The sequence below is a fragment of the Saccostrea echinata genome, unplaced genomic scaffold, assembly GCF_033153115.1.
Source record: "Saccostrea echinata isolate AGI-Se365-2 ecotype Australia unplaced genomic scaffold, CSIRO_AGI_Sech_v1 ptg000058l, whole genome shotgun sequence".
NCBI classification, from domain to species: domain Eukaryota; kingdom Metazoa; phylum Mollusca; class Bivalvia; order Ostreida; family Ostreidae; genus Saccostrea; species Saccostrea echinata.
This window is the reverse complement of record NW_026889807.1, coordinates 7,249,662-7,321,750: the sequence shown is the minus strand read 5'-3', so window position 1 is coordinate 7,321,750 and position 72,089 is coordinate 7,249,662. Positions and strand designations below refer to the sequence as shown.

The 72,089-nt window shown below is 33.1% G+C and overlaps 3 protein-coding genes across 3 annotated transcripts in view; 2 read left to right on the top strand and 1 right to left on the bottom strand.

Moving 5' to 3' along the window:
• Window positions 1–12,614: 12,614 nt before the first annotated feature.
• On the top strand, window positions 12,615–16,715 carry LOC133174654 (dehydrogenase/reductase SDR family member 9-like). Its single transcript, XM_061309744.1, has 4 exons — window positions 12,615–12,939; window positions 13,907–14,165; window positions 14,514–14,677; window positions 16,453–16,715. Exons 1-4 carry the CDS (start codon window positions 12,615–12,617, stop codon window positions 16,677–16,679), a joined length of 975 nt encoding a protein of 324 aa, XP_061165728.1. The 3' UTR covers window positions 16,680–16,715.
• A 12,593-nt stretch (window positions 16,716–29,308) lies between these two features.
• On the top strand, window positions 29,309–36,144 carry LOC133174474 (dehydrogenase/reductase SDR family member 9-like). The gene is made up of 4 exons (XM_061309599.1): window positions 29,309–29,656; window positions 30,603–30,861; window positions 31,208–31,371; window positions 35,681–36,144. The coding sequence occupies exons 1-4, from the start codon at window positions 29,332–29,334 to the stop codon at window positions 35,905–35,907; spliced, it is 975 nt and encodes a 324-aa protein (XP_061165583.1). The 5' UTR covers window positions 29,309–29,331; the 3' UTR covers window positions 35,908–36,144.
• An 8,584-nt stretch (window positions 36,145–44,728) lies between these two features.
• The window catches only part of LOC133174699 (TSC22 domain family protein 1-like), a 41,889-nt gene continuing 14,528 nt past the window's right edge, over window positions 44,729–72,089 (bottom strand). The window contains exons 2-3 of the mRNA XM_061309780.1: window positions 47,641–47,686; window positions 44,729–46,402 (exon numbers count right to left, since the gene is read on the bottom strand). Of these exons, the coding sequence (XP_061165764.1) occupies window positions 46,208–46,402; window positions 47,641–47,686 (241 nt within the window). The 3' untranslated portion in view covers window positions 44,729–46,207. The remainder of the gene's footprint in view (window positions 46,403–47,640; window positions 47,687–72,089) is intronic.

The window sequence follows — 72,089 nt, the reverse complement described above, 5'->3', positions numbered from 1 at the left end:
AATTAGGTATAGAACAATAGGTGTGAAATATGTTTTGATAGCAATTATAGTCTGATCTCCATCTGGGATTTATCTGGAATTACCTGTATTTTACGAATGCAGAATGAATTTTGAAAATTAAACTTGTCCAACCCAACTGAAGATGAAGTTGATTATTTAGACAAATATCCTTATCGCAGTTCACCTTTTTTTTTTTACTTTCATAAAGAAAATGAATGAATGACTAAATGACAAGCTTAATTAATAACAGAAAATGAACAGGTCCAGTTAGTATCATATGAACATAATAATTATAGTTTTGATTAGTATTTGTGATATATTTTCATGTTTAAAAATATTTCTTCCTATTATGTAATTACAGAAATGAATGAAAATATCTAATGCAAAACCAATCATTGCAGTTAACATTTCAAACGAGATTACAGATATAATTTTTTCCCCAGATATATCAAAAGTGAAGGTAGATCCCTGGTTGGCATTTTTCTGGTTAAAGTAATTTCTTTTCTTGGGAATCTTTAGAATAACATTTTGAGTACTTAAAAAAAGCCAAAAATACACTTCTGGAGCAGAGCAAACATGGTCCTTTAAAAACAGAGTAGGTTCGATCAGGTGCCATGGAGGGGTAAGCATACTCTGTAAAATAAAAATATAATGCATGGGAGTTAAAAACTCAATAACTATACACTTTTTTCTGGAATTCTTGAACTGTGAACTCTCTTGTCGTTCTCTTTGCAGTTAGAAAATTTGAAGTAAATTGAAAAAAGCTTCCTGTTTGACAGCCTCCTTTTCGAAAAGCAAAGAGAACGATTTACTTGTAATATAACCAATTATAATTAAATGAGAATAGGGAAGACAATATTATGTGACCACCAATGATAAGGTTTCGAAATTTCGATTTTCACCCTGTAGGCGATTTGGTATTAAAAACGACGTTTCTATATTATTGCAAGATAAGTCGCACATTCATTATCTTTACAATATTTATAAGAAACGAGAGTAATTGAGTGTGTATAAAAAAAGAACATAAAATTATTGTATTTATTCATCGAGAAATACTTCCCGAACCTTTGCATAGGCTGACGTTAATATGGGAGTCCTTAACCTAGCTGCGAGGTGTAATCCCACGCTAGTTGTTGCAGTCTCCAAGGCCACCTTTCTAGGGCAGCTTGATGATAAAGCCTTTCTCCCAGTCATGAGGAATATCCTCTTTATCCGAGATATATCTTGGAGTATACGCTGCAATGTGTGAGGTGTTTCTTTTCTTTCTGTTTCAGCATCTCGGGACATACACCATTCTCTCCTGGAGATTATCATTCTTCAGTTTACGGATTCCATTTGTCACCTCATTCACGTGGTGTGGCCCATTTCTATCTCAAGGTCCCCTAACAAAAGTTCTGGAAACCATGGTCTTTTTGTATAAAAACGTCATTTTTCGACCCCCATTTGACCCCAAGGGTGAAAAGAAAAATTCCGAAACCTTATTGCACATCTACAGGACACCACCAATCATCTTCCAAAAGATGATTAGGCTACTGCGTAAAATGTAGGAGGAGTTCTGGGAACCAGGCTTTTGTATAGAAAAAACATCAGTTTTTGGCCCTCTTTTTTCCCTCAGGGTTAGATTGAAAATTCCAGAACCTTGTTGCACATCTATAGGACACCACCTATCATATTCCAAAAGATTATTTGAATTTCTTAAAATGGAGGAGTAATTAGATTAAGAAGAAAGTGTGACTGACAGATTGACGGACGGACCAGGGTAACAACAATATACCCGAACTTTCTTTAGAAATATGTATTATTAGTATATTATTAGTATAATGATGCTTTCACATAAAGTTCATTTTTTTCTGGCACAGTTGTTCTTGAGAAGAATTTTTGAAGATGCCTGTAAATTTTCATTAATTCTTATTTATCTTCCCTTGAAGGAGAGCATGGCCCTTCATTTGAACAAACGTGAATCCCCTTTATCCACAAATGCTTTGTGGCAAGTTTGGTTGAAATTGGCCAGTAGTTCATGAGAAGAAGCTGAAAATGTGTAAATTTGACAGTGGAACGGTCAGACGTACGGCAGACAAATTGTTATCAGAAAAGCTCATTCGAGCTTTCAACTCAGGTGCGCTATAAATGTTGACCCCAACCCCAATTATATTGGCACATGTGTACGAATAACGTAAAAATATTTTCCAGATAATTATTACTGCTGAACAAAAATATTAACATTCAATCTGCTAGTATATATAACGAGAATAAAAGATTATGCATATCAAGAATTGTGGTATCTTGGCATATGATAGTGGTGTAGATTAATCCTGGACACAATCTTCTGAACAAAATCTTTTCTCCCGGTACATTGCGAATAATGCACATCCCTAATTACTTTGCTTTTAACAAATTGGACACGTTTAAGGAAATGAGCCTTTGTTCGTGAAACATGAAAATACTTCCCTTCCTTTTTTTTTTGTTTTTTTTTTTACTCACGAATTTAATTATTATTTAATTCTGGCTATAGAATAGAAAATCAATGAAAAGAAAAGGGAATCCTAAGAAGTTATGTAAAAAGTGATAAAAGATATGAACAAAGAATTAATATCAATATTGAATAAAAGAACTTAAAAAGAAAGGTTGTCCTTTGATGAGTGCAAAAATTACATTTATTTATTGAAGATTTCTGTTTTCCTTTTTGAAAAAAAAGGGGAAGTGGAAACACATGATAATTAGTACACAGGGAAAAAAATGAAAATATAATTAGGTAAATATTTAATCTGAATATCGGTAATTTGTCTGATATTATTTCCAAACATGGGACGCCTTATGAAATTCGTCTGTTTGTTAATTCTACAACTATTCTGTCAAAAAGCGTTCCGACATATAACCCTCTGCGGTGGACATGTAGTGTCACAACTGTTTTATATTCATGTGATGACTGGTCTTTTTGTCATTTTTGGAGTACTGTCAGCAGAGAAAACTGAAGATGACGGCATACAAATGAGCAAGTTGGCGATCCTAATTACATGTGTCTCTTTTGGTATATTGTCTGCTTTGTGTTTACTGGTTCAAAGTTATCGTCAAAGGCTTGTGGAAAAATTGAATGATACAGATGGAGATCTTTCCATAAATTTACAGCTATGGTTTTTATGGCTTTTTGGATTGGCCATTATGATTTCTTTGTGTCTACATATTATTGTCTATCTAGAATGTGTACAAAAACCAGACGACAAATTTGCTGAAAATTCATGCTTGCTTGTTATCAACATACTGCAACTGTTGTTTATACTTTTCGAAATTACAGTCCTCACATATAACAAAGGAGCTCAACTGCAACCATCCATTCCTCTTCATTTTTGCATAGCGTGTATCGTGGCGACGAATTTTGTCATATGGTATAACTCGACAATACACAAGTTGTTCGCACATAAAAATTCAACGGAAGTTCACAATCCATGTTTATATAACTCCGAAATTCAAAAGAAATTAGGAAAATATGTGACCCCAATGTTTTTGCCACCTAGGCTAGAGTTTTGCATTCTTGCCTCAACTCTCCTGATATCTTCGTGGCAGAAAACAAAGGAGTGCCATAACTCGAGTCCAAGTAACACTTACACAGAAATGACACTTGATAATTTTAGAAGATATGGCAGCAATCATACCGGTGTCAAGGGCACTCACATTATGGCTCTGATATTTGGGATTGTCATAAACGTTCCAATAATTATGTGTGCGGTTCTTTTAAACTTTGTGTATGACAGTTGGAATGAAGATGTGAACATTGCATTAGAAATTGGTGTGATTGTAAATGGATTGGTTACATGCATAATTTTTTGTATCTGCAGAAAAAAACTAAAAGAAAACTTTAAATATATAAAGAAACCGTTGATCATTCGAGAGCATATTTTAATTCTGAGTGACGCCGGTATAATGGCATATTTTACATATGTTCTCTTAGCAACACTCTCTGGATACACGCCCACAAAGTACACGATTCCAAGTTGCTCATTTGCGATGCTTGAAACTTTCCTTCAGACCTGGCTTTTGATCGATTTTCGTCGCTACACAGTAAGAGAGAACGGGTCAAAACTGATATCCTCTTGTGCAGTCGTTCTTGTTACCACTAATCTGATGTTCTGGTTTGTTAATTCCTACAACAATAACATATTTACTCAAAATAGCGAAAGGGGATTCACTGATATGAGTCATGTTAAAACTCTGCTTGTACACCTGATGATTTTTTTCAGATTTTTTTCGGGGATGAGTGCATTTTCCATGTACAAAAAATTCAAATATTTCTAACTTAAAAGTAAGTTAACAGTTCCAAAAGTGACCTTTTAACTAGACAAATATATATTATCGAGATTTATATTACACATATTTGAAGTCATTGTTCATGGAAATTTTTGCAACTTCGTTAAGGAATGTAAAAAAATCAAGAAAAGGGATTTTTTCACAAATGTTGGAAGTTGCAGAACACATTATAAGGTAACGTCGAATTTCTTCCCGAATAGTCCGTAGATAAGAAGTAAATTAATAGAAAGTAAGTAAATCTCGTATGAACCAAGATTATTATAAATCTGAATTCTGATATGATTACATCGACACTGTATATGTAATGTCTATCTGGTTTGTAAAATTAATGTTCTAAAACAAACTTATGAATACAACATAATAAATACGATATCCAATTCAAAAGAAATTTATATTGTTATTGATGTAATACTAAAAGTCATCGAAATTGTAATGGAATGCAAATAAAAAGTTACTGTAAATTGTTTAGCCAAAAACTTTAAAGATTACATGTGCTCAAGTAATTTGCGATACAGAGGGGACGTACATGTATTACACATTATGCCGATCAAAGAAAAAAAAATGTTTATATTTGCAGGATAATATCAATTCTTGACACTAAATTTATTAAGAATTTAAATACATGTTTTCCCCTTATAATTGTTCTTTACATATTTTGAATGTAAATCTCGCGGGGGTGTCATGTGATGTATTGGCGATATGGCGGTGTGTTTTTTTTCTTGAGCAAGGACTTTGTAATGTTTTTGATTGTTTTGGACCAGAAACCGGGTAAGAGCTTGTAGGACTTCTGAAGTTTGGATAAGCCACATACTACGCGTGGAGGTAAGAGAAAGCGGAAAAATTTATAGTAAATCTATGAAAAACGCCAGGTATAAGACACACACAAGCCCTAACAAAGACGACATTATTGACCCCATTGTTAACAAGCCGGTAATGTCTGGAAGTGTTTCCGACAGTAATTTTGATGTTCAACATATGCAAGGAAACACGGAAGACGGTGCTGGTGAGTCTCTTGCAAATAATACAGAGTGTGAAATGACTGAAATAATGGAGTGTATGGAGACAAGTGAAATGGTAAACACTGTAAATTCTGAACCTAGGCCTCCATTCAAATATCCCCTCCGGGAGTGCACACAAGGTCAGTATGAGTAGAACAGATCTTCGTGAACTTGTGCTTATCGACAGGAAGCTGTCAAAAGTCGACGAGATAAACAGTTAACTCTCCGACATTATACAAAAAGTGAATAGTTTTGAGCGTGACCTGGATAATCTGAAAAAGACGTCGGGTTCGATAGGAAACACAATAGGTACACTGAAGAAATCATCAGATGAAGTTAAGCAGCGGGTAACAAAATTAGAAGAGGTTCAATCAAACCTGGAGGAGTCTATTGTGGATCTCCAGTGCAGTGGTCAGCGAAGCAATGATATGCCCCGTCCAATAGTTGTGAAGTTCAGTTCCTACAGGATAACAGAGATGGTACGCGCCCAAGGGAAAAAGCTGGCAGGAACTTTTTACAGTTTCCAAGAGCAGTTCCCAAGAAAGATACAAGAGGAAAGGAAAAGGCTAATATCTGTCATGAAAGAAGCAAGGAGGATGAAGAAAGCGTATTTGATCAAGGACAAGTTGTATATAGATGGCGAAGAGTACCACCCTGATCCCTCAAATGAAGCTAGTGACTGCTAGGACAGTTCGGAGAATAACACAAGAAGTGAATCCCTAAATTACATATGCTGGAATGTTAATGGTGGTTTTTCCTCTAAAGTGGATGTATTGTGTTTTCAAAATTGTATAGTGTCATATGACGAGATTATATTGACGGGATGTTGCTTAGAAAAAAATTCTGATAGGCAGTTAGATGATTTTACAGCTTATTATTTTCCAAGAACTAAAAGCCGGAGCACGCAAGGAGGAGGGACTTTGATTATTATACGTAGATTTTTTGAAGAATGATATTGTTCCTGTACACTAGCTTGAACTCAATCTGTTTGTATTAATGAATGCCGATGATATGGTAATCTTTGCTGAGATTGTAGATGAGCTTCAAAAGATGTTATTTACATTATACGAATACACAACTCGCTGGGATCTTTCTGTTAATATAGAAAAAAACAAAAAATGTAATTTTTAGAAACGGAAGTAAAAAAAGCCAACAGAAAAATGGATTGGTATACCCTTATAAATATCTTTCTATATATTTATTACTAATATAAAGTCCAATAAAAGAAATGTTTATTGCATCGGTCTAACAATAATTTAATGTTGACCGCCAGTCCAAAATAAGAACTGTTAGACCGCAACGTCACTGCTACGTCACAAGTAATTAAACGTCGTTCAATATCGGCGACACGGAAATAGCCGAAGTTTATAGCTGCAAGAGTTTTCGTTTGCTATATGAAAGAGTATGTTTTGTGTGATAAATAATTTTTGTGATATAATAATTTTATTTCTATTTTTTTTTCATTCTCTCCTATTGTTTTATTAATATTTTTTTTGATCAAGCCAAAAGTTTCCAAAGAAAGCAATTGATTACAAGTATGTGTTGATTAAATCTGTTCATTTTAATTGTTCTATCTGAAGTGAAGGGTATAACAAAACAGTTGTAGACTGGGATTCGGGCAACATATGATTTGTTGGACCTGAAGGTGAAAATGTTGCCCTTGGCCTGCGGCCTCGGGAAACATTTTCACCTTCAGGTCCAACAATTCATATGTTTCCCTCATACCCAGTCAATAATTGTATAATATTAATGGGCACCCAATTGAAGTTGTCGATAAGTTTGTTTATCTGGGTGTGTTACTAAATTTAATGGTAATTACAATAGTATACATAAGCAACTAGCATACCAAGGAAGGAATGCCATGTTTGTATTAAAATCAAAAGTAACAAGATGTGTTTGTGAAACACTGATGCCCCCGTATGGCAACTTATAGCAAAGGTTAAATTTTCTCAAATGCAAATCAAATAAAGTTGGTACCCAAAGTAAGGTCTTGTCTCGAGGAATACACCTGTGAAATATGAGAGCCCTAGCAGCAACCATTGAAAAAGGTTAGAAAAGGTTAAAGTTTTTGAAAAGTAAGTCAAACATCATGGTCAAGGTCAAATGGTAAAAAAATAATTGTGCCTAAGGAAAGGCCTTCTCATAAAAAATACACTGATGAAATATCAAAGCTGAAGCACCAATCTTTCAAAAGTTATTTCCAAGGTTTAAGTTTTCCATAAGTACGTCAAACTCCAAGGTCAATGGATTACAATTGTTGGTATCCAAAGGAGGGTCTTGTCACAAGGATTACATATGTGAAGTATGAAAGCCTTAGCACCGACAGTTCAAAAGTTATGGCCAAGGTTAATGTTTTTCAGAAGTAGGTCAAACTCCTAGGTCAAGGTCAAAGTTGTTGGTATCCAAAGGAATGTCTTGTCACAAGGATTACATATGTGAAGTATGAAAGCCCTAGCACCAATTATTCAAAGGTTATGGCCAAAGTTAAATTTTTCAAAAGTAGGTCAATCTCCAAGGTTAAGATCAAAGGGTCAAAGTTGTTGGTATCCAAAGGAAGGTCTTGTCACAAGGATTATATATGTGAAGTATGAAAGCCTTAGCACCAACCGTTCAAAAGTTATGGCCAATGTTAAAGTTTTTCGAAAGTAAGTCAAACTCCAAGGTCAAAGGGTCAAAGTTGTTGGTATCCAAAGGAAGGTCTTGTCAAAAGGATTACACGTGTGAAGAATGAAAGCCCTAACTCCAACTGTTCAAAAGTTATGGCCAAGGTTAAAGTTGGGTAAAATTTTGTAAAACTAGGTCAAACTCCAAGGTCAAGGTCAAAATGTCAAATATGGTGGTACCCAAAGAAAGGTCTTGTCACAGGGAATACACATGTGAAATATGAAAGCCATAGCTCCAACCAATCAAGAGTTATGGGCAATGTTAAAGTTTTTGCGGACAAACAGATAAACAGACAGACAGACGGACGGACAGGGCAAAAACTATATACCCCCGAATCTTCGATACGGGGGCATAAAAAGTATGTGTCTTAATACAGATTTTAGACACCTATGTAACAAGTATACACTTTAAACTATGGTTGTGAGGTTTGGGGTAGTCATAGTGCTAGTGACGTAGAAAAAGTACAGTTGGAGTTTATAAAATCTGTTTTAGGCGGAAGGAAAAACACAAACTCTGCTTCAGTGTAGTTAGAAACTGGAAGGCTACCTATGAAAATTACTCGATTGTATAGAATGCTCAAATTCTGGTTCAAGGTTTTATCTAGTGAAAATTGTATAATTAAAAAACTGTTATGATGAACTATGTGATAACTGTGACAGAATGAAAAAAGTAAGAAATTTGGGCCTTTTGTATTAAAGAAAAATTGTATGAAATTGGGCTAGGATATGTGATAACAAGATAGTGTAAACAAGATTGAGCTTGTTCTAGAATTTCTTTCCCAATTATAAAAGAAAGATTGAATGACATCTGTGTTCAAAATCATATGGAAGAAATCAATTATTCATCAAAATGTAATATTTAGAAACATATAAAAGACAATTTTTCTTTACGGTATTATCTTTGTAAGCCCATAGCTTCTATGTACAAAAAGCAAATTAGTCGAGTAAGGCTTTCATCTCACAATCTCGAAATTGAGACATGACGACATAATAGAATACCTAGGGAGAGTGGAATGTGCAGAATGTGTAAAAATGAAATAGTGGATGAATACCATTTTGTTTTAATTTATCCATATTTTGAAAAGTTTCGTAAAAAATATATCAAGATATATTACTGACAGAAGCCATCTGTTTTTAAATTTGTACAATTTTAAGGTGCTCACAATGTCCATGATCTCTATAATTTAGGTAAATTATTCATTTGCTTTTAAATTGAGAGAAAGCTTCTCTCATACGGTAATTATCCATGAAATCATTGTTGTTATATTGTATTATGTATATATGTAAGCTATAATTTAAAAGACCGCCATACAATGTCATTATTTAATGTTTTGTATTATATGTTATTGTTGAAATGCGATAAGATGTATGTCTTAAGCAATAAATAAATATAATATCAGTATTTACAATTGTAAAGTACGTAAATTATAATTTATTATAGTGAAACGCATTATGTATAATTATAAATTCAAACGCCCGGCCTATAAGATCTTTCTGATATTAACAGATAACAAAATACTATTGCGTAAAGGTATAATTAAGTATAAAGTTTCATTTCCCTATAGAACAAAACTTGTCTGTATATAAGCTTCATGCAAGTATTTTTACAGTTCGCGAAAGGAAAACTTAATAAACATATTTAACACTCTCTAATCTAAACAAATATTTTGAGAATTTAGGCCACTCATTGTCGTCTGACTGTCGCCCGTTTCTGTGGTGACAACATTTTATAAAATATTTACTTTACTTTGATTGACATGTCCAGTTATAAATTAATCAGTTACATCTATCCAATCAATGACATTCTTTATTACTCAAGACTGACCATCGCTAAAGGTTAACGCCCATTACTTCACCTGCGATAATCTGCTAATTGTTACCTATAGGTTTTGACTCAATCAGGGTCAAACGTTCGTTTGATCTTGAAATGCATTGTCCATCTGTCCTCAATATCTTATAAGTATTTTCCCTTAAGCAATATTTAATATTTTTGATTTACTATTTCATTGTTACAGTTAAGATTTTTATAAACATTAATTTGCATTCTATCACTTTCATTATCAAGAGGAATTTGACAAGATTGCGTATGTTAAATATATTATTTCATAAACAAGCCGAAAAAAAGAAAATATTTACGAAAGTGCAAAATATACATTTTGCACGGTCATATGACTGCCATAACAACATTAATTGCCGTCACCCCCTCATTCCCCACCCCTTTTCCTCCAAATTTCACGTTTTCGGATAACAGTTATATTGCATTTAAACTGTGTAGGCAAACTGAATGAAATTTAGAGTTAATATGCTGCAAATTCTAAGGAATTTTAAAGCAAATTTTCACGGAATGTTTCCTCGTATGATTTTTTTATGCAGTGGACCCGAGAGCTGGCCTACCTTAAAAACAATATCAAAAAAATGTTAACTTATATTCATTAAGAAGACAATTTCAAAAGTTTCATCATTTCCAAACCAGTTTAATTAAGCCAGACTTATCCATACAACTAAATTGAAACGAACACGTATGATAGGATTTTTTTTTCAGAGTCTACACATTGTAAATTTCGACCATTGCTCTCAAGCACAAGAAAAATTGTTTTTGTGACGTTTCAAATGACACATTATGTAATCCCAACAAAACCATCCCCAACCCCCAACCCCACCCCCATCCCAAAAAGAAAGACTAAAATCATTATTATGAGATAATTGTTGTAGAATCCCAGTATTATCTGTATACTAGTAGTTTAAAGTTCGTTGCTTTTAAAGTCCAGTTAAAATCGTAAAATTATGCAATCAAAATTGCATCAAAATCAAAATCCAAACCTGGAACTTGTTTTAAAGAAATCAGTTTAAATAGAGAAGGAAAAAAACGAACGATACATAGGTATTTTTTTAAATATTAATCCTTCATAATAGCTACCCTTCCTCTAGCAACTTCCTTTTCTGGTGGATTTTAAAGTGTAATATGGAATGTGGTCAATAGACAAACGGTGCGGTGTAAGCTTTCACACAATGTAATGTCTACCCTTCAGTGGGCCCACTGAATTAAATCTCTTTTGTATTTGTTTACATTCGCTACGGTTTTAGAGTGAGATAATATATCTTATATCAGGGTGTTTTGGATTGAGGAGGTGTACATTTGACCACCGGTTTATGGTCAGTAGGGCAGTACGGCGGCAGGGCCATCAGACGCTGGACTGGAAGCTGGAATATCACCTCCCCCTTGGTTTATGTTTCAGTAACTCGAGTAAGTATAGTTTATCTTCACACAATACCTGTGTATTCATATATATATATAATACATGTAGTAGTTCGGCAAACGAGTAGCAAATATTAAGGTACATATCTGGGGGCGTATGTTACAAAAATGATTAATCAACTCTGTAGGATAGCTAGATAAACTAATCTTAAATCACACAGTCATGTAAATTAACAATTATATGAAGTGTTATTCTTTTGATTTCTGAAGATCAATAACGGTAAAGTTATCACTGGAAGTCAATGTTTATCAAAAGTGAGGAGGCCCAAAGGGTGCACTTTGTACTTGATTTTCTATATGTAATTAATTACTTATCTTCTTGAAATTGCAGAATTTTTGGATTTATGTGTATAGCTAATTTAGATCACTACAGGAGAAGTAAAATGCACAATCACACAGACAATTTAATACACTGAAAAATTCTATGTGGAACATATTCATCCCTTTACAATAGTGAAGATTATTATGCGTGTGTTTTTTTTTATTTTTTCTGTTGTGTTGGGTTTTTAAAAATTTAGGCATTCGAATGTTAAAGATTTGTTCGTAGTCGGGATTGCCGAGTACAAAACAATTATCTCCGATCGAAACAAAAGTGCACTCAACCTTGACATGTGATGATGCAGAAGTATGGAAAGAAGTACTCTTAAGTTCATTTGCGCATGTTCATTATTTTCTTTTTATTTCTTGGTTGAGAGCTTTTCTTTTGACTATACAAAATATCGCAAAATCATATAAATTTCCTCGGTACAAAATTACCTGTGTGATTAAATAGATTTAAGATAGATAACGTAAATAATAATGATTAATTACTGGTAATAAAATGTCCTGTAGAAATGGAATTGTAATGGACAGTCGAAGATGACATAAATCACTTAGCTAAACACGGAAGAGGAAAAAAAATATCGATCATGCTAGACATCAAGTTTCTGTGCCTGTTAAATCTCGGGATTTTCGTCTGTTTACAATAAATTAGTTTGCAAGATTGGATTCTAGCCCAAGAAATATTACAGATCTTCTATCAGTAAAATTTTGTAAAGTAATTTGAGTATTAATTATCAGTTTTTTTTTGTTCTATTAAGGTCTACTAGTACTTGAATGTATTATTAGGCCAAACTCGATAATCTTATCTGATGGAATGTGATTCTTTCACAACAGATGTCATATTTTAAGCCTAAATGAAAAAGTAATAATATCATATTGCTAAGTTTAACCTTCATACTGTACACCGAGCTTAGTGAATATTGATTCTCCTCTTTCTTTCATTAAAAATGTGTCTTGGCGAACAGTCATCCTAAATCTTTACGAAGAGATATTAGTTCAAGTCATCCATTATAGATCGTAAGGAAATAGGTGTCTCTGTTCTGTTAATTTGATTCTTTTTAATCCAGCAGCGCCATGATTGGGTGTGCCGTTTTCCTCCTGGCTATACTTCTTCTTGTCTTCTGCTTTTGGCAACGTATTCGGAGACTTCCGCTTCCGTACTACGAGGGACGTCACGTGGTTATAACCGGATGTGACACCGGGTTTGGAAATATGCTTGCAAAAGAGCTGGATTCGAAAGGATTTTCTGTGTTTGCAGGGTGCTTAACTAATAATGGAGAGGAGAATTTAAAGAAATCGTGTTCAAAAAAACTAAAAACTTTTCCTTTAGATGTGTCTGATATAAAGAGTATTGAGAAGATGTTGAAATTTGTGACGTCACATCTACCCGACGACGTGGGTCTGTATTTTATATTCCTAGTATCTGTTTTGTTTTCATCTTTAAAAAAGCATTTGTTTCACATCAAAAATACTTATTATGGCTTACATATGTAATGATATACAAAAAAATGATACATTTATATCTAATGCTAAATTTGACTCAATCCACTTACAAATAGTCAATAAATCACATTTGTGACGACACATAATGTGTATATGAGCTTATACACACTTTCAGTCCAAAGGGTTCATCAGAGCACCTGACGTATGGATAGTGACCCCATCCTTAGCCTTCTTAAAATATTACGACAACTTATCAAAAATACATGAATTCCTATCATAATCGTACCTAAATCCAATAAAATTCAAAATTCATGTTTTATTACGTTTCAGTCAGTTAGTCCATGAGCATTTGTAAAATATTTTATTTACTGATAGAGGACAATCTTTAAAGCTTAAAAAATTGGAAATTAGATATCGAGATTTACATTTAGGTATGATATTCTAGGAATTCATCTATTTTTGGTAAGTTGTCGTATCAATTCTCATAGGCCTGTCGAAATGAAGTTGGAAGGGGGTGTTACATCATCCAAACGTAAGACGCCCTTGATTCATAACTTTCTTAACCAGTAAATATATATAGATTGTTTTCGTATGACGTATTTTCCCTTCGAGTTATTTCCCTAGGCCGCCATCTTGAAGGTCAAACTAGTGAACTTTCCTCTTTGAGCAACCTATTTTAAACATGTATGGCAGAAATATAAGGACAAAAATCTCTGAAATACTAAAACGAAGCTTTGGTCAACATATATTCATAACAAATTCTGTATTATCTTCCCAACTTTGCCCAGCACAAGATTAAATTGGTTGAATATTAATGGAGGAATCAGAGCTTGTTGACCTCGAATATGGCGACCAACGGGAAATAACTCTTGATAAAATTGCATCTATCGAAAACTAACTGATAATACATATTGTGCATGTAGGTATATGGTGCCTCGTTAACAACGCTGGTATCGCAGGCAGTGTTGGTCCAATCGACTGGCTTACAAGAAGTGATTATGAGAAAGTCATGGCTATTAACCTTTATGGGATGGTTGATATGACCAATGCTTTTTTGCCTTTAATAAGGAGAGAGAAAGGACGCATCGTCAATATGACCAGTATTTGCGGAAGAATAACTCTCGCGCCGTCACCATATTGCGCATCAAAATATGCAGCAGAAGCCTACTCCGATTGCCTGAGGTAGCCGTGATTTTTTAATTTAGGAATTTGGACAATTTTTTTTTTTTGGGGGGGGGGGGGGTGTCTATAAAACCTAAATAAGTTTATTTTTGTTTTTTGGAAGGGTGCTCACATGCACTGTAGAGCTCTTTAATCATCTTAATTAAATTGTTATCTATGCAGAATAAACACCAGTCTGTAGTTTTAAAGAGAAAGATAATTATAGCATATTGAAATAGAATTGAAAAATTGCTTTTTCTCACGCATACCTTGCGGCTGTGGATTTGATTATCTTCAAGAAAACGCTAAAATTGAAAACTTTTAATTTGCATGCATGTATGCCAATCATTTCATTTTCTATTTTATTAGGAGAGACCTTTATAAAGAAGGGGTCACTGTTCACATCATAGAGCCAGGTTTTTTTGCCACCAATATTACAGATCCTAATAAAGGGAAGTCTGCCCTTCGGACAGCATATGAAAAATGTGACCCGGATGTAAGACACTATTATGGGGAACCATACTTGGCGGAATGTGAGTAGACGTAAAGCACCGTCTTCAATAGACCCAATTATAGCACGATAAACGATGTTTTATATATTATATTTTAAAAAATGTGTGCTGCAGCTACAATTATATACCCTAAGGTTGTATAACGGTCTTTTGAAAAGTTCAGAAGACCAGTAATTGTATACTAATTAAAAAAATTGAAATTTTTTGCAAAAAGGTTTGAGAGAGGTAAAGTTTTATCAATATTACATTCAAAAGAAACCGTGAATCAAGAGAAAACATGTGTTACTCTCTGATTATTTTTGTAATGTTTGAAAAATTGATTAGTATTCAATATGCAAATGTTACATTGCATTAATATTAGAAACCATTGATTTTCAAACAAAATCAAATTTTTTTTAGTGTTCTTCAATCTTACAATAAACATATCTCAGAAAAATGTGCAGTTTTCCATCTTGGGTAGCCTTTTATCTCCTTAACTAATGTATACTATCACAAATCAACGATATTAGTTAGCCTAGAACGTATATAATCAAAATCTTCCATATTTAACTCACTTCCGCTTCTACAAAAAAAAAAAAAAAAATTAAGGGACACTTTTACCTGTAGTGTGGACTACTATATTTATATTTCCATCACTGACATTCTTATTTACCAAAGATTGACCATGGGTTCATGAAAAGCTCTTGATATGCATGTACGACGTGCATGTGTACATCGGTTAGCAAATTAGAAGTGTATGTGTGTGTGTGTGTGTCTGGCGAGGAGAAGCGTTTGGGGGGAGGGGGGGGGGGGGTGTAGGGGTTACTTCGTATGTTGATAATTGTATTTCTATGCGCATGCAGAAAGCCAGACATATCCATTTTATTATTGAAAAGAGAAAGAGAGAGAGAGAGAATTTTATTTTTGCTGGTCTGCTATGCACATGGTTTGTAAAGCAGTATGAAATCTTAATTGTCAAGAAACCCCCTTCCCGCTATATTTACATATACACTGTCAGTGAAAATGAATAGATTTCTTTTCTAAATTTCATGCACGTGCCTATCAAAAAGCAAAGCAAACTGATACACTTGATCAAAGAAATACCCCCCCCCTCCCATCCACACACACACGTGCGCACGCACTTTTCTAATTTGCAACACCAATGATTTCAATATCAACTGATTTTGAATGGCTAATGAAATGAATATATGATAAAATCATATCTAATGTAAGAATTAACATTTTTTTCCTTTTGTTTTATTGTCTTTCTGTTAATTTTCTTCATCTACTACTCAATTGAAAATTATTCTCAACCTCACTGACCAAAAGTTGTTATTACATTTTGTGTTGTTTCATTTTGTTTAATCTCGACGCAAAATGTAACAACGCAAAATGTAATAATCCAAAAATCGTGTTACTGCATTTTGCGTTGATCAAGACGCAAAATGTAATAGCGCAAAATGTAATTATCCTAAAAAGTCTGTCGACGCAAAATGTAATAACACAAAATGCAATAATCCGGGTTTATTACATTTCGCATTGTTATTACATTTCGCGTTGTAACAATGCACTGATTGAATATGTTGAAATAATACATCAACTTTCCATATGCTAACAATTGCTCTGCTTATAAATATACAGCATTGGATACTTTGTGATACTAGTAGTTCGCGATCGTTGTGTTGCGAATATAAGAATGTCATATATTCTGATAGTTCATTTTGCAAGTGAAATTGTAATAAACAATTCGAGAAATGAATCAAAGCAAGGAAAAGTGTGTAGAGATATTGAATATTTTCTTTGTTTCTTTTTCACAGCATTAGAAAAGGCACAGAAATTCCTCAGTCTCGTCACGAACAATAACTCGGGGCTGGTGGTGGATGCCTACCTGAATGCCGTGTGTTCGCGGTACCCCGCCCCCAGATATGTGGTGGGGTTTAGCGCCCAAGTGGTCTTCAGAATCCTTTTGTCATTACCAGAAAGTATTTCAGATTTTATTTTGTGTTCAGCGCGACCGGTTCCTGTGAATATGGGAAAGCTGTAATTTTTTAACGTTGTCATTATTTGGAAATGCAGCTAAAATGTTTAACTGTGATATTTTAATTATTATTTACTAATACACGTATCTGTGGTATGGTAGGGAGTTTATTTGAAACTGAAAAAAATTAAAAGGGTAATATATTTTAGTGACATTATGTGGCAGTTTTGTGTAATATTAACACATATAATATGAATATAGTAAAGTCACATCCACACAATAAAATAAACAATTCATTGACTTGCAAAATTAAAAAGCAAATTAAAAAAAAAATAATTATTTACTTGTATATGATTTCATGATGTGATCATGAATATTTATTTATGTTTACTTGTAACATTGATTTATGTGCAGCCACATCCAAATTGCTTTAATCTTCGTTGATATATCTTTGTGTCCATTTATATCATTTAATTACAGAGAAAAAGGGAGTAAAACATTATAACACTATTTTCCCACATAGTTTTGTAAAAAGAAAAAAATATATATATGACATTGTTGATGAAAGTTCTTTAAAGACTGAATCATAGTCAGTATAATGTCTTGCTGTGTAATTATATTTCATATCCAGTTTTGTCTTGAATCCAAGATTCAATTTTTTAATACAATTAATAAAACAAAAACAAAAAAAAATCTGAAATTTTGTGGAATTTTGATTTAATATATGTCTAAAAGATCTTTATCCCACACAAGGCAGAGTATACTACCATTAAAATCTCATCAGATATAAAAGGGGGAGGGGCCAATTATTGTATATAAGGCTTCTAGACACAATGTACAGCATCTACGCTTTTACCTTTTGCCCACCCTTAACAGTATGATACGCAAGCATGTAAATGTAATGGTGGTATATAATTACTATAACGCAATTAGACTGTAAAAAAAACCTTATACATATATATGGATAAATAAAAACCCACAACAGCAATATTAATTCAGTGTTTCATAGTCTTTTTTTCACTTCTCAACTATATTTTCTGCTCCAATCCTGTTTATGTTAATTATTATGGGCTCCGGTGAATGTATAACCTCAAAACGCCTAGAGATCTAGACCCCCTCCCCCTCCCCTTTCAGGTAGAACTATTTTGGCACAGGTAAAGACAGAGTCAAAGAAATTGCACCAACATTGGTAGAATGATCCCAAAATATCTAAAGTTTATCGACAGTGTTTTGCGTAAAAGGGCTTAAGATAATTGTAAAAATAACGAGGCAGTTTGTTGTCTAATCTCAGAACTTAATTATTTTTGCAAAAACTTTGGATCGTAACACAATATTGTCTGGTCCAATACACATTTTTCCACATTCATAGACATGTGTCACTTATCAATAATACCTGAATTAACCCGATTATCTCTAAATACAGGTCAACTTTCTCTTTACAATACAGTTAATCTTACTGCCTTGTACAGATTAGCTAATCAACCTTGATTAGAAAATACAAGTCGAGGCTTTCTATCGTTAAGGTCGAAATTCTCAGGTGTTGTGTATTGCTGTATTATAGAATATTGATAATGAAGGAATGGGGACTTGTGGTTTATATATTTAGAGACTAATTGGGAAAATGTAGAAGAATCGTGAAATATATAATTCAGTTGAAATAATTTATTAGGAATTTCTGTTCAAAATGCCATCAAAAGAACCTCAGTGGCTGAGTGAATACCAACGGGTCAACGACAAGCAACAACAGTATCTACGCAAAATTCACGAGCTGAGGAGAAGCCTCCAGAATCGAGAGGAGCAACTGATGATGATAGCAATAGAGAGGCAGAGGTTACTCCGGGGCAGACATAAAAAACCCGAGGAACCCGAAAATGACAAGCATAACGGACACCCACATTCAAAATGGACCGCAACCTTTTCCTCACAGACAGAACGAAAAGCGGTTTTATCTATCTCCTACATTTGTTCCTAGAAAACTGGCTCCAATCATAAAAGGGAAACAAATCATGGATACTCGGTCTGAGTCGTCTGAGATTGACCACGATAAGGAGTCCATTGATATTATTGCCAAACGAAATAACATCAGTTTCATTGGTCAGTTTTCTTCACCAGCCTGTAGTCCCTCTCCCAGACTATTACCGAAAGAGAGACAACTTCTGAATATGTCACGTGTTTCCTTCAAGGGGGTGGATAAAAGTAGACCATCGGTGGCCTCAGTAATGACAGTTCGACCAGCGATGGAGTATATTACGGACATTAGCACCAGAAAGGCGGTGTATTCCTCTGGAAAGTAAAGTATTTGTAATAAAATCGTTATTGTCTGATAATTTAGGTATACTGGAGATGTTTTCTGCTTGGAGTATCTTTGCGATTGATATTGTGTGCAAGTGTGTTCGAACAACGCTGTAGAACTTAGTCAGTCATGCATTGCATATACAATACCAAGCAGATAAGAAGATAATGAACTTCAAGTTGTCGATCCTTGTAATGAATTGCTGTGTTATTCAGCAAGAGAACAAAGTTTAAAAGTTTATTACCCATGTGAATATTAAAAATCTATTTTCAGAGACTGTCACTAAATTGGAAGAGAACTTGTTTAACAGTGGATGGAGAAAACTCTTAGCAAAAAACAAATATGTATGTTTGTCCACATTGTTATAGGGTAGCTGTGAAATAAAGTAATCAAGTATGCTAAACCAAACAATAAAGAACTGCGAACGGTAGTATTGTTCTCCCGCCTACCTCTAAGTCAATTTTCCAAAGTTCACATTTGAATGATTTTTCATATCTATATAGATATTTATGTGAATTTTCATAAAACATTACTTCTTTGGGAAAACAAAGAGAGATAACTATAATTTTGGTAAAACTTGTGTTTTTCACTATAGAAATCAACGAAAAATGGAAGATATTTTTTTTCACAAATTCATTCCAAAGCTTTCTGTGTTTCACGGGGGGGGGGGGGGCATATGTTTAAATACAAAAAACTACAAAAATGCTTATTTCTTCACCGATTTCAAAGGGGTTTACAACTAAAACATTGTATTTTATTAAAAGTATATGTTTAATTTTATATGAAAAAAACAGAAGAAAAGATTTATGGAACATTTATTCATATCCAAGAATATTTTAAAACGTGGTGATCCTTTAAAGCCTGACTTCAATAAAAAAAAAATTCCGTCTACTCCCCTTATTTAAAGAGATGGAATTAGGGGTAATTAACTATTTAACACTGGAATTAAAATTATCAGCCAATTATCATTGAACAGATCTTTGCATTCAACAAAGATTTCGCGGTCAAATTGCCATTAGTATTGAATTAAATGGGTGTAAAATGTAGGCGGGAATCGAGAGTTGGCGTGCGTACTTCTTTATTTTACCTATGTACAAATCTTATCCTGTCAAAAATAGCACTGGTTGGAGGCAATTCCAAACGAACAATAATTTTATTTTGGCCTTACTATACTATAGTGTTGTGAAAAAAATAAGTAGGTTAAGCAAACCTTTCTGTTAGGTGTATTTCTTCCTCTATAGCCTTTTCCGTAGATTCTCTGGCTAAAACGGCATTCACAGCATCGCCCATTTCTTTTGGCATTGTGACAGAGTTTTGTGATTGACTGGAGGAATATTTAGTGCAGAAAGAAAACTGTTAGGTTGCCTTTTCCCCCATTCCTGCATGAACCATTGCCGAGGAAAGAGGATGTTACACATAATATAAAATGTACATTAATTTATACTCAATAATTAAAGTTTGCAAATGAGTAAGCACATAGAAAATTGAATACAACAAGCAAATTCAAAGAATTGTGGTCCCCCGCTTTCGGTGTCATAGTGGATGGGATGCCATTATTTATGGCAGCTATATATTGTGTCAAATATGTATGCCCTATCATATGTCATTCAAAAGTACCCACCAAAGAACCCACCAAAGTTAAATTTTTTAATATTAGTTCAAACATGAAGGTCAAGGTCAAAAGGTCAAAAATCATAACATGCTTGGAAACATCTTGTCACAGACAATGCACATGTCAAATATGAAAGCCCTATTTCTTCTCAATCAAAAGTTATAAGGAAAGATAACATTTTTGAAAAGTGGGTTAAACTTCAAGGTCAATGTCACAGAGTCAAAGGTCATGATATTTTTAGAAAGGTCTTGTCATAGGTAATATACATGTGTAATATGAAAGTCCTATATTTTGTCTTTCAAAGTTTTGACCAATTTAAAGTAATGTTAAAATTTTTGAAAAGTAGGTCAAACTTCAAGGTCACTGGGTCAAAAATCATAGTATTTTTGGAAAGGTCTTGTCACAGGTAATGTACATGAGAAATATGAAAGCCTGGTCTATGTCTTCTCATTCAATTAAAGTTATGACCAGTGTTAAAGTTTTTGTAACAGACGGACAGACTGACAAACGGACAGATGAATGAGATTTAATGTCCACTTGCTTTCGCGAAAACGGGGGACAGTTAAGTCAATGCCATATGATAATGGTTCTCTAAGTTGTAGACAGAAAAGCAGACATAGTCACCAGCTGCTAATTTAGTGTTGGCATCCCATATTCTGCCATGTTTCTTTCCTGTTGGAACGGAATTTATATGCAGACATCCAGTATTGGTACATGGAATCTACAAGAAATATATAAGATAAAAATGAACATATCTCTTCTCAAACAAAAACAGAAGAAAACATTGAAACATTTTTTTTTTGAAATATGAAGTTTCATAACTGCAATGGTGTGTGTGAAATATTGAGTTTATTAAACAAATCTGGCACATTTGCATTTGTGTTTTGATGAGGCTAGATCGATCTTTCACAAAATAATTATTCAATGCTTATATTTGAATTTTTTCATTCCTTGACTTAATTGTCTGCAAATTTTATTTAGATTTTGAAATACCTGTATTATTCTTTGGGTGATACAACGAATAAATAGAAAAGCTTTTCAAGATTTATAATCATTATACATGTAATGTTCAATGTAAGCATGACCTCCCTGTCTGTGTTAATATTGATATTTTGAATGGTGTAGCTGTCAACACTTTATAACAAAAATACATGTAGAATGTAAATACAATGTATAATAAAATGTTAAATAAAAATTTTTAATTTACCTTGAGAATTGCAGATAGTCCGTAAGACTGGATATTAACAGAATGTGAAAGTTGTAATGGCATTCCACATTTAGTGCATGCTTTCAGTGCATCTGCCAAAACACCTAGTTCCAGCACTCTCCTTCCTTCTCTCCAATCTAAGGTTGATTTTGATGCACCCGTCTGCTCTGATACTTCCTCCTCATGACTGACATTTGCAATATTTGGAACTTCTAGATATTAAAAAAAATTACATTAGAGGAAAAAAAGTTTAATTTATATATTAGAAACAGTGAGAAAGGTTTGAATTATCTCAAGAATATATCAAACATAAATTGCCATTTCAGCCTTAAGTTACAAGAAGCAACACCAGATTTATAGGATTGGGGGAGATAGAATTGAGAGACTTAAGCAAACAAAAGTTCTTGACATCCAATATACAATTATATATAAGAAAAGAAAAAAGAATATATATATATATATATATATATATATATATATATATATATATATATATATATATATATATATATATATATATATATATATATATATATATATATTCACGCGCGTGCTAATGCATTTTTTAAAAATAAAAAAAATGTTTTTCACTATTTATTCACAGTTACAAGCAAGTAGAATTAAATGGAGGGGACTGTCCTGTAATTTTTATAACATATATATAACCCCCCCCCCCCTTTTTGGAAAAACAATGCTACGATGTAGTTAAGAAATATATAATGTCATTCTTTTTTCACAGGTGGGAAGTGGTATTGCCACAAATGTAAGGACAATAAAGGACCATCAGAGCCAATGCATGCATGTAAACCGGACTTTAAAAATATGTACGTGAAGGCACTAACATATATGAGTCTGATGGATCTTGTTAGGCATGATGCGGTTAGAGAAAACGATGGGGAAGCAATGATGGGGCATTGGCGATTTGATCTTGTCCAGTTCTATAACCGACACCACCCAAAATACGTTGTGTTGGCTCATCGACTGTTAGCAGGTATTAATATATAACCCTATATACGTAGTTTTTATATTTCTAAAAAGTTTTCTGTAATGCAAGTAATGCATGTTGATGTAGAATATAATATTTCATAGCATCCTAATTTATTATGTTAAATAGATGTATAGTGTAGATAGTAAATTCGATCTAAATACATGGTAAGAATTTAATGGTATACTGCAGGGATGGGGTAATTGAAAAAAGTAATTGTAATTGATCGTAATTAATTACATTTTTTGAAGTAATTGGAAGTAATTTGTAATTGAACATTTTTTCAATTACTTGTAATTGTAATTTAATTAATAACACTGAAAAAAATACCATGTAATTTCAATTACTTTTCAATTACATTCAATTACTTTATACATATTCATGATATATTGTCACCACTACCTCCCCATTTTACTGTCTTTTATTTTACTGTAAAACATATTCTCAATCCTTCAATTATACAAAATCTTAAGTTAATGTTTACGAGCAAATAAATGATGGACTTCATAATAATAATCTAGTTTCTTTCTAATCATTATATAAAATTGAATTTTTTATTTTATGATTATCAAAATTTTGTACAACCCTTCTTAGGCCAAGTTTTCAGTCATGAAACACACATTTATTATATTTCAATCTTTGTTGTTGGTCAATGATAAAGAAAAATATTGTGTGTGTCATTAATTAAGTTCTCTCTTGTTGGAAAGAGATATAATTGCCCTCCAAATCACAGCTGTAAATTGCAATCAAAACAAATCAACCCCTCTTAAGAGGAATTCACTCCATGATTTAGAAGACAAAGCCAATGGAGATAATTATTTCAATTAAAAATGCCCCGCTATCTTTAAAAAAGAAAATCTTTCAATTTGATAATTATTTTAACATCTAAAGAGATTTTTAATGAATAAATTTTGTATCTGAAAAAGTTATGTTCTGTACAAGTATTATTTTTGAAGTAAAAATGTTCACCATAAATAGTAATTTAGGATGTTCAGGTTACTTTCAAAGGAAACATTTAATTAGAGAGGTTACAGTTGCGACTCCTTTTACTCTATTAAAATACCCACTTTTAATCAAATATCATAAGCCATGCAATATATGTACATGTAGGTTTTGTGCATCAAACTGATCTCAGATAGTTCTTTAACGTTTAGTAAATAAAAATTATAAATTAAACCACAAAATACACAATGCCTATATAGCTTATTATTTCTTGTATTGTTTGTACAGAGGCTGAGCTTATATACAGATGAATGGTGTTCTGTATATTCATTGACAAGGACTATAAAATTTCAAAAAAATTCAAAATGTAATTTGTAATTTTATTAATTACTTTTGCAAAGTAATTGTAATTTAATTAATTACACATCTTAGAAAGCCTGTAATTTAATTGTAATTAAATTGAAGAAAAAGTCAAAGTAATTGTAATTCAATTAATTACTTTTTAAAGTAATTGACCCCATCCCTGGTATACTGTAAAACACATTTTTCTTGCACTTATCTGAACTTATTTAAATGAAAAAAGTTTTAAAAACTTACCGTCTTGCTGCAGGAAAGACAACTCTCTCGAACCATGGTGAAGTATAAGGAATGAAGAAACTTGGAGACGTTTTCGATACATATAGTATCTCATAATTAAAGGATACCGAATTATGAGCATCTCGTAATTAGCGTTTGTCGCAGATCCAAGAAACCACCGCGCGGGTGTTGGTTTAACAATACTTCTTTGATGTTCCTATCCTATCAGGGAAGTTGAATTATTTAAATATTTAGGGAAAAAAAACTTAAAAAACTTAAAGAAAAGTAACACTTCGTGTTATCAAACATTATTTGTATAAAATTAAATCATAACGATTGTATATAAATGTTGTGTACGAGTTGACTTCTGGTTTTTGTGTACGAGTTGACTTTTTGTTTACGAGTTGGTTTGTGTACGACTCGGTTTGTGTACGAAGTGACTGGACACCAGATAGATAACGTAAGTAATAGAGGGCAGAGCCCTCTCACGGGCGCGAAGGGCCCGTGAGAGCGAAGCTCTCCCTATAGGTAACACGTATGTATGTAAAATATATAAAATTCTATTGTAAACTATATTTTTATTACAATACCTATGGAACTGAGAACCTTGTCCCATAGTCTTTTCCATCTTGAATCTCGCGACAAATTCCCGCATAAACGAGATGCTGGAGAATCGTAGCGTAACTTTAATTCCAATTATGCGTTAATGAACTTGAAGTTTATCAATTCTAATAATCAAAAACACACATCCTTGTTACTTTCGTTTTCAACTAACATGGGGCCGACTTCATTTGTCACAGATCGGCGTACGCCGAATTGCGCCGGTCATATGATCGGCGTCAACCGGCTAACTGGCAAATGAAGTAAACCGGCGAAAACAAAAAAATAATTATACTATATATAACAATCAATTAATTAAGATCTATCACTTTTTACGTTATGTCTTAGCGGAAAAAAAGGTTGGATAATTAGAAATTCAATGTTTAAAAAAATCATGGACCTCATGAAAAAAATTATTTTTAGAAAATAAGAACGGATTTTAAAATTTATGAATGGAGATTTGTTCAAGATATTAAACAATTAAAGAACATGCCGAACTGGTAAAAAGTATCTGCATTTTATAAGTTGTTTTATCTTCCCGGCATATTTATAAGACCGGCGAATTCCTCGCCGGTCATCTCAGACCGGCGAGATCAGCGTACGTCGGCGAACCTTCCCCGTTCAAATGAAGCAACAAGCCGGGCTACCAAAGGTCAAACGGCGCATTCGGCGTACGCCGGTTTGACAAATGAAGTCCCACCTTGCCCTCGATCGTCATAGACCTGACATGTGACGTCATTCATTGACTGAATCAGCGGAAACTGTTGAATTTTTAACAACCTGTAATGATTGATATTTCATATGCGTACTCTCTATTTAAAAACAGATTTATTCACCTTTTCATAAACCTTACAATATTTTAGTGAAACAAAATAACTCAGTTTAACGAATTCCAGTGACGTCATTGTCTAGACTGCGTACTACGCACTGTGGAGGGGTGGATCTTTCTGTGGCCCCTTTCACCAGACATAAGGGAAAAGAAACAACTTAATTTATTTGTTAATAAAATTTATTAATTACGAGTGTCTTCAGGATTATTTTCAATACACAAACTAGAAATATAAGATTTTTTGTGACTTAGTATGATTTTCCTATAGACGAATTTCACATTCGTAAGAGTTATCTCCCGTTGTCGGCGTAACGCTCATTTTTCTCACTATAAACTTTGTAACTTACCTGTAAATATTTTCATACTTTAAACGCTATCGGACAATTTTGATCTGTTCCTGCATTGCCATAGTAAGGGGCAACATAAAAAACATAACCAACATATTGATACAGATTTCATCTGTAAGACATTGCCCCCATAAAGTTGGTAATGGTATACTAGCTTACGCCGGTTGACCCCAGATTGACCCCGCAGAAGGAAATAACTTTTGTAAATGTGAAAGTCTTCTATTGAATAATACATTTAAAAAATGTTTTAGTGGTAAAATATTGCATGAAAAGCTTTACTGAATTCTGGTATGAACTCAAGAAGGGGGGAACGGGTATGCATTTTAATTTTTTTTTTAAATTTTATTTAAGGAATAACTGTCTTATTTTTTGGATTCATGATGTGATCAATCGAGTGGCTTGCGTGATAATTTGCATAAACGCCGAAGGCGTTTATGCATAAAATTATCACGCAAGCCAATCGATTGATCATCGTCATGAATCCAAAAAATCTGACAGTTATTCCTTATATTTACATGCTCCTGATTCTGCAATCCCGTGCTAATAGCCCCGCTTCTGTCTCTATTTGTCCCGCCCCGCACGTGATTTTTTTTTAACCGCGCCTATCGATGAACCAGTAGATTTATGTACAAATAAAGTATTTTTACAATTTGTAATTTTATCTCGGACAAAGACATTGGAAATGTAAATATTTATTTATTTATTTATACATTCATTCATTCATTCTTGCTTGCTCCCATATATACATTTGCAGGTGGAGGCCTGTGTCTCATTTTTGTTGTTGTGAATTTTTTTTTCTCAAAAGATTTATCATTTTTTTAAGTGTCGAATTTCAGTTTTGTGAAGCTCACCATCAAAAGAAAAAATCTTTGGACATGTCTGAAGCTCAAACTACCACATCAAACACATGTTCCATTTATACATGTGGATACGCTTCAATGGATAAAATGAAATGATTTCTATTTTTTTTTTTAAAAAAGTACCTTTAAAAATGTAGAACAGAAAATCTATTCAGCCAGTTGGAACCTATGGTGGATTATGATAGTGTATAAAGTCCAAAATCATTTGAGAAAAACTAAGTTAAACAATACATAATCATATGAGAAAACTAGGTTAAACAATACATAATCATATGAGAAAACTAGGTTAAACAATACATAATCATATGAGAAAACTAAACAATACATGAGGGACTGCAAAACACATGACATGTGTATTAATAAAGTTTGACGTTTCTTGGTTTAAAAAAAAACAACAGAATCTTCATTTGACATTACCCATGGTAATCCATGTAAAGAGTTCAATGTTGTTGAGTAGTACTAAAATATCTTTTTTAAGCTTCCATATATGATCCTTTTTTATTAATTATGTGGTGAATAGGGATGTCACAAAACATCAATTACTAGGGGGGGGGGGGTTCGATACATCGATAAATATTCTATTCGATACTTGCCAGAAATGTACCCTATTATTCACAAGTTTTGGTTTTAAAATTCTAATAGTTTTCGCATAAACAATTTAATATCTGAAAAAAAACTTTTATTGAGTTAAATTCGTTTTTCTAGATATTAAAAAGAAACGATTTTTACCTTGCTTTTATGTTGGTTTTAGAAAGCACTAAAGACTATTTAAATCAGATTAGTTTTTAAAAGATGCAGAAACGTTCAATTTACTCTACATTTTTTTCCATTAAAATTAAGAAAACAATTCTCAGAAATTTTGCGATGCTGATACTTTTAGCCCTCACAATGCACACCCCCCGACCCTAAACTTTTTTTTGGCAATTTTCATATTTTTCCGGAATTTCCCCCGATTTCCATCAATGGCTCCAGTTTAAGTTTTAGTTTCAGCAATGACGGCCTCCTTGCAAAGCATAGTGCAAGTGTTTAAAAGTGTTAAATCCAAAGCAAGCTAGCATGTAGGTGTCCCCTACCAATATTGACTAGTATATTATCACACCACATCTAAATGCCATTTGCAAAGCAGTGATAGGTATTATTTAGAAAAAAAATTAAGAAAATCATTTTGTTAAAAAAAAAAAAAAAAAAAAAAAAAAAAAAAAAAAAAAAAAATCCCTACCTACCTACCATAATTTTTTTGGAAGTGTAACCGGAACCATACATATTTTTTTGTTTGGCCTAAACCAGGAGTTAAATCATCTTTCTGTAGTTTGGGTCCCAAGTTCGACTTCCAATGTAGTCCCCGACAATTGTCCTGATTTGTATTTGATGTCATGACCATGCATTTGAAGTAAAAGATGAGAATTAAATGACTTGATGTTTCTAGATTGGGGTTTTTAAATTAAGTCGTGAAAGATAAAGAAATGATGCTCGTGCAAGTTCACATATTAATTGTTGGACAGATACATAGATGAAAGAGTTAACGTTTAAGAGTTCTTGGGCCTTGGCAGGTTGAATCCTTGACTTGTCCAGTGCACGCTCTTTTCCAATTATGCTATTTGATTTTGAGTGCTCTGGCTAGGCAATTCATGATGATATCATAGTTAAAGTTTTCTAGATTTATAAAACCAAATGGCCTTAAATTTCTTTTTTTGAGATGAAGCATATTTGAGGTAAGAGAACTTAAAGCTTTTTTTAAAGGACTGAGGTCTTTGTTATGATTTTCTGACACTGACTACAATTTGATTTTAACAGTGATTTATCATTAAACAATAAAATGTAGAAATGTTCACTTGATGGCTCCGCCCTCTCCAACGGTCGCACCGTCTAACATATTAATGATTAATTACTGGTAATAAAATGTCCTGTGGAAATGGAATTGTAATGGACAGTCGAAGATGACATAAATCACTTAGCTAAACACTGAAGAGGAAAAAAATATCGGTCATGCTAGACATCAAGTTTCTGTGCCTGTTAAATCTCGGGATTTTCGTCTGTTTACAATAAATTAGTTTGCAGTATTTGATGAGGATTCTAGCCGAAGAAATATTATAGATCTTCCGTCAGTAAAATTTTATACAGTAATATGAGTATTAATTAACAGTTCTTGTGTTCTATGTTCTACTTGAATGTATTATTTGTCCAAATCCGATAATCTTATCTGATGGAATGTGATTCTTTCGCAACAAATGTCATATTTTAAGCCTAAATGAAAAAGTAATAATATCATATTGCTAAGTTTAATCTTCTTTCTGTAAACCGAGCTTCGTGAATATTGATTCTCCTCTTTCTCTCATTAAAAATGTGTCTTGGCGAACAGTCCTCCTTAATCTTTACGAAGAAATATTAGTTCAAGTCATCCATTATGGATCGTAGGGAAATCGGTGTCACTGTTCTGTTAACTTGATTCTTTTTAATCAGCAGCGCCATGATTGGGTGTGCCGTTTTTCTCCTGGCTATACTTCTTCTTGTCTTCTGCTTTTGGCAATGTATTCGGAGACTTCAGCTTCCGCACTACGAGGGACGTCATGTGGTTGTAACCGGATGTGACACCGGATTTGGAAATATGCTTGCAAAAGAGCTGGATTCGAAAGGATTTTCTGTGTTTGCAGGGTGCTTAACTAATAATGGAGAGGAGAATTTAAAGAAATCGTGTTCAAAAAAACTAAAAACTTTTCCTTTAGACGTGTCTGATATAAAGAGTATTGAGAAGATGCTGAAATTTGTGACGTCACATCTACCCAACGATGTGGGTCTGTATTTTATATTCCTAGTATCTGTTTTGTTTTTATCGTTAAAAAAGCACTTGTTTCACATAAAAAATACTTATTATGGCGTACATGTGTAATGATATACAAATGATACATATATATCTAATGCTAAATTTGACTCAGACCATTTACAAATAGTCAACAAATCACATTTGTGACGACACATAATGTGTATATGAGCTTATACACACTTTCAGTCCAAAGGGTTCATCAGAGCACCTGACGTATGGATAGTGACCCCATCCTTAGCCTTCTTAAAATATTTAATTACGACAACTTATCAAAAATACACGAATTCCTATCATAATCGTACCTAAATCCCGGTATCTAATTAAAATGCAAAATTCCTGTTTTATTACGTTTCAGTCAGTTAGTCCATGAGTATAAGTAAAGTATTTTATTTACTAAAAGAGGACAATCTTTAAAGCTTAGCAAAACTTGGAAATTAGATATCGAGATTTACATTCTAGGAATTCATCTATTTATGATAAGTTGCCTTTCAATTCTCATAGGCCTGGGGTTGGAAGAGGGGTGTTACATCATCCATACGTAAGACGCCCTTGATTCATAACTTTCTTAACCAGTAAATATATAGAGATTGTTTTCGTTTGACGTATTTTCCCTTCGAGTTATTTCCCTTGGCCGCCATCTTGAAGGTCAAACTAGTGAACTTTCCTCTTTGATTAACCAATTTTAAACATGTATGGCAGAAATCTCTGAAATACTAAAACGAAGCTTTTGTCAACATATATTCATAAGAAATTCTGTATTATCTTCCCCACTTAGCCCAGTACGACAAGATTAAATTGGTTGAATATTAATGAAGGAATCTTGGCTTGTTGACCTCCAATATGGCGACCAACGGGAAATAACTCTCTCTAAAATTGCATCTATCGAAAACTAACTGATGTACATATTGTATATTTAGGTATATGGTGCCTCATAAACAACGCTGGTATTGCAGGCAGTGTTGGTCCAATCGACTGGCTTACAAGAAGTGATTATGAGAAAGTCATGGCTATAAACCTTTATGGGATGGTTGATATGACCAATGCCTTTTTGCCTTTAATAAGGAAAGAAAAAGGACGCATCGTCAATATGACCAGTATTTGCGGCAGAATAACTCTCGGTCCGACGCCATATTGCGCATCAAAATATGCAGCAGAAGCCTACTCCGATTGCCTGAGGTAGCCGTAATTTATTAATTTAGCAATGCGGACAATTATTTTTTCTTTGGGATTTTCTATAAACCTAAATCAGTTTATATATATTTTTTAATTTTTTTTTTGGAGGGGGGGGTGCTCACATGCACTGTAGAGCTCTTTAATCAATTACAATGTTATCTATGCAGAATGAGCACCAGTCTGTAGTTTTAAAGAAAAAGATAATTATAGCATATTGAAATAAAATTGCTTTTTCTCACGCATACCTTCCGGCTGTGGATTTGATGATCTTCAAGAAAACGCTAAAATCGAAAATTTAATTTGCATGCATGTGTGCCACTCCAGTCTTTTCATTTTCTTTATTAAATAGGAGAGATCTTTATAAAGAAGGGGTAACTGTTCACATCATAGAGCCAGGTTATTTTGCCACCAATATTACAGATCCTAATAAAGGAAAGTCTGTATTTCGGTCAGCGTATGAAAAAAGTAACCCGGATGTAAGACATTATTATGGGGAACCATACTTGGCGGAAGGTGGGTAGACGTAAAACTCTTTCTTCAATAGACCCAATTATACCATGATAAACATTTTTTTTATATATATATTATACTTTATTAAAAAAAATGTGTCCTGCAGCTACAATATACCCTGAGGTTGTATAACGGTCTTTTGAAAAGTTTAGAAGACCAGTAATTGTACATGCTAAATTAAAAAAAATTGCAAAAAGGTGGAGAGAGGTGAACTTTTATCAATATTGCATTCAAAATAAACCGAGAATTAAGAGTAAATATATATTACTCTTTGACTGTTTTTGTAATGTTTGAAAAATTTGATTAGTATTCAACGTGCTAATGTTACTTTATTATTGACTGTGTGGAAACCATTGATTTTCAAACAAAGGATGATGTGACATACGGCCCCCGGTAAATTGACAAAAAATTAAATGTCCAAATTTTAGTCTAATTTTTGCATGCAGCTAATCACTGATATGTGTACCCTTATGGAAAACTACTTTTAACAAAAATAGAAGCATAATTTGGAAGATATAGATCTTTCATTTGGGTAGGAGTACCATGTTTACATCCGATTCCCATTGAATTTTGGCCCCGCCCCACTCTTTTCAGTGCAAGTACAAAAATATCTTTTCTTAATAATATAATAATAATTGATATATTAATTACAGTGTGATTTAATTAATTATTTTCAACAATTAACGGTTTTATTCTTCTTTATTGCTGTGTTGTATCACAATTTTTTTTTTAATTTTCTTTGTCACATTTGTAACATCTTTGGAGAGAAATGTTTTTAAGGAAGCTCTAAACACTAACAAAAAGTGCTTTTTGGACTTGGAGAAAAATATACCATATAAAGGTGTGCATATTGAGACGATTTAATTCATTTTCAACATTAGGTACCTGCCTTGTTTCTGCAAGAAAAATGTTCAAAGACAATGGACTATGCGTGAACAGAAATCACTGTTGTTTACCAACATTGGGAAAATTAATAGAAATAATGAATTCAATTACTTATTCTTGGTCTAGTATAATGCTACGAATATTTTAATCTATTACAAATTGTGTAATTAACTATAAATAACCATTTTTTCTATCTTACTTCTAAGGGCAGAACACTCTAACCGTATAAAACTACCCTACAATTAGAACTCTTCAGTGTGCAGTGTTTAGAGCTTCCTTAAATATATTTAATTTTATTATAAAATAAATATTCAAAAATTGATCATTGAATATATTTAAATTATTAATCATTATATCCTTCTTTTTTTAAAATAAATTATAGCTCAACTTGAATCAAGCCTAAAATTTTAAAGTTTAAATGAAAAACACATAATACACTGCAACATAGAATTAAATATTCAAACTGTATATGAAATTTAAAAAAAAATGTACAAACATTAATTCTTTAGTAATTAAGTTTATAGTTTTTTTGACATTTTCCATGGTAGAGTAAAAATAAAACAAAATGACAGGAATCCCCCCAGGAAAAAATGTTTCATTTTTATAATATTATATAAATAGTGCACGTTTTTGAGGGTAACAGTTGAAATTGACACCCCAAGGAAAACCATTGTCAACCGACGCGTCAGCGGAGGTTGACAATGGTTTTCCGAGGGGTGTCAATTTCAACTGTTACCCTCAAAAACGTGCACTATTTATTTTATTATACTGAATGTCTTATTGATTTCGGATGTCATAAAAAAATTCGGAGATCGTTGTTGAGTTCACGCTTAGAAAGCTTTCAAACTCCTCGCTTCTATTTTTCTCAATAAGAAAGCTTCGGAAAAGATTTACCAACCTCTTTATTGTTTGTTTGCTACTCAAAAGTCCTTTATCATCTAAAGTTTGCACTCGCAAGGATGTTTCGTCTGTCGTTTGTTATTTTCAAGTAAGCTACATCGGACGCAAGCTTTTATTGACGTCGTTTATTCAGCTTCTTTCAAACGCACAACTGACGTTCTGAGAATTCTACGGTGAACCGTACGCGCATGATTTGAACGCATGTGATATTTTCGTAATGTTACCCGTTGTCAAGTGTGTTGCTAACGCTGAGGGTAACATTACGGATTGTTAAATGCGTCTAAACCAATCAGATTTTAGTATTTTACATGAAAGTATAATAAAAAATAATATATATGCCCTAATAGAATCATATATAATTAAAAAAGACAGGGTTGTGAATATCAAGTATGAAATTTCCTAACTTGATTTTTTAAATCAGATAATGAATCAGTTTATATCAAAAGATTCTGTTACTGTGTTCATTACATTATCACAGTCGAATATTACATACTCGGATAAATATTTTTAATCACAACTGATAAATATAATTTAGAATATTCAAAATTGTTTCTACAATGTAATATACACTTTTTTTGGTATAATTTAAAATACTTTATTTCTTAATTAATTTTCAATATTTTCTTTTATCTATATTCATTTTTTAATTTTAAAAAATGCAGATTTATATTTATTTTTTACTACATTTATATATATTTATTCTTTTTTTTCTAGAACTTCATTTTTTTTTTTATTTAAATTTTATTTTTATGTTTTGACTGAAGTTTTCATTTGAATTTATTTTTACACTTTTTTTTCAAAGGTAGTAATTCTCAGGTAAATCACATATACCTGAAAGCAGACTATAGCCTATTGATCACTCAGGTGTAAAAATCAAAATGTTGGCTATGTGGGAATAGGATTTATTAATATACGAGCGCAAGTAGGTACATTTTTCTCCTTTGGCTGGTCACTGTATTTTATTGAAATCTACCTATATGTGAAAGGAGAAAAATGTACCTAACTGCGCTCACATGTTGTTTTATAAAAAATGGTAAAATCTAGCTGGCCTCTCCTATTATGAACAGTTCGACGAAACTATTTTTTCTGACGTAAGAATAAATTCATATGCTAATCGAGGCATCGGCGTGACTTTCTAACTGACAAATCAGCTAAATGAGATGCATTACGAGTGAGTACCACAAAAATACTAAGGAAATTTTATGCTTGGAAAAAAGGCTTTTTTACCTACTTTCCGATAAACAATTTTTTATGCATTTGAGTCACAGATTAGGCACGGATCTACAATTTCCCAGCTCATAGTTACAAACAATTGATTTATATATATATATATATATATATATATATATATATATATATATATATATATATATATATATATATATATATATATATATATATATAATCTAAAGTTTTGTAAAGCGTTTGGTGGGCATGCAATGCGCTAGGTCTACACGAGTGAATACAAGTTTCATGTGCATTTCTTGACCCAGAACGGTAAACGCTGAGGTTCCATGCATATTATTATGTATAAACAGCCTTGGCTGACAATTAAAAGTTTGAAATATGGTAGAGATAATGTGTAAATTGACCTAAACCACGTGTCTATGATAAAATGTAAACATGTAGTAAACGACAGCATGTTTTGTCGTTCTGTCATCGGATTGGACAATTGTTCTCGGTAAGCGACTATGTGCGAAATAATAACAATAGCCATATAGGGTAAATTTCTCGGACATGCATATCCCTCTATTGTACTAAGACCCGCCTATTCTCTTTTCATAAAAGAACATATTGTCACAAACCTGGCCGAATGTTAATGTCATAGGGTCTAAAAAATCATAGATAATGCAATAATCCTTATAATTAAAATGTGTCGGAACTATTGAAACTATTCAAAAGGCGTCGTATTTATTCACACTTGTTTGAAAACTATCAAAATCGTTGTAGATTAAATATAATTCGTCATAGAAAAAGGGGCCCCAGATAGCAGTTATGTCACATCATCCTTTATCAAAGTTATTTGAGTGTTCTTCAATCTTACAATGAACATATCTCAAAAGTCCAGAAAATATGCAGTTTTCGATCTTGCGTAGCCTTTTATCTCCCTAACTAAAGTATACTGTCAAATCAACGGTAATATTTAGACTAGAAGGTATATTATCAAAATCTTCATATTGAACCGACTTCCGCTTCTACAAAAAAATAAGGGACATTTTCACCTGTAGTGTACACTTCTGGCTGATGCTAATGTAAGTCCCGCCTCATGAATGTTCGAGAATACGTTGTATGCACAGATTGAATTTGGTGAAATTACATAAACTTTCCTTATGCTAACAATTGCTCTGCTTAGAAATATACAGCATTGGATACTTTGTGATAGTTCGTTGTGTTGCGAGTATAAGAATGTCGTATATTCTGATAGTTCATACTGTAAGTGAAATTGAAATAAACAATTCCAGCAAAGAATCAAAGCAAGGAAAAGTGTGTAGAAATATTGAATATTTTCATTGTTTCTTTTTCACAGCATTGGAAAAGGCAGAGAAATTCCTCAGTCTCGTGACGAACAATAACCCGAGGCTGGTGGTGGATGCCTACCTGAATGCCGTGTGTTCGCGGTACCCCGCCCACAGATATGTGGTGGGGTTTAGCGCCCAATTCGTCTTCAGAATCCTTTGGACATTACCAGAAAGTATTTCAGATTTTATTTTGTGTTCAGCGCGACCGGTTCCTGTGAATATGGGAAAGTTGTAATTTTTTAACGTTGTCATTATATGGAAATGCAGCTAAAATGTTAACTGTGATATTAAAAAGGATTTTTATTTACTAGTAGATGTATCTGTTGTATGATAGTGAGTTTATATGAGACTGAAAAAAATTAAAAGCGTAATATATTTCAGTGACATTATGTGGCAGTTTTGTGAAATATTAACACATATAATATGAATATAGTAAAGTCACATCCACACAATAATATTAACAATTCATTGACTTGCAAAATTAAAAAGCAAAAAAAAAAAAAAAAAAAAAAAAAAAAAAAAAAAAAAAAAATTACTTGTATATGATTTCATGATGTGATCATGAATATTTATTTATGTTTACTTGTAACATTGATTTATGTGCAGCCACATCCAAATTGCTTTAATCTTCGTTGATATATCTTTGTTTCTATTTATATCTTTTAATAACAGAGAAAAAGGGAGTAAAACATTATAGCATAATTTTCCCACATAGTTTTGTACAAAGAAAAAAAAATAAATGACATTGTTGATGAAAGTTCTTTACAGACTGATTCATAGTCAGTATAATGTCTTGCTGTGTAATTATATTTCATATCCAGTTTTGTCTTGAATCCAAGATTCAATTTTTTAATACAATTAATAAAACAAAAACAAAAAAAAAAACATCTGAAATTTTGTGGAATTTTGATTTAATATATCTCTAAAAGATTTTTATCCCACACAAGGCAGAGTATACTACCATTAAAATCTCATTAGATATAAAAAGGGGAGGGGCCAATTATTGTATATAAGGCTTCTAGACACAATGTATAGCATCTACGCTTTTACCTTTTGTCCACCCTTAACAGTATGGTATGCAAGCATGTAAATGTAATGGTGGTATATAATTACAATAACGCAATTAGACTGTAAAAAACCTTATACATATATATGGATAAATAAAAACCCACAACAGCAATATTAATTCAGTGTTTCATAGTCTTTTTTCACTTCTCAACTATATTTTCTGCTCCAATCCTGTTTATGCTAATTATTATGGGTTCCAGTGAATGTATAACCTCAAAACGCCTAGAGATCTAGACCCCCTCCCCCTCCCCTTTCAGGTAGAACTATTTTGGCACAGGTAAAGACAGAGTCAAAGAAATTGCACCAACATTGGTAGAATAATCCCAAAATATCTAAAGTTTATCGACAGTGTTTTGCGTAAAAGGGCTTAAGATAATTGTAAAAATAACGAGGCAGTTTGTTGTCTAATCTCAGAACTTAATTATTTTTGCAAAAACTTTGGGTCGTAACACAATATTGTCAGGTCCAATACACATTTTTCCACATTCATAGACATGCGTCACTTATCAATAATACCTGAATTAACCCGCTTATCTCTAAATACAGGTCAACTTTCCCTTTACAATACAGTTAATCTTACTGCCTTGTACAGATTAGCTAATCAACCTTGATTAGAAAATACAAGTCGAGGCTTTCTATCGTTAAGGTCGAAATTCTCAGGTGTTGTGTATTGCTGTATTATAAAATATTGATAATGTAGAAATGGAGACTTGTGGTTTATATATTTATAGACTGATTGGGAATATGTAGAAGAATTGTGAAATATATAATTCAGTTAAACTAATTTATTGGGAATTTCTGTTCAAAATGCCATCAAAAGAACCTCCGTGGCTGAGTGAATACCAACGGGTCAACGACAAGCAACAACAGTATCTACGCAAAATTCACGAATTGAGGAGAAGCCTCCAGAATCGAGAGGAGCAACTGATGATGATAGCGATAGAGAGGCAGAGGTTACTCCGGGGTAGACGTAAAAACCCGAGGAATCCGAAAATGACAAGCATAACGGACACCCACATTCAAAATGGACCGCAACCTTTTCCTCACAGACAGAACGAAAAGCGATTTTATCTATCTCCTACATTTGTGCCTAGAAAACTTGCTCCAATCATAAAAGGGAAACAAATCGTGGATACTCGGTCTGAGTCGTCTGAGATTGACCACGATAAGGAGTCCATTGATATTATAGCCAAACGAAACAACATCAGTTTCATTGGTCAGTTTTCTTCACCAGCCTGCAGTCCCTCTCCGAGACTATTTCCGAAAGAGAGACAACTTCTGAATATGTCACGAGTTTCCTTCAAGGAGGTGGATAAAAGTAGACCATCGGTGGCCTCAGTAATGACAGTTCGACCAGTGATGGAGTATATTACGGATATTAGCACTAGAAAGGCGGTGTATTCCTCTGGAAAATAAAGTATTTGTAGTGCTATCCTCTGACATTTAGGTATACCGGAGATATTTTCTGCTAGAAGTGTTTGTGCGATTGATTAGTGTGTTCGAACAACACATTAAATAATGGAATTGAGTAAGTCAGAGCACATGCAATACCATGCAGATAAGAAGACAATGATCTTCAAGTAACTAAGTAACCATTTTCCTTGTAATGAATTTCTGTATCATTCGGCAAGAGAAGTTTATTACCCATGTGAATATAACTTTATTTTCTGAGACTGACACTTCATTGGTAGAGAATTTGTTTAATAACGGATGGAGGAAACTCTTCGCAAGAAACAAATATGTATATTTGTCCACATATATTTGTTATAGGGTATCTGTGAAATAAAGTAACAAGTATGTAAACCAAACAATAAATTTATTTTACCTATACGTACAGATCTGTTCCTATATCAAAAAGATGCATGTAGATCATGGAACATGGATGCGTCAGTAATTTGCGTCAGTAATTTAAATCCTAAAATAATAAAACTCCAGCAAAACTGGTGACGCTTGCTCTCAGTGCCCAATCACTGTCATCTTGGGTTCTGACGTAAACGTGGTCGTTATTCTGAAGATGAACAATCACAGTGGTAGATCCCGACTCGTAACCACCTTCACTGTGGACAATTAATTCAGCAACTGGACTTCCGTTTACTACGATAACTGCTCTAATCCATTGCCCCGAGTGTACAAGAATTGTAGTAGTAAATAGATAGACTCCCGAACGTGGACAAATAAATATACCATCAAATGAATGATAGCCTCCTCCGTAATTTGTAATTTCTGAATCGAATATAACCGTAGAATGCTTTCCAAGAGTAACATCTTGCGAGAGTCTCGCGTAAAATGCAATATTAGATGAAACGTCTCGCTTCTCCAATCCTGAAACAAACAGTACTCTAAAAAGTACGTGTAAGATATGCTCGTAGGAACTGGAGAGGGGTGGCAAGGAAGCCGCCCCCACCCCACATTAATATTGCAAGTATGTACGCTATGCAATAGTAAGGCAATGCTAAGTGAAGGTTTCGCCCCCTAAATAATGTATTTTTTGAATTAATCTATCTATTTATTTAGTGACAAGAAATCTCAGTTGTGCCTCCAAGCCCTCTAAACCGACACTGCTTCCCAAGTCACAGTGCCTGTTTCAACCTACACTTCGATAAAAAAAGACAGAGATTTTCATTTATTTGTCTATGTACGAGGGCTGTTCGAAAAGTTCACGGACTTTTGTTATATTTACTAAACGTCAAATTATATCAAAATTTAGTAGACATGTATTAAAAATAAATTCAAATGGTTTGAAATTAAAATCTCAAAGAAATAATGAAAAAATTCAAACATTCAAAATTCAAATCTTAAAGTTCTTTTTTTTTTCAAAATGCTACACTCCTACAGTTTTGGTCCAATTTCAGTATAATTTGGTACATAAGTATTAAAACACATGATTCTCTTTAGTTGTTTTTGATTTCGATGAACAATGTTGCCATGGTTACTAAATATAGAATTTTCTCTGAAATTCTTTCAAAAAGCTATTCCTCCTACAGTTTTAGTCCGATTCTATATAACCAGGTACATAAGCAGTCTACACTAAGATACATAATTGCTGTCTTCGTTTTTAACTTCGATGAAAGCTGTTGTCATGGTTACTAAAAATAGAAACTTCTGTGAAATATTTTAAAAATGCCACTCCTCCTACAGTTTTTGTATGATTTCAATACAACTGGGTTCACAAGAAGACTACACTAAGATTCATAATTCTGTATATCGTACGGAATTCTTAATGTATCGGTTTTTGATTTTGAAGAACTTTCTGTGAAATGTCTGTGGAATTCTTTTAAAACACTGCTCCTAGAGTTTTAGGTCGATTTCAATATAACTATGTAAAAGACTACATTAAGATACATAATTCAGTTTTTGATTATTTCAATGAACGGTGTTGTCATGGTCTAAAAAAAGAATTTTTTGTGAATTTCTTTCAAAACGCTACCCCTTCTACAATTTTAGTCTGATTTCAATACAACTGGGTACACAAGTAGACTACACTAAGATACCAGTACATAATTCTGTATATCGGTTTTTGATTATTTCAATGAACGGTGTTGCCATGGTTACTAAAAATAGAAATTTCTGTGAAATTCTCCTCCTACAGTTTTTGTCCTATTGCAATTAAACCTGACTCTGAAAGAGACTATAGAGACAGTATGCTGTTACCACAGGTTCAGGCTAAGTGCTACCTTAATTTCTCTGTCTTTGTTAATTAAGTAAAAACCAGTAGAGCTACAGTCTCAACAGAGACTTCTGGTTTTTAATTTAATTTTTGATATGAATAAATATTATCTAAATTCTCAGCGTTCACTTGTCTTCGGTTGTACAGGTTGATTTAATTTTTCACTTGATTAAATTTTATGTGATGAAACTTAAATAGCATAAATGTTTTGTTCTTTAATCAGTTACTGTTAGTTTATCTAGAAAAGAGAAAAGGCTATGCTGAGACATTAATATTGACTAAATTCTATTTTTAATCATTTATTTTTTTTAACAACATACGGGTAAAATACAGGTAAATCTCTGACAGAAATCATACTTTTGATGTTACCAAAACATATTTCACACCTTTTTTCAAATGTATGCAAAACGGGACCAAACCTTATTTTCTTACCTTCTTTCACGGTTGATTGATTTTTACGCAGTGTGGGATTCTTCTCTAAATTATTCACGGTTTACTGATTTTGACACAGTGTGAGCTCATTCTCCAAGTTAAGGATTTTCTTGTCTTTCATCTTGATTGCATTTTCAAGGTCGAGAACGCGATATATCTTCCACTACATGCTTGATAACATTTGTTAGCTCGAGAACTTCATCCAAACTGAAACAAGACCGACAGCATAGTACAAATATAATGAGTACTACAAATTTTAATGTGAGACTGATCATGACGAACTTCAAGACCAATATAACTTGCTATTTACGTAATGAATTCTGATTGACATAAATGATAAGAAAAATCCCTGTAGTTAATCCTTCTAGTTGGGAAAATTGTTCGTGTTGCAGATGTTTCTGCTGTTTATAATAAGGGGCTTATTATTATATAATGTACATGTATTATGATTTTGTATCATGATTTTGACCAGACATATGTATAAATGTATAATGAAAAAAGGTTTGAAATTTAAGCCATTTTCTAGTTGATTTATCCTTGATTGAGATTATATGCTCCTCAACTGCATTTCAAAAAAAAAAAAACAACAAACAAACAAACAAACCAAAAAAAAAAAAAAAACAAAACCAAAACAAAACAAAAAACAAACAAACAAACAAAAACAAAATGATATGCAAAAAAGAAGAAAAAAAGAAATTGACTTAAAAACAGGAAAAAAAATGAAAAATGAAAATGACACGTTTTTTCTACAACTACATTTAAACAAAAACAAACTAGTTAAGTTTCTACTTGTTTATTTGTACAAAAAAAATCATTTTTCTTTTTTGTTTCTAACCAAATCATACTACTAATATTAAATTTAAAAAAGAAAGATAACTCTAAAAATAAAAAAATGCTATTTTGTGGTTTCTTTACTTACATGTATAACCTTCAACATTTTGAAAATTTTGGAAATTTAGAAACCATTCAAAGGCTATTTTTCAATCTTAAAATAAATTACATTGCAATACACAACTTTTACTTGCTTTTTTAGAATGTGGTCACATACAACCTTTTCTGATGGGTTTGAAAGTTCAAATAAAGAAAAATTAGTTGTTTTATTTGTTAAAAATCTGAATGGAGACCCTTCGTAAATTGCATGCTAAAATGTATTTAATGAAAATATATTCAGTATGTTTGACCTCCTTTTAAAATGCTTCCTCACATATTGCAAGAAAGTAACAACATTCAAAAACTATGACATACATATGATATACAAAGGCAAAGACATGTAAAAATCAAATTTTATCACAATAAAATTCTGTAAGATTTAAGCTGCGTGAAGAGATCTCAGATATTGTCAAGATCCATTAAATACATGTAGTTAGCTATTTGTGGGTTGTCTTTCTTTTCGTTTTCGGGCATTGAAGGAAATGTCACGATATACATGATAGTTTTACTGGTATTTTATTAACTTTTAAACATATCTAATGCTAATAATGAAGCATCAAATATCGATGTTCTAACTATGTTCATTTTTCAGAGAAAGCCAAAAAAAAAAAAAAAAAAAGAAAAAAAAAAAAAAGAAAAAAACCCAATAATAATAATAAGTAAATAAATAAATAAATTTAAAAAAAAACCATTGCTGAACTTATTATAATCAAGTTTCCTAGAGAACATTTAACAAAATATATAGTTCTATGGGTAAAAAAGTATTGAGAGTAATTATATTTTTTGTTGCTGAGTTTGAACCGCAGAAATATACTTATGCAACAATGCAAATGGCATTTTTACTAATGATACATGTATCTTTTAAAAGTTCAAATTCCATGGTAGTTTTATGTTAGGGTGAACTGCCCTTAATTTTAAATAAAATAAACGGAAATCATCAGTGGATGACAAAGTTATGAATCGAAGTATTCTTAAAATTATTTTAGACCTGAAGATAACGAATACTTTGTAGGCATGTATTTAAACAACAATGATTTCTGTATACTAATACTTTTAGCCTGAGAACATTTTTTCCTTGGGAAATGTTGCAAATACCCTATTTTGAAAATAAAATAATTGTAAAGATTAACTTAATATACACTCCTTTCTATGATATTATTTTCTCAAAGTCAAAAAATTCATTTTTCACTGATGATAGGAGCCTCCTAAATCTTGATAGGAGCCTCATAAATCTTGCTTTCAGTAGGAGCATTATTAAACAGCGACCATCTGGTTTCTACCATTTTTTTTAAAATTATCATTATCTAGATCTAATTGAAAATGAAGAGAAAACTGAAAACCAAGGAAAATTAATATGGTGTCATATTGTAATTTTTGAATTTACCAGGTGGTAGTATGTAAATACAAAAAATTACAATATGACAACTTTTTGTATTACCGGTACTACCAGCGTGGCGCAATGGTTGGAGCGTCTGCTTTAGAGAGTTGATCCTTACGTCGCAGGTTTGAATCCACCGTGCGACGCAGTAAGTGTTGGCACGAAAAAGATCCCTTATTGCTCAAAAGCCGTAAGTGCCGCATACGTCTAAATTTGCAGCTGGCAAGTGGTGGTGTCTCAAAATCTCGAAGGGACATCAAACAATCAACCGACCAAACAAACAAAACCACCTGGTAAATAAGACAATGGGACAACGATCGATGGGGAATCTATTTTAGAGTTATCGCTCCTACCAAGCAAGTGTACTGAAAATTCTTGCATAAATTCGATAGGTGTAAATCTTCTTACTAAACAAGACAAAAAAAAAGAGAACATTTTGTTCCTGTGTGCATTCTCGTCATATTCATAAACGCATATTTGCCTACAAAACTGGTAAATTACAACAGCCATTTTCATCTGAACTCCGAGTGGTTCCTCCACTGTGTTTTGTAATGGTGATGACTTTTCATGGCAGGCCCGTAGAACGCGAGGGAGGGGGGGGGCATGGAGCCCGCCCATCCCCTATTTCTGAGTATAGTATTTTGCTATAGTAAATTTTCCTTTAGGTGCAGGTTGCCCCCCCCCCCCTTCCCCTCACTTTTTGTTGCTGTAAAGTCGAGCACTGGCAAATTCCAGGATTTAGACAGTTAATTGGGTTTTTTTTTTTTTTGGCTTGTCAGATATTTTGGGAAGTCCCCCCACCACCACTTCTGAAACCGTCGCTACGGGCTTACATGGAGCCGCCCAGAGGAATAGGAGTCTTTTTGTACATCCTTAAATCTTCTGTTCTATTGTTGAGTTGTAAAACCAATCAGATGATCTTTTAGTTTTTCCTGACATTCCGTTAATGAATGCACCCAACTGTTATCCATAAAATTATTCTTCGTAAGAAAACAACTCTCATTTTTACAATGGAACATTATCTTACATTACGTTCACGGTGTATAAGACCTTTATTTTCAACGTGAACGCATAATAGATTCGTCATTCAAGAACCTAAAAAACATAGCCATTGACCAGTTTCATGCAAAAGCTACATGTATATCATAAATGGGTCTTGGCAGTGCCTCTTCTAAACTTGAATTACATGTTGTTTTTTGTTCCCAGTAATGAAGCAAGGATTCATATTAAGAATGTGCATTATCTGTTTTTATAGCGACAATTTTAAAGACTTGAAACCTTCCTCCTTTTTTAAACCAGATCCCCCCATCATCATGAGCACTAAAAACTAATCTTTTTTTTTTGTATGTTCATAAAAAATCTCAGAGCAATATCCTTCATGTACATCCCTGGCTTGGAATCATCTAGAATTGCAACATATCATGAATATATTCAGAGACGAATACCAGGCTGGGTTTTTAATTCACTGAACTCATTAAGTATACTGAAGTCTTTTCTACCTTTTTAAAACAAATTCATTTTAAATCTGTGATCCTTAAATATTATGGCATAAAGGATCCAAAAGAAGGAACATAACACAGGTTTTTTTTCAATATATGCAGATTTTAATATAGATTTGTTTCCAAGCATATCACATTTTAATTTTTTTTTTTTGGACAAATAATGCTAGTCAAAACACACAAACAATGGTAGATGTCTATGGCTTATTTTTTCTTATCACATCAAATTAATGTTCTCAGCACTTACAGTGTAAAGAATAATGGCTTTAAAAAACTCACAGCTGTTAAACTTCTTAACTGAATTTACATCAATGGTTAAGGGACACAACTCACATCTGCATCACAAATTATAGACTCATCTCAGGTGATGTTAAAACAAGACTTAACAATAACTCAATGATTCAATTAAAATAAACTATTAATTAAAAAAAGCCATGATAAAGAAATAGTTTTAACTCTGTTTCTTTTATTCACTTTCCAATTTGTGCGTGCAAGTTTTTTCATTTCTAAAATGACTAGTTCACAAACAATGAATAAAGGTTCAAATGAAACTAATACGTTCTTCAGAACAAAAGAATGAAGAAAATTGGCTGGAAATGGCATATAGCAATTTATATTTCAATTGTATACATATCATTTTTCAACGATTAAAAAATATACTTTTCATAGTTAATACAGAGAAAAATTAATATTTTTACATTATGTACAGATTTGGCGAGATATATGTACAGCCATAATCTCATTTTTATAATTACTTTGCAAACATTTGCCATGAAATTCTATTCACACATTTTATGCAAAGCAATTATTTCACAATTTGCATTGTTATATAATTCCACAGGAAAAAAATAAATCTCCATTCCTTAATTATATATACTGGCCATTGGTCTTGTATGCTTTTTATGTTCATTAAAACATGTATAAAAGCACCTTACGAGCTCAAATGAAGCATGTAGAGCTAACCAAGATCTTCATTTTACATGGCACAAATATTAATGACACTATTTTTTCATCTTTCATAAAACTGATTCTTTTGCTAAAATTCAGTGTAAAAAATGCAATCTATTTGAACAATGTAAATTAATTCTGACACAAATGAATAAAATTTCATCCCATTATTAGTCCACGATCAATTTGTTTTATTTCATTGGAGCAACTATTCTGACTCAATGTCAACTAGGAATGATCAGAGATGATTTGGAATACCAAATTTTTATTCAGTGTTTACAATGTCATGAAAATATTTTGATAGTTAAATAAATGTTTACACATTTTACATTTTGAATGTCACGTTGTGTACCGGTATCATTAGATGAGTATGTCAACGACCTTCCCCTAAAAAAACGCACAACTGAACCAGAGGCCTCAGCTTCGAGTTCCGACAACAGTCTAGGCTTCTTAAACACCAGCTTTGTACAAAGCCTATCAATTCTTTCTGAGAGCCTTCTTTTTTGGACTTTGCAGCAACTCTTCTCCTATTCCTTAGGGACCATCTGGTGGTACCGAGACACTAGAAGCTTTGAGTGGACTGGGCCATCTCAGGCCCGGGGGGACAAGGTTGTCATGAGGATGGGGGAGGGGGCTGTGACTGGCGGGGTTGGGCCAGCAGGGCCAGTGTTTCTGGACTCGCTGCAGCTTTTAGGATGTTGTTCTCATGCTCGAGTTGCGAGTTTTTCTCGATGAGTTCTTTGATCTGTTCCTTCAGAACTTCAACTTCTTCTCTTACGGCATACATCAAATGGCTCTTGACCAGATCCTAAAATAAATGACGCTATATAAACACAAATGTTTTTACAAAAACACATGTATCCTAAACCCACATCAAAAGATTTAATGGGCAGTTATATATTTCCTCCTTAAATCTTTATCTTCGTTCTACTGTGTATTTACAAGTTACAGGAAGTTGCAGGTGTCAAGACCTAATCACCTGTTTCATCATGTATCTTAATAACCCTAAACCCTGAGGTACAGCAATAAAAAAACTATAAATAACACACTATACCTGGTAAATAAATGTACCTAATTTAATAATCCACTGAAAGAACTATTTGCTGACTAGTAATTGAGAACATAATGTTCCAACACACAAATGTAGTCAGTGCAGCAAGTTCATCCTTTCGAAGAAATACATACTGTCAGAACTATTTGGTAACTTCTTGATTAATTTTAGAAAACATTCCATCAGTATCAATGAATTAGCTGCTTTGATTAGCATGCTGATTTTTTATTTTTGAAATTTCACTATAAATAAATCTTTCTGAGATATGAGAATTGAAGCAGACCTTAATTACTTTTGCATGTCAAATTTGTTAGGTCTTGATAATAATATTTATTTCAATACATAAAAAGCATTGAGGGATTTGATTTCTTTATTTCTCTGTTGTTGCAAAAGATAATCAAAATGTCAAATAAGTTCTGCAAAAATAGTCTGAAAACACGAGTTCTATTTCTGTGTCATTTATTAACCAATTAAGTCAAAAAGCAAAAAAAGAGACCTGAGAGAGGGGGAAAAAAAGACAAATTATCCTGTTTCTTGTGCCATTCTTCATGATAAACAACAACGACTAGTTATTTCCATAGTAACAATTACATCAACAATATCCAGTGCTGCAGAAATTGGGCAATAAAATTCACAATTGTTTTGTGTTTTTGCCAGAGATCTCCATGCCCTTGCAATCAATAAAGACCCCCTATCTGTAACTTCTGCGCAGAGACTGAATTTCTACTGACCAGAACTATACATATTACAAAGTTACTCTTAATTTTTACTTTCCCTTTGGTTTCATTAGAACAAACTCTTGATTCCTTAGAATTAACTTAAGTTTCCTTACAATCACCTTTGGTTCCCTTAAAATTCGACCAGATTCCCTTAAAATCGCCTGTGAATCCCTTAAAATTATCCTTGATTTCCTTAGAACTATCTTTAATTTCCTTAAAATTTTTGCTTGCCTCAGAATTATTCTTTGATCAACATGTAAAAATTGTGGTACTCACCATAGCTTGCTCAATCTTGTTATCAATGGCTACTGTGCTTGAACCACTGCAAATAAAATAAAAACATCATTATTATCTCATTAAATATTCATACTTCAGCTATAAAACATTGTTAAGATAACTCTACACAAGAATGACTTGTATACCAGAAATGTCACCAAGTACTACTGCAACCTGTCAAACTTCAATCAAGCTTGACATTTGGGAATTGTTTGTGAAGGGGATTTCCTTTCTATGTACCAAAAGACTTCCAAAATTATGCAAACCCTTTCACACTATTAGTGAATAATCCTGCTGCACATTGAACTATCTTGGAGCAACTAATTATATTTTAGTAAATATCATAACCTGTGCAATTAATTAAGCTAACTTTTGACATGAAAAATACTTGAGAAAAAAAAAAGACAAATGAAAGATAGAATGATTCATGATTTAAAAAAAAAAATCAATATCCATGATGAATTGAAGTCCACAAGAGAGCATTAATTAAAAAAAAACTTTTTTTAAATTCAAAAATTTTTTAAAAATATAACGCACTCAAAACACAGGAAGAGATGAAGGATAGTTCTCATCTCTCTCAGAATCCGAATTTTATCATGCTTGCTTTTCTCTGAACACAGAGGGGCATTAAGCAATGAATCCATATCAGAACAGACCACAATCCAAGTCCAGCTCACAACGGCTGCTAAACGCTGAATGACTGACATGTCCCGGACCTCTGACTTTATATACACCATCTCACTTCCTCGAAAAACCAGATCAGACCAGATCCCAAAACCTCAAATATTTTGCTCTGTTAATGACGATGCCCTGTACAGTCGACAGGTCACAAGGGGAATTCACAGTGATTATGCGCTATACTGGATAAATGAAAACAGTACTATCTCCTGCGGAAGATATGAACATACTACAACTGAGTGTTAGTTGTTTACGACACTATAGTGATTCAAGGACTTCTACATTTAACTCCTCCCCAACGATCAGCTGTTTGAAGTTGAATGCCCTCTGAAATATAACCCTGACCTTGACTGCTTGTGAACCTCTTGTTGATCAATGTAAATCCGTAACCTTCTTATCTTTAATGGCTCAGCAAAACCATCCAAAGGGGCATTGAAACTTGTTTAAATGACTTTTTTTTCAACAGTTCAATAAAACTTTCCTCATACTTGTAAGTTAGAAAAATTCTCAACCATTATGTTGTAGCTATAGCATCTTTTTACTGTGGTCTCTGATGCTTTTTGCTAGAAAATTATCTTCATCACTTAGCATTTGTAGCAGTTTTTGAGTCCTGATTTGAAACACTTTCAAAGATCTTTTCATTTATTCATAAAATAAAGGGAAATGTTTCCGAGTTTGTATTCTCCTTAAAACTTTCAGAAAGCTCTCAGAAATATTTAACTTAACTTCTTATACATGACCTCCACAAAAAAGAAATACAAACTTTTAGATTTACAATTGCATCTACATTTATTTTTCAAGTGGTTAAACACCAGCCTAAGCAGTTCATCAAAGCATTATAAAACATGTTTGCCTCAGAGCACTGCGCAGGTCCACCCTTCAAGGGCAAAGTTCGTCTGTTTGTTTACTTGAATTATCCAATGCAGCGTCAATAAAATTGTGCCCTAGGTCACCCACCCCTTGACTGCCTGATTCCAGTCCCAGGGTTGCTGTCTGACCTTGGGTTGGGGATAACAAAGGCTATTTTTATGGGGGAAACTTTCAATCTGTATTGAAAAACATTATCAGCAGATTAAACAGTATTATGTTCAAAAGAATCAATTGATAAGACTTTATGGTAAAAATGGATATTATAATTTTTTTTTGAAGAGCCCAATCCATCATTTTCCTTTGTCACAATACATTTATCATCCTCTATTTAGGTCATTATCAGGAATGCCTATAAAGAATATTTATACACAATTTTTATTTCACATTAATGTTACTAGTTGTGTCTTCAAAGAAATAATAAAAAGACTGCAAACTAGTATAAACAGGTCCACACTGCCTGCATGTGCAATTAACTGTGTAGCACTTCGTTAATTATGTGACAGAATGACCCACATCTAGCTGACAGCTGTAAATGATTTGATGACCATTATATGCCTATATATGGCCTGGTATAAGTAGGTCTGGAGGTCATGAAATAGGTCACTCGGCCAAAAATGACCACTTCAGCACATCTGATTGTCACCATCCTTGATGTTCATGTGCATGTAATAGCAAAAAATATCTAAATACATCAAAGTTTACTGCTAGCTTAGGGTATTTAATGTATCCTCTTTATGATGTACAGAAGAAAATATGCAGTACATATACATGTATATGTATAATGCATAAATCACGTACATACAGAATATTCTATTCATCAGGTGGATTACAATATTTAAAGAACAACATTTAATCAAGGTCTTTCCTCTATATAAATATTCTTCGACACCTGGCCTGGATCACTGAAGGTCAAAAAACACTTCAGAAAACCCAGATCAATCATTCAGAGTGGACAAATATTGGCCCAATAGAAATTACTGCTGACTGGACAATAGAAATCTGATTACATGTAGTGTCCATCCAGGGAGAAGTTCAAACTGTTTATGCTATCTGCCATAGTGCGGCCTTGAAGATAGGATAAGCCCTGGCCACTGGTGGCCAGTCTATTGAACAAACAATTAGTACAAAGACAATGTAAAAACGTGAATCCTGTACACTCGTGAATCCTGTACACTCGGCTAAGGTACAATTGCTGGGTATAAGGTATTTAGCAAAAGTATACAGGCAGCAAATAATGCCCTTACAGGCAGTAGGTGCCAAAGTTTACCGGTATTGGATACCCTACCCCCTCCCCTCCCCCAACACTTTTATGTATAATTTTATATAAACACTGTAGACAGTGCATCCATCAGTGAATTATATATAATGTTTTTCAACTGTGCTAATGTGCAAAGAAAACCTGACAAAAGATAACTTTGTGTAATGAAATACAGATTCTTTACATTACCTGCCAATTAATTTCCATTTTACACACAACATACTTTTGTATTAACATTGAGTCAATATTGCTACCATATAAAGCAACACAGCTTGCTAGATCAATTCATTCTGTGTCACCTAGGTTTAAAATCTATTCTAAAAACTTTGATGGGAACCATGTCCTCAATTATGAAACATTAAAAAACATTAAAATAATTTAAATACGATTAATCTACTTAACATAGCTTAATTACGACCTTATTATATTACAGTATTTCTAATACCTACCTGGCCGTCATCCTCTGGAATATTTAGCCCAGTATAAAAAATCAATACCTTTGGTCTCTTTGCATAAATGTATATTTACGTAATTAGAAAACAATAGGATGATTTAAAGCACATCCACTAATTGTGATTTTCTGAGACATATTTTACCCTCATCTGAAACCACAAGTCTATACCTTTGATGAAATGAAAGCCGTTTTGTTACCTGATTCAAATAATGTTCCATCGAAATGTTCCATCGAAAACCAAAACTACACATAAAACAGATAGACACTGGTCTGATGGTGTTCGAGTTTAGCAAAAGTCAGTTAATTGTGTTTCAATTTACTGCCAGTGGAAAATACACCTCTGTTTTTTAATCTATTATAAGCTTTATCTAAGTCAGTTATTTGTGGTATATATCATATGTGTGAAGATAATGTTTCTATTTATAGTAAACTCAAGTTCCTCTCTCTCCAGGTAGCATCCTTTTCATCCCCAACTTTTCCAAATAACATCCACATTTTGTCTTAAAACAAAACGTCTGCAAACAGGTTTCCATGAACCTATGAACCTTCTGAAAACAATATATGCCAAAGACACAAAAAAAAATTCTCTCCACAACAAATTTTCAGAAAAGTCACTTCAAGGAGACTTCAGATACAATTGCAGCTATTCTCTTTTTTTTAAAGCTCTGCATTATGCATGGTTCATCTAGGATGTTACAATTATATCTGTCGGTTGATCAAGTGCACACTTAATTTGAATGGAAACGCCCAGTACGTGTGCTTTTAATAATTCAGAGAAGATCATCCATAGTTTAAAGAAGCCTCCTGCAGAGTGCAGAGTTAAGTGTGTATTACTAATACAATACAAAACACAACAAACTGCGCATTACTGTTATAACTTCATTATTATCTACCAAATCGACCAGATAAATAAAGATCAAAATAAAACTGTTCTACTTTTTGGACGAGTCAAAATTGCTTTGTAATACTTGATTCATCAAGTTTTTTTTATGGTGGCATTTTAATCAATTCCTTTGCAATGTTCACTTAGGAAGGATGCATTGATAGCCTATAATAGTCCTTCCCCCAATCATCCATTCCAATATTTATATAAAACGCAGATAAGATGCACCTGCCCTAAAAAAAAAAAAAGTAAAAAATCTGGGTCACTTGGCACAAAGGTAAACAACAAGTGGAAAGATCAAAAAAGCAAATTTACTACATTCTTTCTTCAGCGACAAAACAATCTCACTTGATGGAAAATTTTTTGCTCTGATGTAGAGGCAGAATTGAATTAATCAATAATAAACTCTATCCTCTCAATCCAGACAGGCTGCAGTGACTTTGTTTCGTAAACTATTTGCCCTGGATGCATTGCTTTTTCTGAGGGTAACATTTAAGCACATACAAGACTCCCAATAATCTTGTATAGATAAATCTTAACAAGATGAATGTGCTGATGAAGATGAGGTAATTATTTGGGTGCAAAATGACATTCCCTGGTTTATTCACCTCACTGACAATAAAGTCTATAGGATATACACCTTTAGCAGGAATTGTGACGTCAGAGAAATCTCGCACATATAAAATGCAATATTCGCAACAAAAAGCCGCCATAATCACCAAATCACACAAACAGACAATATCCCCTGGGTCACAACCTTCCCCCCCCCTCCCCCAAAAAAAAGGCAGTCATCACCATCAAAAGGTAAAGACATCACAATATCCCCAACAGAATGCAGTCATCATCACCACAGACAACGTCCTTGCATTTATCACACCTGTTACATCCACTCATGTAATGACTGCATCATTTACATTCACAAAGTTACATGTAAGGAGGAAATTACAGACCACCTTTACTTGAATGTTAATTCACTGATATTTTAATCATAATAGAGTGGGGCAGGGAGCTAGCTGGGTAAAAATTCGCCAAGACTAGACTGTTTGAATGTAAATATGGATTTAAAATTACTTTCATATTGTTATCTACACATGAGGCAAGCATCTTAATGATATATGTCTTTATATAATAATCAATACTGATAGCTCTCTTTTTGTTTATTATTCATTTTTTTTTTGGTCCAATTTCTTGCAACTGTCTTGTCTTTGAATCCTTTCTTTAATTGTAAAATGACAGCCTGAACCGAGAACTGATAACAAAAAACTTTTTTTTTCATTTTCTGCTCCATTTAATATCTTATTGAGTGGCACTGCTGGGTCTATATATACTTACCAACAGTTCTGTAGGTAAGCTATGGAGGAATGCATTAAAATACTGTCCTGAAAGAGACTCTTGGGGGAGTGCAGTTCCAAGTACTCAAACAAAGACTCCTTTTCATGGGAGAGAGAGGGCTCCATCTCTGGTAGTAGCATCTCAACTGTACACATTTTAACGAGTCTTATAACACAACAATGTTCTGATTTCTAAACTATTGGCTTCCACATACGAATCGTTCTGTCTTGTGTACAAATGAATTTAATCAATCGATTATTGTGAAATGCCTTCCTTCTTTCGAGAAAAGGATTCTAAAAATAGATTTTAAAAATTTTCCACTGTGACTGATCAGCTGGTCTGGGAAATTCCTTTTTAATACTTTGTTTTCACTTTGTTATAGAAATGCACTGTCTAGGCAATGTTCCATGGGAAACTGAAACTGTGTTACTGGTGATGAATTAGTGGCCTGCCTATAGGTTACATCACTTGCACAGGTATTGCAGATAGAATACACAAACAAGGAGCTCTCTTATCTATATATATCAAAACCTATAAAGACATGTGGTGGGCAGAGCTTCAAATGAGAGCTTATTATCAACAACCAATCAATGTCTTAGAAAACATAGCCCAACATGAATATTTAAAACTAAGCAGTTTGTTGGTTTACAAAATGCAGATCTTCGAAATATGTATGAACTTGATTACCAAGGAATTGACACTATGCTGCAATTTTTCTTTACAATTAAGTTTACATAACCTAGACCACCTTTTTTAACACTTAAAATTGCAAATTTCTTGCCAAAAAAAATGATTTAATGCATTTGCAGAAAAACTTAACACATAAATATCTCTCTCTGTCAACTGTCTTGATATGGCTGCACATTTATCCATCAAAGTTGTGAATTAGATGAATTTTGAAATATTTCAACATGCAGTCACATTTATTTGGTTACAATATTAGTGCACTGAATTGGATTTGCAGTTATTGATGAAATGTAATCATGCAGTGAAGTAACTTGTGCATGATGATTTCTCCACTTTGAACTTGAAATTTCATCATATATTTAATGTCTATTCATTGACATGTACATGACAATAAGTAGGAATTTAGCATATAGGAATTTGAATGGACTGTAATGTATCTTCAATTATTAATAAATAACTATGTATTAAGAACAGGAGTTATAATTGTGAAGTTTTTGATTTTTCATCATTATATTTGCAGTATTAAAGCCACGTACTTGTATGCCAACAATCAGAGCATGACATTATAGCCCCCCAAAACATCAAAGAAAATCACCTCAAGGCTTTATTGAAACAGAGACATTTTGCCAAAACACTGCTTTATGAAAGTCAAACAAGTCGATCCATCAAAATATCTAATTTACATTTCCCCCCTTAGGAACTATGAAGAGAGATGTGAATACAAGGGGCCAGAAATTCAAGGTGACATATGCTCTGCTTAGGTGTTCCTTAGATCTCCACTGAATATTTCAAAGTGCTTTTTAGCTGTACCAAAATACTTCTGTCACCAGACGGTACCAAATTCTTAAGATATGACTCTTATTTCATTTAAGCGAAAGAGTATAATTTTGTAAACCACCCACTTTACGTAACGTAAAATCAGTTTAGCATTGTCATACTAGGGTGATTCAAGGCGTTATAGCACTGTGCAGAAAAAACAGGAAATCAGACCATGAAATGTTACCACACCACTCACAACTTCAATGACATCAACTCTTTATGAATAATGGCTGCACACTTCTCAAATTCTGTCTTACTTATGGACACCACTACCACCCTTTCTTACTAAGCCCATTGACAGGAAATATTTCCGGACCTTTATGACTCGGTCAATCCAAAGTCCTATAGCGATTTATAAATAAAAATCTGTACTCAGAAATAACATTTCATTTTTTTTCATTACAACCATAGCAATGCTCTTTTAATACTCTTAAATAGTGACACTCAATTCAAAGGCAACTTATGGGACTTCAAAAGAATGCTAGAAAGTCAAAGACCTAGCTGGACAATTCTTCCTGTATCAATGTACAAGTTCCAAGATAGAAGGCCGATATATATAGAAAATACTGAAATTCAAAAAACAATCTTTACACACACAAAGGAATAAACAACTTTACCAATTACACAAACATTTTAACTAATACGGTCCTTGACCATGAATTAAATGTTGGAAAATGAAACGGATTAAATGATGTTATAAATGTAGCATTAAAATCCTATACTTAGTACACTAAATTTGTCAGAGCAGATATATGTCAAACTGTTCTAGTAATTTGTATATTGTATGCAGATGTACATTATTTATATTTTTTATAAATAAAAATATCAAAAAATAATAATGTAATACTTTTTATTTGTGAGAACTTTAATTATTTTAGCATATAATTACCCATTGCTGGCTAAATGCCAGCAATGCGTAATTATATGCTCACAGAAATTTCACTCCTGCATATAATATTGCATAACTATAGATTATGTAGCACAATTCTGATCAGAATTTGTGAAAAATTTTTCTCGCTTCTAAGTTCAAAATCACAATCTTGCAAAAATAAGGTGTCACGAAAATTTGGTGATCTACAGTTTCAAAATAAATTAAAAATATATATATTATCAAAAAGTCCAATTTTTGACTTGAAATTTAAGGCACTATCTTTAAAAACATCTTCATTGATCAGACAAGCAATGCCCTACATTAATATTTCAACAAAGAAGCGTAAACTGCTTAACTTCTGAATTAATCTGGGGATTCTTCCTTGCTCTGAACAATTGGCAGTTTGTCCTTAAGTTCAGTGACATACATCTACGCAGAAACATATGCATTCTAATTTTAGTTCTATAAAGAGAGTGTCAATTTTCACAACCCAGTCCATTGCCATAATAACATGAGAAATCCTCAAACCTGCACAATACGACCAGTGATACATAAAACGTAAAGATTTTTTTTTTAAATTGTTGTATTCAATCGCAGAAGCCGGATTGGCACAGTTTGATATATAAGAGGATTTCCTACATCACAAGGCAATGGAAATCAATATCTATGGAATAAGATTGAATGTCAACACTCTCCAACCTTTAAGTTAATGACTTCCAGCAAGCATCAGTGGTCACTGATGAAAAGAACTGCATCATGAGCAACAGAACAATAAGATGGTTACTAACAGTGATCTCCATCCCACAGAGGGTCAGTAACATGTGATATAATGAACCAAACTGATGTGAAAATGTGCAAAATCAAAATTCAGGGGGACTGACTTGTGGTATATGTTAATGAGATTAAGTGACTGATTGAAAAAGAGAGATTTGTAATTTCTGATTGAAGATCAATGAAACTGGGACAAAATCGTACAAAAGGCCGACTTACCGAATTTTCCTCAGTCTATTAAAATACATCAACAAAAGAACAAGGAAACATGAAAAATCAGGAAGCTAAAAAAAACTTACTTCATCCATTTTTTAAAATTATGATAATTACTCATAGACTTGGCCCCAAGACCATAAATTAAGAACAAACTTAATTAAGTCAATATTTAGATTTTGAAAATCTTGACTTTAATTCAATTAAAGTCTTTGAAAAGTTGCAAATTTGTAAAATATTCAAATACTATTACATATCAAAATTTGGTTTTATTTTCTTGATTATTTCAAAAGTTATACAAATTGGAAATTTTGACTTAAGTTCTCAGTTTATGGTCTTGGCCGGGGCCTGGTTTAAGATGGTAAAGTTTGCCATAAACCTCTAAGCCAAAGGGTGTTCCATATTATGTTGAGAAATACAGTAAAACATGGTGACAGCAAACATGTTTATAAATGAATCCATGTTTGAAGTGAAATTTTTTAATCCCTTGTAGTTTTAAAATGAAATATCAGAAATAACAATTCCAACTGAATTGAATCGAAGTTCTTCCTGACCCTAGGACTTTGCTATAATGATTTTTTACTGTATTTTATGAAAAACTGATTGATCACATTTCTCAGAATTGCAAAGTAGCTAGGCTAGTATAAATGTTTACAACTCAATTCAGTGGAATTTTATTATCTAAATCTCCTCATCTTAAAAATCCTCAAAATATTCAGACAATGGATACAAAACAAACAAGTTTGAAAGTCCATATATAATAGATAAAGTTATCAAAACAACTGGAATGACCCGTACGTAATAGTCAGATAGGGGGAACTTGGTATCATAACTTATCATAAACCTGACCACAGAAATTTTATCTAAATTTTGTCTCAAAAGTTCATTTCTATGTCAGTCTAATTCATTCAGACTTTGCAAAACGTTTGTACAAGTCATATATGCACAATTTAAATTTAGAGTGATAATGTATACAGATGTTTACATACATGATTTAAAAAAAATATCTATATATATAACCCTGTATATATAAAACCCAATGATAAGGAATATTCAGCTAGGATCTAAATGTTTATGCACTTCAAATGGTGTTAAAAGCAAAACATAGTCATAAAAGCTTTCTACCTACAAGTTTAAATTCTGACAAAATTTCATGAATGATAAGAATTTTAAGGTTTTTTTTAAAGCAAAGCTAAGAGGCTCTAGAATTTACACAAATTTGATTTAAGGCATAAAAATCAATTTTGGTGTACGTGTGCATGCAGAAAAAAAGCAATTTCAACAAGTTCTTTGTTCATGACAAACCTTATACATGTAGTCCCCACCCTTTTGAACAATGATTTATAAACTGGTTTAACAAATATTTGGTCAAGAGGGAGTCATTTTTACATCATTCTTAACTCCCACTTTAGATGAGTTTTGTGTTTCATTTTTTAACTTTGTTTTCTATTTTTACTTACTTCCTTTTTGTAAGTCACAAATTATAATTATTCACATAATAAAAAAAAAAAAAGAAGGGGAAAAAAGGAGTACTTATTCAGGATGCCGAGTTGTGTATTTTACTTTGTAGAGAAAACTTGCCATTGTATTAGCAATTGTTTGGTTGTGCAATTGAGCTAGACAGCATGTGCCACTTCAGTATTTCTACAATGCACATCTTAAACAAAAATAATGCTGAAAGAGTTTACAAATATATGTTTGATTTCAAAGTCTGTAGTCATGGTCTTTTGTTTATATCTCGTCTTGACAGAAAGAACTTGAGGTAAACAACAAGCTTTCAGGCTTGTCAAACGTAGACAGAATTCAATTACACACAGATGCTTCTTCTCCGAGAATCTCTACAAAGGCATGTTGAAAAAACGGTAAAACTGTTTTTACAACAGAAAACTCTGAGACAAACACTGAGACTATATACTCTGGTAGTCTGAGTCATTCTGGCAATGGTAGGCCTGATCTACTAAAGTCATCCCGTTAGCTCATGCCATCACATTATGAAGAGGTTATTGCTCCACTTTACCAAGGGCAAGGCCCTTCAAGTAGTACAAAACATATTTAACACCAATCGATTTCCTTGCGAGTCTAAATAACAATGATTTTTTTCTATGTTTGTATACAGTTACTAACTTTAAATCTGGTGGTTTTTGCAAAATTGATGAATCAGGTAATGCTAGAGGCCAAGGACCCTTAAATCTGGGGATGAACATAATTAAGTGATATAAGGATGACCCTATGACCATAAGAACAAATTGTTTTTCAAAATAGAATATATGTATACACAAGTAAACGTCCTTCCTTATGCAAACAAAAACATATAAAAGAGGGAGCCAGAGAGTTTGTCTAATAACTAGTGTCTGTTTGGGAAAAAAACATATGTGTTTAATTTAAGATCCCAGTTTGTACATCTGAATGTCAATGCCCTAAAATACCATAGGACAGTGGTCCCAACAAATCACTTCTGACTACCGGTCATGTGAATTACCTGATTGGTCAATTTTTTTGTGAAAAAAGTGCCAGTAAAGGCTTATGGTCTTTTTTTCCTCAACAGTAATCTCATATTTATAGCAACTCTCTTCAACTAACCTGTACAACACTTCAAATGAGTTAAAAGAATCCAATATATTTAACTTGTCTAATTTCTCACTCTTAAGCTTTTAATGAATTGTATTAGTTCTAAGTGTATTTATAATATTTATCAGCATGGAACTTGGACATCTGTAAGAAAAAAAAGTTCACCTGCATTTGAGAAACTTAACAATTAAACCATAAGGAAATTGTTCATGAAATATATTAAGTAAAATAACTGTTATTTCATTTAAAACTATCATCATATTTTTACATACTTGCAATGAAACATTTCCACAAAACTTTTTGTGCATCAAGTAATTTGACCGATTTTTTTTCAAATCCAATTTTTTTTATCAGAGTTTGTTATCGACTATGAAACCAAAATATTGACATGGCCTACTTCTTTGATACGGAAAATATTTTAGACTGATTACCGATTACAAACAAATCGAGCTCCATGTCCGAAGTTTTAATTCGTGATGTTCTGATTTGCCTTTGCAGTATTTGTTAATTAATTAAATGTAATTTTTGCATCTGGCATAAAACAATTACAGACATGTATTGACTGTATTGATATTTAAATCATTTTTAGTTAGAATGCAAAAGTATGTTGTAAAAAAAGTCTGTAAACTAGCTCTCTTTTACCACTGGGTATGATCCTAATCATTCCTCAAATTGACCATTATCAAAATGATGTGTAATTTGCAAACGTATAATAATAGCTAAGTTTTGGTGTGCAAAAAAGATACAGACAGATCTATATAAACAAACAAAGCAATCTTGATAACCCACCAAAAGTATTATGGTAGGACACTACACTTGGAGTATTTCATATTTTTGCATCACACATTTTCAGTAACAGACTAAGTCAATTCAACTATGCGTGGTCTCCTCATTCCAGATTCATCCGGCTTTATCTTGCCCATGTTTCATCTTCCCAGTAAAATATTAAACAAGTTCTGCATGTTTTCTGTCAGACTAGAGGGGTGTGAATCTGTTGACGTAGGACTATATCAGTAACGTCAATAAGACAATTATAAGCCACTGGCACCCTCTCTCAGCCTCCCATCAGACTGTGGACTCAATTTGGGTCAATATCAGCCAAATTTACACAATGATTGTCATTTACGACCTGCTGCCTCAGAAACAATTGATGAAAATGAAGCCAGAGATAGCAATGAAATCCTTATTGATTTAAAAGTTCAACAACATTCACGGTCCTTATTGTTCTGTAATATTAGAGTAACACCCAGAAGCAAAACGCTGGCTCTGTTTTGCTTCTTTCTTTTTTTTTTAATTGCAAGATTAGATCTGGAGACAACCAGAAATGTTATAACAGCAATTAAATAAGAAATAAAACAAACAATTCAAGAGTTAGCAAATTTGCCACTTAAAACACCCAGACACCAAAAAACCCCCAGAAATCCTATATATTTATACATATGTATTTAATTCAAACATCAAACCTCAACCGAACAAATTACAAGACTTGCAAACATTGTTCGGAAAATACCGGATCAAAACATGGGGTGAAGGTTTGTAGACAATCTAGTCCAGTGTAGAGTTCATTCGCTTGCATAACAAACTTAAGCCAAGGTCAGGCTGTGTCAATCTGGGGTCACTTAAAGGTTTACTGGGGACACAGTCAGCCCATTCATTGTTTAAAGCTCCATGCAGTGATCACTGCTTGTATCCATGGGCCAATTAATTGAATCAATATTTAATTTCTGATCAGTCATTCTTTTAATCCAAATAATGAAGAAGTATAACATATGTAATCTATTAAAGGCAAAATTGCAAACTTGTATATATATATATTGTGTGTGACCTTAAAGCAGGCAGAAAAATCACAATGTCTGAAATGGAATTTTCTGCATTCTTCACATCTGATAGAAGTAAAATACTTTTTAATATATCACTCATAAATATGACAATAAAATATATATATATCCTTATACATAATATCAAAATTATTGTCATCTAAGGAACCCCATGTTTCTTGTGTGCAAAAACCTGTCATGTTTTTTTTCAAAGTGACTCACACACCTACTTAATTAACCACACCCCTAGTGGGCCCTAAACAAAAAGAAATAGCAGTGCACCACTAAACAAAATCACTGAAACATACCATCTTAAATCAAACACATGCAAATTTACTCAGGTGTTTATAACACAACCATATTAGGCAACCAATCAAATACGGATATAAAATATGTACAATTCCAGTGATGATTTAGAGTGGGAGTATATCGATATTTAATTGATTATAATGTAGTAATAATTAAGACACATAATAAAAGATGAAATCAAAAGACATCAGTTGACGATCTTGTTTTTGCGCTCTGACAATTTTCAGTAAGTCATCAGTGACACAATCCATCACACAAAGAAGGTAGGAGGTTATGTCCAAAACTTACCCCCAATGTCGGAAAATCGCGACACAAAAATGTTATCAGATGTAAATAAGATAAAACTGTTTACCTTAGATGGATAGAGATTTAAGGTATGTGCATACTGAGTCATTTGAAGGTTAAAAATGTCCAATCAAGATCGAATGTTTTAATGCATTAAGTGTGAATGTTCAAACACTTATTCATTATAGTCAAGACAACCAATTATGTGGTAAAAATTAAAATGACCATGTAAGAAAATGTGTGCACATGCAAAGACAGTATATTAATTTGCACGCAGATGCATCAAGGTTTTCAGTTTTTTTAAAAATTATTTTGTTTTTGTTTTTTTGTTTTTTATTTTTGTTTTACAATCACATGCAGGTAATGAATAAGGAAAAGAATTGTAGTCCATTGCACACATACTTTTCATGAGCTTTGAAAAGCACTTCCTTAGTAAGACACTTGCCAAGTTAAGAAATACAGTCCTTTTATAGATGTATAATTATGCAAAATAGACAGCAAAATGTATTTTAATTTTTAAGAGATATAAAATTATCTGATGTGACACTTTAACTGACAAAACACATAATGTTTAAGTGACAATAGCATATCTCTGTCATCTATTTTAGGACACGTTTCCAACATTATGCTGCACAAGTTTGAAATTCACAAAAAACATCAGGGCTGAAAATTTTTAAAAGAAAATACTTTTAAATTTAAAATACTTTTAAAATCTTTTTTTTTTTTAAATCTTCTAAGGGTTTGTAAAATCTGACTGTACATTTGAATTAAGTTTGAGCAAAAAAAAAAACAACAACACACAAACAAAAATCAAAACAAAACAAAATCTATGACTAACCTATCTAATTGAGAATCATGCTGCAAGTTTAAAGAGCTTAATCCCTCTACAGATATGATGCATCATACATTAAGAATGGGCGTTGTGCTGGGATCTTCAATTGTACTTATTAATAATTAGAATCAGGAGTTGCAGGCTTCTTTATTGCTCCATCATAATCCTAATCTATCCTAATCGTGCTCCTGCATGTGTTTATACTTTTGGTGTAATTCGGTGCAACCACATGCAGGCTGAACTGCACGTATTACCTCAAGATGACCGCGACAAATCTGCCACTTTGGCGCCAACGATGCTCTTGCACAAGAAAATTGCAAGAGTTAGTATGCACCAACAATTTGAGGAAGGTATAATAATAAAGATGATACAATAATGAGGAAATAAGACACATAAATAATAAATTTCTTTCTGACTGATGTATTATACTGTATTACCATCATTAAATCGTCAATTCATATGCACATCATTATGCATAAGATTTTTTTTATATGCAGTCAACATTAGAATTTACCTGTACACAAATAAACCATGTTCTCTTTCTGGTAGAATTTGACATTGCCATATATTAAATTACACAATTTAATGTAGTAATATTTAAACTTCAACATCAGCCGTAAGAAATTGACCTAATTATTCATTAAAACACATTTATACCTTGACACATATTTCTGTTGATGTCTTCACTTTTTGTAAAGGAATACCTTACCTGATGGAAATTTACAGACAAAGCTAGACAAATAGCGAGAGATTCAGCCTACAGTTTTAAAAAAAAAAAGCAAGAGACGAAGGTAAACAAAACACGATACCTCATTGTACGATCTCTGTGGAAATTACTTAGCAAATATCCTCAGGAGCAGAGATGATCATAATAGCAATTTTTTTCTCAAATTCAACACAGCCATGTCAAATTCCTTCCCTCTTGATTTCAGAACACAAAATGGAAATACCCTGCCAACTTCCTGTTTACATATGTGCAGCTTCAAACTTAATGAATTTTTTAAATATCAATTTTATTTCTGGGTGTCAAGTGTGCAAGATAAAAAATACCAAGTACAGAGCAGGCTCCACTGTGTAAGATCTGCATTCACCTAGATACAAGGAAACAAGAGTTGTCTCTCCTAATTACATTTCATATCTAATTAAACAATAGCTTAAAATAAAATAATACCGGCATATTTCAAAGTGATTGATTTTACCCCTTCGCACATTTATTCCATCCAATTTACCCATACTGAAAATCACAAGGCAATAATTTAAATGCTACTAAAAACTCATTTCTCTTCTAACAAGCAATGTTTTATGCCTCTGGTGTGGCAAGATTAATAGAAAGGATGAACTTTTAATTTAGAATGTCTGTAATGATAGTGGAAAAGGGTCATCTTTTTTCAAGGGAGGGGGATAAATACAGAAATCTATAAACAAATGAGTACCAAGAGATAAAATTTAAGTTATTATAAAAATCGAAGTAAATAAATCCAAATATCATGCACACAAAATATGATGGTGTACGTTCTACCATGCATGTAATTGTCAGATGAGAATAGACTAATTATCTGCCCTTTACAAGTTAATCATAATGGATTTCAACTAACCAACAAGAATAGACTAGTTATCTGCCCTTTACAAGTTGAAAGTTGTCTACAGCACATAATGGATGTGTCCTACCTACTAACATGTGTAATATAAGACAAGAATAGACTAGTTATCTGCCCTTTATCAGTGTTTTCCCTAAGAACCGTCTACCGGCCAAATTGACCGCTTCAATTAAAAAAATGCCGCTTTGAAATAAAAAAAATTAAAAATTTAATGTCCACAGGGATTTGTCATATACTTCAACCCAAAGCCTGTTACAATGGATCTCTAACCCTTTACTTTGAAATATTTACATTTCCAATGTTTTTGTCCGAGATAAAATTTCAAATATTAAAAATACTTTATTTCTACATAAATCTACTGGTTCATCGATAGGCCTGCTGAAAAAAGAATCATGTGCGGGGCGGGACAGACAGAGACAGAAGTGGGGCTTGTAGCACGTGAATTTGCAGAATCAAGAGCATGTAAATATAAGGAATAACTGTCAGATTTTTTGGTTTCATGACGATGATCAATCGATTGGCTTGCGTGTTAATTTTATGCATAAACGCCTTCGGCGTTTATGCAAATTATCACGCAAGCCAATCGATTGATCACATCATGAAACAAAAAAATTAGACAGTTATTCCTTAAATAAAGGGAAAACACTGCTTTATAAGTTGATCGTTGTCTAAAGCACATAATGGATGTGTCCTACCCATTTCAACTTATGTGTGCAAGGTCAAACAAAAGTAGTCTAGTTATCTGCCCATTACAAGTAGATGATTGTTTGATCTCTCTTAATATCTCTGTCGAGATTTTCAGAGTTGCCCCAATCATTCCTGATTCTATTTTATTTTTCCTGTCAACATTTAAAACATCCCATATTAATTCACTGAGGCAAATGATGCTTTCTTATACATTCATAGACTAACAAATGAAAAAAAAACAAAACTTAAGAATGCAAAATAATAAACATACTCTGTCTCCAAAGATACATGTTGCATACCATTAATTAATTAAACTACTAAACAAAGTCAAAACTGTAGGCCAACACCTGAAGGTTAAAATTTGGATGATTTTCATGAGTGGTACTATAAATGGATTTGGCATTCACGGGGTTTAAATTCAAAGTTGTAAACTTAAAGAAATTATAATAAACATGCATTCTCATGATATGTTGGTGATCTGTTTATTTCTCTGTTAATTAAACTGAATAAATCTGTGCACAGAGGCAGTTGAACTTACAATCCAGTATTATACAGACAGACAATTAGCATTTCATATTAGAACTATAATTTTTTTCTTTAAAGAAAACAAAATAATAAAAAAGAATGTATTTTTACATAAGTGCAGTAATATTTTTACACTTAAAGAAATGCCTACATTATGAAACACTACATGTATTATCTGTTAAGTACTAGACCACTAGTTTGGAAATGTGTCTAGTCCTAATATGATGATGAATTATTGTCTTGTCTACCAGACAGATAAATGTAATCTTAGAAATTGACAGAATAGGCACCAACACCAAATATCAGTGTTGTTCAAACAAACTCTCTCATATTATGAGAGAGTTAATTTGTTCACAACTAGACTGTTAATTTTAGTCTAAACTTAAGATTCTTCTAGTCTTACTATAGAAATCCCTGTGTTTTACTCTATAATAATTTATGTAAACAGTCCCTATCTAAAGGGAGATCAAATTGTATAATGATCTGAAATCTTACTTAGTCTGAACTAATTTAGTCAAAGATGAAAAGAGTCTAAATAAACAATAGATACCCCCCCCCTTTTTTTTTTTTTTTTTACATCATTGTCAAAAATAGGTCAACTGTCCAAGCTATCCAAAAACAAACAAACAAACAAACATACACACAAACACAATAAAACTGTTTATTTATTACTTATCTATTTATTTATTCAGTTCAAATGAGTGTAGAAATGTACTGAATAGAATACATGATAGAGTTATCCTTCTTGGCACATCCACATGGTAATTAAAACCTATTCATGTAACAGAACAATTGGGTCATCTCTATATGATGACTAAAATTAATAATGAATCAGGTTGTCACATCTGTCAACACCAAATGAAAAGATAAGACATAAAGCTGACCAACAAACATGGCATTATATTCACAGATTTCCAACCTTTCCATGGTTAATATATGTACCTAATATGAAGCATTAATTCAACTTCAAGAACTCATCAAAAGTTCTTTTGAAAGATAATTGCACATGACTATTCACTGATGAGGCATTTAACCAAGTTTTTCTTACAGCTTCAAACTGTCAGTGACAATTACTAGCTGCTCTAATGGTTCTAATTTAAAGAATTACAGGACCCAGGGGATCTTCTATGTATGTCCATTAGCTTATGTCAAGACTGCAGAAAAAGTTATCAAGTAGGTATTTTACCAATATTTTACATCAAATAACCCCTAGTGTGTGACAGGCAGCAAACACTTTGGAAATTTCCAACTTTGAAATGGATTGTAAAAGCCTAGGGAAGATGAGAAAAATTTTCTATCTGCACCAAAATTCAATCAGAGAAAGGGGAAATTACTGTGTTCCAATTCCCTTGATATTAATCATTTAATTGCTGGTGAAACATTTGTATCAATAATTGATCTAACACTAATGAAGATAAACTCCAACCTTTAACCTTCATTGTCTTATCTGAATTGCTAAATTGGGAAGGGGATTTCCAAACTCTAAGAAACAGCGAGAGAGAAAGAGAGAGAGAGAGATTTATTCCATTAAAATACTGATCTGGTCTTCATAAAAGACCATATGTTCATATTAATTTACTTAAAACTGCAAAAGAAAATCATTTGAAAATTGTTTGGATAGTACCAGTAGTTAACATTTTTCTTTTAGCATGGCGCCCTTCATCAGAATTTATGTCCTTCATTTTCAATGTAAAAATGCACTTTTACATTAAATTTCATGAGGCTAAAGAAGCTTTTTAATCATTTCAAAGAACATTCTATTTTTAGTCACTTTTACTTTTGGTCCATCATAATACATCAACTAATAACCAGGACTATTTTCTTCCCTGCATGTCTCATTCAAATAACACAAAAGCTGTTGTAAACATAGAAACAATGGATGCTGGGCTATGCAGACAGACAGACGGACAATAGACATTTAACCAAAACAAGCTCTGTTATGTTGTAGGACTGAAAAATCAATACAATTAGGTGGAACAGATATTGTATTTAACCTAAATTATCTGACGTTTATAGCTGGATCACGGTCAACAGAACTCAATATGTTTGTTTACTATGCTACACATGACTTTCACACAAAACTGGATCATTCTGGATTGTAATCTCATATTTTCCCATTAATTGAAAGGAAGCTTCGAGTCTCAAGAATGAAACCAGGCTAATGGGTTTAAGTAACCAAATATGTCATTGTCCAATGTATCTTGACATTACATGATAGCACATTTGCGCAATTATAAAATTTTTCAGTTGTCACAAAAACAAGGCAACAAATCATTGTGATATCATAACTATCTTTGATTTCAGACTAAGTATTTTTATTCATATAATCTAGGTTAATCTTGGCATAATCCAAACTAATATTTATTGGCTCCAGTTCAAACATTTAACAGTCACAGGACAAATATTAAACCGATGTCAAAGTTCCTTCAGGGAAGAAAAAAACAGACATACTGGAAGCCAATTTTCAACCACCCTAGTAAATATATGTATCACGAAAAATGATAGATGTACTTAATTATCAAACGATTAACTATTGATTTATATCTTTGTTTCATATTATTTGTAAATATTTGACCTTATTTACTTACAACCTAGGTTTCCTGCAGCTGTAGCACTGCCAATAGGGACTGTAGAAGCTCTGACACACGGGGCTGTATGCCGAGGAGGATACCGGATATCCAGGGGAGGATACCGGATATCCAGGGGAGGACACAGGGTATCCAGAGGAGGATACCACTGAGTAGGGGGGATAGTACCGGTCCATTAAACTGATGCTGGAGGAGACTGAGGAGGTACCACTAGGAGAGTTACAACCAGAAAACAAACTCACACTGCTGAAGGGATAGCTAGAGTACAACTGTTCCTGGGTACCATAACTAGATTTTGGAATGCTGGCAGATTTATCCGGTAAATAGGAATAGGACCTCTCTGAAGTGTTAGACTGTGAGCGCTCCAAGTTTTTTCCATAGCTGAAATAACTATCATGTATGGTTGGACACTCCATGTTGGTGAGTTCCGATTCACTGTCGTTCTTGCTGGAGATCCTGTAGGAGCTCGGTCGCTTTTGTAGAGGAGAGTTCGGCACACTAGTCCAACCACTCTGGCTGCATCCAGTCACAGTTTGGGGAACACTAACCTTTTCTGGGGTCATGGGTGGCATGTTTTTGTTGGAGTTGTGAGCCAATGACATAGTACTGTCACCAGTTTTAGTACCTCTCTCTGTCGTGGGCGATTCACTGCTAGATTTCTTGTCAACACGTTTGTTCCTAGAGCTATCCATACTGCAATTTACTTGTTCAACCATTGTGTTGACAGAGTTTTCCTTTTTCATTTCACTATACAGATGAAGGTTATTGTGTGGCAGGTGCTTTCTGTCTTGTAGGATCAGACTTGATAATACTTAGTAGACAATAATCCCAATATGATAAAAGTTGGTAATAGTTGTCAATTGGCTGCTAAAATAACTGTGAACAGAATCTCACCTGTCATGATAATCTCTCTTGCTTTAACAGTCGTTCCTACTAAGATTATACTAATTATTGGCACTAATCCACATGGCTCTACTCCTAGGCTCTTACGAAATTTCTACTACTCCGTCGTCATTCACAAAAATCATATGACACATATATATGCTCTATCGCTGTTTTACTGATAAACCGAATGAATATTGCAGTTAAAACTGAATTACCTGTAGTAGTATCTTATATTGGTCTCTGTCACCGGTGTAACTGAAGTCACAATGTGCACACACACAAACTCCTTCCATTTAACCATGAATCACAGTACACGCGTTTTTAAACAGGTCACAAAAAATATGATATTAATTTGTAGTGTTTTTTGTCCTTGCAGCTTCTTTTCCATTAATTTCTCTTCTAGGTAAGGAGTGTTTTATGCTAAACAGACAAATATCACGACATTCTGTCATAAATAAAGAGCCCACCTAAAGAAAAGGTTATACGTTCTCCATCTGCACTACAATAATAGGAGCTTCATCAATAATGCCAAAACACTGAATCGGATTTTTACGCTTCAAGTATTCTGCATACACGTGTAACCTATAAAATCTCCCAGACTTCTATTTAAAATTCCTTCAGTAAAGTGAACTGCTAAATCACCCTGGTAGTACACTTACAAACTAGTAAATAATACCTGTGCATTTAATCCCCTGAATGAAAAACCCATGAACATTGTTCAATCACTGACAAGGTGCTCTAATTGACTGCATGGGTATAAAGTGGTTAAAAATAGCCATTATAGTACAAGGTATCTGCCACAAAAACACAAGAACATTGAGGAAATCAGTCAGCCGAGACACTGTAAACACTTAGCTGACCTATAAATACATCATATCTAGGCCATTTACTCAGGTCCACACCAAACAATGAAATCAACAAACTCCCTACCAGCTTCTTAGTATACTCCGTATGGTACACATCAAACCTCTAAGGCGTGTTACACAATTTAAATATTTTGAACAGTCTGACATTTATTCATGAGCCATAATTGAAAATCTGTGTCAGTCTCTATTGTGACTGATGATGGCAGGGAACATGAGTTTTTATTGAAAGATAGATTTCCCTGAGTACACTCAATATACAAATTTTCAAGTTATGAAAAATTTTTATAAGGTTAACATGGCACCTGTATAGATCATGAGTTGTAAGTGGTATAGAAAGTTTTGCAAGATAAAATAAACATATGCACATATTGGCAGTATCAAAATGCACCTGATTGAAATGAAACCCACAGACTGCTAAATGTGATTAATTAGTCTCTGCATGTACCGCTACACTGAGCATATAATTTACACACTGCATGAAAAAAAATGTAATGGAGAATCAAAACTAACCTGCCAGGAAAATCCCGAGAAATTCTTATTCACAGGAATACATCATATCTTTTTACTTATGACAGCTGGATATAAAGACAGGATATAACTCAATACTTAAACACAATCCAAGCCTGTCCTTTTTCTAATTGACTGAACAAAGATAATTGTCATTCAATTTGCCTCAGTGTTATCTTTGCATGTAAGAAGTTATAACACAGCATGAAAGCCGATCAAGAACACTGATTTAAAGTCACCAAACCTTTGTCTTTGTTCATTTTTGGACCTGGATGGGCACTTTCAAGATTTTTTGTATTTGATTCAGAGAGACTATCTCAGGGTTTGATGGTGCTGATTGCATAATATAATAACCTTAACATCATCCCAAGGTGGATTTAGAGATTTAAAAAAAAAAAAAAAAAATGTGTATATAAAATTTGGCATTTTCCACATTGCACACATCTCTTGTGCATGTGTCTGCAGACTTTGTGAAGAATAATTCTTGGTATGCACATTATCACTCATCAATTCTGTCCCTATCTCCATCTCAAATCTGACTAGATATGAGAAAGAGAAATGCTTACTACTCTGGTGAGCTAGATATATAGATTTTATCTTTATACATCAAAACAACTTGTATCTTCCACTGTCCGGTGTCTCCAAAACACTGTTACAAGCAGAATTAATGTTCATGGGGATAAAATTTCACTGATCTGTAATCTAAAACAATTTCATGAGGACTTAATTTTCATTGTGTGGTGGTCAGACCCATTTGATTCCCAGTGGCCAGATAGCTCAGTTAATAGAGCACCTAACTGGAGATTCAAGGGCCCAGGTTCGAATCCCAGTCTGGTCCGTCTCATTTTTCTCCTCTTCCATTACATTTGGTGCCATACTATACCCTGGAAGTGACAGGTGAAAGACCTGCCAAGGAAGAGCCTGGTTGGTGTCTTCGAGGGTAGAAAACCTTTAAGGAGGGAGGAATTCGGCAGTCAGACAGGTTTGATTGCTGGTGGCCAGAATGCTCAGTTGTATCTACATATTTCATCGGTAGAGCACCTGACTAGAGATTCAGGGGGCCGGGTTTGAATCCGGTCTGGTCCATCCTGTTTTCTCCTCTCCTGTTACAGTTGCTTCAAAAATAACCATAACATATATATTTGGGATAAAAAAATTTCTTGGGGAATTATTTTCATTAGTGATAAATGTTGTCAATGAAATACTACTAAAAGAAATTTAATGTTTTATCCCTGAAAATTACAGTATTAAATCAACATTGTTTGTGTCACTGATCATGTCGATAGGAGTCTTTTTCTTTCTTTTTTTTCTAATATCAATTCTTCTTTTCCATGGATATAAATTTTATCTATGAACTCATAATATGAAGAAAAAGATATCATCTTAAAGACCACATTTTATACAAATCATAAATCACTTTTCACGGAGTCCTTCTCTTTTGTGTATACAGTGTCTACATGCATTGCATTTAAACTACAGACAGAAAGAATGAAATCATGAATCACCGTACCCACTTCCTGCAGAAATATGAACAATGGGTGACACACTCAAACAGACATTAGCATTCAGAAACACATTTATAGACACAGAAGAGAACACCATCACCCTGAGATTCTGACATGAGGGTTATCAATGATTTTTAACATAAAATGTTGCATTTATAATCAATAATCCATGAGTTTATGTTCAAACACACATTCAATTAATTAACAATTAAAATACCTTATTGAAAAGCATAATAAAGCATGAGCAAGAATAACACTCTTGGTTTGGGAACTCAATAATATGATAAACATGAGTACTACTGTAAAAAAAAAGGGGGGGGGATCACTATAGATACAATGATAGTCAAATACATTCAGACTTCAAATACAATGGAAAATCCTTTATAAATGCTATTTGTATGAACAATATTGTCCTCAGACTTAATGTCACTCGACAGCTACAATCCTTTACATGATTATGCTTATAAACCAGTAGATTTACAAGCTGTAAATCAATAATCTAGCATGAATAAAAACTATCTTTAAGTGATTTTTATCTTTATATACATCCCACAGATGTGCAGTACTGGTGACCTTATAATATCATGACTATAGCTACTGTGAATTTCCCCTGTACAGCCATACCTCACAAAAAGTAGGTT

Excerpts from the sequence above, each read along its gene's own strand:
- LOC133174654 (XM_061309744.1), top strand. The coding sequence starts at position 12,615 with ATGATTGGGTGTGCCGTTTTCCTCCTGGCTATACTTCTTCTTGTCTTC. Across the intron at positions 12,940-13,906 it reads ACATCTACCCGACGACGTGG|GTATATGGTGCCTCGTTAAC; the intron begins GTCTGTATTTTA and ends TTGTGCATGTAG. Across the intron at positions 14,166-14,513 it reads GCCTACTCCGATTGCCTGAG|GAGAGACCTTTATAAAGAAG; the intron begins GTAGCCGTGATT and ends CTATTTTATTAG.
- LOC133174474 (XM_061309599.1), top strand. The coding sequence starts at position 29,332 with ATGATTGGGTGTGCCGTTTTTCTCCTGGCTATACTTCTTCTTGTCTTC. Across the intron at positions 30,862-31,207 it reads GCCTACTCCGATTGCCTGAG|GAGAGATCTTTATAAAGAAG; the intron begins GTAGCCGTAATT and ends TTTATTAAATAG. Across the intron at positions 31,372-35,680 it reads GGAACCATACTTGGCGGAAG|CATTGGAAAAGGCAGAGAAA; the intron begins GTGGGTAGACGT and ends TCTTTTTCACAG.